This window comes from Pyrus communis, chromosome 9, assembly GCF_041283825.1.
Source record: "Pyrus communis isolate YQ-2024b chromosome 9, ASM4128382v1, whole genome shotgun sequence".
Taxonomy (NCBI): Eukaryota; Viridiplantae; Streptophyta; class Magnoliopsida; order Rosales; family Rosaceae; genus Pyrus; species Pyrus communis.
In genome coordinates, this window is record NC_142573.1 from 9406639 (window position 1) to 9468358 (window position 61720).

The 61720-nt window shown below is 36.5% G+C and overlaps 5 protein-coding genes and 1 pseudogene across 9 annotated transcripts; 5 read left to right on the top strand and 1 right to left on the bottom strand.

The window, feature by feature from the left end:
• Positions 1 to 10247: 10247 nt before the first annotated feature.
• LOC148694198 (ATP-dependent DNA helicase PIF1-like) lies at positions 10248 to 11875 on the top strand (annotated as a pseudogene).
• A 1602-nt stretch (positions 11876 to 13477) lies between these two features.
• Positions 13478 to 24478, bottom strand: LOC137739859 (serine/threonine-protein kinase 12). 2 transcript variants are annotated; one of them, XM_068479585.2, is made up of 12 exons: positions 23976 to 24478; positions 23764 to 23838; positions 23558 to 23653; positions 23288 to 23373; positions 23031 to 23151; positions 21788 to 21867; positions 15855 to 15917; positions 15490 to 15614; positions 15253 to 15338; positions 14744 to 14865; positions 14265 to 14376; positions 13478 to 14072 (listed from the first exon to the last, which is right to left on the bottom strand). In XM_068479585.2, exons 1-12 carry the CDS (start codon positions 24474 to 24476, stop codon positions 13974 to 13976), a joined length of 1566 nt encoding a protein of 521 aa, XP_068335686.2. In that variant the 5' UTR covers positions 24477 to 24478; the 3' UTR covers positions 13478 to 13973. The 2 variants fall into 2 exon arrangements, with proteins under 2 accessions (XP_068335686.2, XP_068335687.2); XM_068479586.2 differs by having other exon boundaries at positions 23031 to 23139; positions 23976 to 24439.
• Positions 24479 to 24614: 136 nt separating this feature from the next.
• LOC137740517 (B-box zinc finger protein 22) lies at positions 24615 to 27700 on the top strand. The gene is made up of 3 exons (XM_068480368.2): positions 24615 to 24947; positions 26696 to 27124; positions 27339 to 27700. Exons 1-3 carry the CDS (start codon positions 24765 to 24767, stop codon positions 27360 to 27362), a joined length of 636 nt encoding a protein of 211 aa, XP_068336469.2. The 5' UTR covers positions 24615 to 24764; the 3' UTR covers positions 27363 to 27700.
• Positions 27701 to 36090: 8390 nt separating this feature from the next.
• On the top strand, positions 36091 to 44499 carry LOC137739709 (serine/threonine-protein phosphatase 5). Of its 2 annotated transcripts, XM_068479389.2 has the most exons (14): positions 36091 to 36347; positions 37462 to 37552; positions 37972 to 38141; positions 38220 to 38291; positions 39059 to 39209; positions 40699 to 40893; positions 41824 to 41932; positions 42027 to 42144; positions 42446 to 42593; positions 42885 to 43133; positions 43291 to 43416; positions 43512 to 43612; positions 43743 to 43817; positions 43934 to 44499. In XM_068479389.2, exons 2-14 carry the CDS (start codon positions 37474 to 37476, stop codon positions 43991 to 43993), a joined length of 1653 nt encoding a protein of 550 aa, XP_068335490.2. In that variant the 5' UTR covers positions 36091 to 36347; positions 37462 to 37473; the 3' UTR covers positions 43994 to 44499. The 2 variants fall into 2 exon arrangements, with proteins under 2 accessions (XP_068335490.2, XP_068335491.2); XM_068479390.2 differs by lacking the exon at positions 40699 to 40893.
• An 806-nt stretch (positions 44500 to 45305) lies between these two features.
• LOC137739831 (protein MAIN-LIKE 2) lies at positions 45306 to 49840 on the top strand. Of its 3 annotated transcripts, none has more exons than XM_068479554.2 (7): positions 45306 to 45426; positions 46788 to 46904; positions 47019 to 47663; positions 47793 to 47960; positions 48061 to 48450; positions 48559 to 49414; positions 49582 to 49840. In XM_068479554.2, exons 2-6 carry the CDS (start codon positions 46797 to 46799, stop codon positions 49381 to 49383), a joined length of 2136 nt encoding a protein of 711 aa, XP_068335655.2. In that variant the 5' UTR covers positions 45306 to 45426; positions 46788 to 46796; the 3' UTR covers positions 49384 to 49414; positions 49582 to 49840. The 3 variants fall into 3 exon arrangements, with proteins under 3 accessions (XP_068335655.2, XP_068335654.2, XP_088556486.1); XM_068479553.2 differs by having other exon boundaries at positions 45338 to 45426; positions 49544 to 49840; XM_088700360.1 differs by lacking the exon at positions 45306 to 45426 and adding an exon at positions 45453 to 46368 and having other exon boundaries at positions 49544 to 49840.
• Positions 49841 to 51351: 1511 nt separating this feature from the next.
• On the top strand, positions 51352 to 52910 carry LOC137741036 (uncharacterized). The gene has a single exon (XM_068480844.2). It carries the CDS (start codon positions 51481 to 51483, stop codon positions 52888 to 52890), a length of 1410 nt encoding a protein of 469 aa, XP_068336945.2. The 5' UTR covers positions 51352 to 51480; the 3' UTR covers positions 52891 to 52910.
• Positions 52911 to 61720: the final 8810 nt, after the last annotated feature.

Sequence of the window (61720 nt, forward strand, 5' to 3'; positions counted from 1 at the left end):
GACTCTGCCAATAAGCTATAAAGAAGGTTCCAAGCCCTAGCTCGAGTCTAACTAAGAGAATCCAGGTCTGAATAGTATGAACGTGATCCTCATATCTTATTTGAGAACTATACGGCTTGAGAGTAATATCCACTCATGGATTCTCAAGATACACCTCAAAATGGATATAAGCATCGGTCATTCTAAACCCTAGAGCTGAGATACAAACTTTATAACTCTTTCCCTGAGTTCATTCAACAATACCAATCGAACACTAACTTGAATGTCGGGGAATCTTTGACCGACAGCACAATGGTGCTCCTCAAAAGCTCTTCCTTGTTCGCAGGTTGTTCAAGTTCGCACCGGGAGTCTGCAAATTGTGTTCTAATAATTAGTACTATATCAATATTTTACATTAATAATGAGTTGAATAGTAGGGTTTTGCCATTGCCAACAGAAGATGCATCATGCATGTATCTGTGACAAAGTTAATTCCAATATAAGGCACGGGAATAAAGTGAGTAAATGGTTTCGACTCGTTGGATAGTCATTGGAAGTACGATTAAAGATCTGAGAGGTTGCAAGCAAACAATGATGGTGACCGTTGATATTTTTATACCCCATTTTTAATGCACGTATGCTTATGCTGTTATGCATGGAAGCATGCATGATAATGTAAAATGTTCATGCATACATGGGTAAAATACTCATGCATGCACGGAGATGTATGTTCATGCAACCATGTATGATGGACATGTATGCATTCGAGGGGAAGTAGGATTTTCTTCCCTCATCTTTTCATCCCCTTCTATCTCCTTCTCGCACATTTTCTTATTTTATCTTTCTCTTGTCATAAAAAATTAATATAAGATGTTGACATAATTTAACCGTAATCATTCAAATATGAGAAGATTAAAAAAAAAAAAAAAAATCTTACTTCATTCAAGATTCAAGGGACGATGGAGACAGGGCGCTCCGCTCCACTGAGGGAGGTGTCATAGGCCCCAGCTACCAGAAACATGTGTCCCATGGATAAAGACACAAATTGTGCCAGACATTAAAATACAAGAGTAAATAAATACTGTTCGCTTGCCTACTGAACAAAATGAGAAAAATACAAACAGCACAGCGTGTAATATAGTTTGAAACAACAACAGAGTGCAATTAGGGGTAGTTCGGGTCAGAATCCCAAACTGAAAAGCACAAACCAAATTCTCAAACATATCCAACTGGCCACATAAGTCTTAGACCTAATTTAAAATTAAATATAAAAAATATGCTTTGGTTTGGGATTATCGAAGAAGGCATATGGGATCTCTATTCCCGTATCGAACTTTTTGAAAACGGCTAGAGATTTTCGGTTCGGTTCGAAATTTTCAGTATGTTTTTTTCCACCCCTAAGAATGATAAATGAGATACTATATATTTTCGACCACCCCCTCCCAATTCATATGACAAACACGTGTCAGATCTGTTACACTATTTTCAATATTGCAAAAATATCAACGGAAGTGATAAGGTTGTGTAGTATATATGTATCAATGTTTAATATCCATCCGTGTATACTATATGATATATTTATATAATTTTTTCTGTTTTCAAAAGAAGGCAACGAACTAATTAATTAGCTCATCTATATAAGTTTTTCCATTTTTAATATGCAATGTTTCTACGTGCATAGGTGTGATCATTTCATTTTTCTTTATTTGGATACATAATAAGTATATTGTTCATAATTGGTTCTCATTTCTTTTGTTTACTCGTCTTTTTTAGAAATTTATCTAGGGGCATGAGCAATAAACAGTAATTGTTACCTACGAGATCAAATCTTCTGCATCTAGAAACCAATTAGACCACTAGATGAAAGACAATGGATAATTGGATAGAAGCTCTAACTGGCTCGGTCCTTCTCGGAGGAGATTCTTTTTTAGAGCCTCAGAAATTCATCGGGCTCTAAAATAAACTATATCTATCATATTAAAATATGCATATAAGAGCAAGTTCATCCTAACAAATCCTTTTGCAATTGGGTGATTTAATACCCCTACTCCAACAAAAATAGAGAAGGATTCTCTACCCTCCTATTCTCATTCTCTTTCTTCCCCTCCTCTCAAACATTGTTTTTTATCTTATTATTTCTATAAAAAAAATTAATATAAAATATTAACGTGACTTAACCCGTAACCGTTCAAATATAAGAATATAAAAAGGTAGATAGATTAAGAGGGTAGACAATCTTCCTCCAACAAAAAAAATTGTTCCAGCCCACCCAAATCCTTCATGATATTCGGTGGGCCCAACTCCCCCAAACTCAGCAATCGGGCCATTCTTGCCCGCCTCTATGCATCATGCTGACGTCCATGACAAAAAAACTTGCAGGCGAGGGTGCAACGACAAGAGGCGGTGGTCGAGGGAGGAGTCCGCCTTCTCTGTAGTCGAGAAATTCGGCTTAGAAGATGAAGTGGAGGTACGGACGGAGAGAAAGAAGGACGACGCGAGTCGAGGGACAGAGACGGACCAAGGAATGGACGGACGGAAAGAAAGGAACAAGAAAAAGGAGAGGGGGGGGGACGGACGGAGAGAGAGCTGCAACCAGCCTCGCGTACTAAGACCCGTCGCCGGTGAGCGCGAAGTCGAGGGAAGAGGAGGAGGGAGAGACTTGGACATAGGAATCGAGGAAGAGACTTGATGGTTTCAGACAAAAATATGATATTTTTACTATAAAATAATATTAAACCTTTTTATTATTTTTTAATGTGAATTGTCGGGATAAATTATTTACGAACTTGAAATGCTCTCAGGTGATTACTGTTTACTATGACAAGAATTGTCAGACAAGGATTGCATGTCCTCTCATTGCTTTGCTGTTTGTGTGATCATTGTTAAGTCACATCAATATTTTATATTACTATTTATTTTTATCTTATTATCTTTATAAAAAAAACAATATAAATTTTAAGGTGGCTTAACCGTGATCACACAAAACAGAAGGGTACAGGAGACAAGGATTGTCTGCCCTCCTGTTTGTGTGGTCACGGTTAAGTTAAGTCAACATTTTATATTATTATTCATTTTTATCTAATTATCTTTATAAAAAAAATAACCCGCGCAATTATCGCTTTAAAGAGTTGAATTGCCCTATAAAAGAGAGGTTTCCCTATCTAGTTAAGGCTAGCTTTTACTTTCCGATTGATTAATTAAGTTCCTCATGTAGCTAGGCTTTAGGATATGCAAATGAGAAAGAATGTAATATATATATATATATTACTTAGGCTTATAGGATTTGGTTATTTCTTTACTAATTAACTTAATTGTTACTTGGTGCAAAAAGCCACCAGATATCTCATATCGCTAGTACAGTGAAAACCTCATAAATTGAAAATTTAATAATGTTTTGGACTCTCATGGCATGCATGTGACAGATTAATGTAATCACATGATTCACTTGATATGAAACTGGAGAGCCACATAAACCCTTACTTTGTCTTTTGGTAAGTATCAAACAAAAGATCATTAAGCGGAAGTATTGAGAGGTTCACTATTATTAGGGATAGGCTAGTTTTGTATTGTTATGTTTAAAAAAAAAAAAAAAATGTTTTTGCTGTGTTGTAAGAATAAATAGCAGTAAAATAAAATTGTTCTGTGTTTCATAAACTTCTTTTTTGTAAAAGTGTTTTTAATTAAAAAAAATGTTTGAGTATTTAGTAAACTTTTATATAAATTGTTTTGGATATGTTAAATAACTAAAAATGATATAGTATTTAATGTGATATAATAATTATCAAAGACAATAATGTAGGAGTAAAAATTGTAATTTTGTAAAACATATGAAGGTATACTTGCCATTTGAAAAGCTCATTAAATGAGCATTGATTACTATACTTTGAAAAAAAATAAAACACTTCTTTTAAAAGGATGGTAAACCTTGCTTCTGCTTTACTATGCTTTTCTACTTTCATTGACAGCAGTTTTTTAAAAGAATACTCTATTTTTTTTTTTTTTACCCAAACACATTTAATGTTCTGAATTTTTTAATAAGTTGTTTTTTTTAAATTTTTTTATTAAAGCACCACAATCTCAAACGAACCCTTAGACTCCCAGAGCCATTGGCCATGCGGTACTCAACATCCTGACCCTACAAATTAACTTTCCTTAATCCTTATCGAGATACCCTAATGAGAAAGACTTAGCTCCTTAACGATCGGGTAGAAATTCTTCCTTAAAATATTTTATGGTTTACTCACAAGATTTCATGTTTATGATCGGAATCATTCATATTATAAATTACTATGTAAGGATCATCTCTACAAAAAATCACTTTAAAGCAAAGAGCTTTAGGCATTGAACAATATAAAAATAGATAGACGGATTGGACAAAAGCATTTCAAACTGCTTATCTACTTAATACAATTGCTTGACTTGTCGATCCTAATTTTCATTGATTTTTTGCGAAAATAATTTTTATAGGGCTATTTATAATATAACCAACTCTGATCACAAACTCAAAATTTTATAAATAGTCCACCAAGTAATTTGAGGAGGAACTCTTCCATAAGACCTACTTCAATTTTTAGAGTAAAACTCAAATTATAGGTTCTAAACCTCCCCTAACTTACTCCAACCCTTGGGTCAAAAATAAGTTTTATATTTATAAATTCATTGAGTCCAACCGTTAAGATCTAATATGATCAATCCAATGGTAAAGAGAAGATCTAACGGTCAAAATTTAAATCCAACAACTAAAGTAATTAAAAAAATTTATTTCATGTGATTTCATATTCTTTCATAGTATTCAACAAGTTTCATGATCTCAGTTTAATGATTTTTCAATATTTATCGGAATCTAAACTTTTTTAAGTTAAAATATTCATAAAATTAAATTAGAATAGTCTACATAATTTATTATTTTTTCTAAAAGTTACTTTAAAAAAATTATCGTAAATTTATTCTTTAATAATCTCAGGTTAAAATTTTTTAATCCAGAAGAATGAGAGCAAAAAAATTATTTTTAGATTAAAACCTAAATTTTTTGAATAAATTTTTTTTACTTTAACTCAAGAATTGGAAATGCCTAGGAGCCATTATCCAAATAATTAAAGCCAGTTTCAAAGTTGTATACGTGTGCTTTTCTGCACCGTGTGCTTTTTTAGCCCATATAAGCTGATTGTTTAGTTGACACATGCATGATGTTGATCATTGTTTAATATATTTACCTCACCGAATCTAAGAACTGGAACTAGCTTACTAATTACAAATCTGGATAAATGATTACTTGTTAGCTTAAAGTTTATGATGGTGTTATTGGTTTGGTGCATACGTGTAGTGGGTGCAACTTTTGGGGCTGCGCCCCTTGTTTATAAATATTGATTTATTGAGTATTGCCTTCTTATTAATCAACTTTTGATCGATTAAATATATACTAAATATGAAAGTAATGTTAGATAGATTAAAATTTTAAATTAAATTTATAAATTAAATAGTATGTCATTAATAAGAAACAAATATGTTAGTCGATATTTAGTTAATAAATTAATCATCTACAACCACATCATTTAGTTTGTAAATTTAATTTAAAAAATTTTACCTTCTTAACATTATCCTAAATATAAATTGATCCAATTTTTTACAAGACAATGTAAAGCATGCAAACATTTATAAGCCGCTTTTCTGCAATATGAAATAAATTTGATTGATGGTGTAAATTCACAGCCGACAACAAAAAAAAGATTCAATAATATATGGGAAACCTACATTTCTTTCTAGAGGGGATATCTTTGACTAGATAAACGTAAAAGACTATGAACATGAATAATTGATTTTGTTGATTTTTATCATGATGTGTGGAGTAGATAACACAATCTCAAATCTTATTAAGAAACCTTCTCTCTCTCTCTCTCTCTCTCTCTCTCTCTCTCTCTCTCTCTCTCTCTCTCTCTCTCTCTCTCTCTCTCTGTTTCTATGTGTATGTATAAAATAAATATGCAAGTGACCTGAAATCTTGAATTAAGGAATTTTATGTGTGCTTATAAGGAATTAAGGATTATTTTACGTACTATAATTAGTTTCATAGTGAAACTTTAATTTTCTTTATTATATTAGAGCAGGATATATATGCGTCTCAATACCGTACATGTTCACTCAATATATGTTATTTACGTGTTAGGCTTAAATGACATATATAAGACATATTGAGTGTGTGAATCTTAGCCAAGAGAATAAAGGGACCATGCATGTATGTGGAGTTGAGCTACCCTATATATTTTAAATTATTGTTCTGGTGGAACCTCTTTCCGTTCCTATTAGATGTGTTAAGCCGCTTCTCTATTTAACTATTTTGCCCCTGATGATTCTTTGCTCTCAGTGCTAAAAGGAGGTTCGAGAGATAGATATATGCTAGTGTGTCGTTGTTGGATGATGTCAACAGACAGTGAGATGAGGGTTAGTGTGTGTCTATATAGTTTGTGCGAGTAATTAAGTTGTGCCACGAGTGAGGAGGCTGACTCAGTTAAGATTAATTTATATGCCTTGAGTGCTAATGACTTTACATCTTTGTTCGTTGTATGCGCAAGTATAGAAAAATATAAATGAATAAAAACTGGTTTTAATCATCCCATTGATAGAGAGCAAGCGTACAAATCTTTAAATGACGGTAATTAAAAGGCCGAATTCTAACACAAGCTAGGAATGAAATTAAGATATCTTGTTTGAAGAGTGTCATATTATTTATTACTTTTTTTTTTTTTTTTTTTTTTTTTTTGCGAATGAAATTCTATCGCCCTTTCTTCAAGATATAAAAAAAAAAAAAAAAAAAGAAACGTACATTTAAAAATGAAGGGGAATCATGGGAGAAGGCAAGATCAAGCCATCTTAAATTTAGAAGTAAGATTCCTTGAGAAGGATAAATGAATTCAAGGAAGTTTTGGGTAGAGAATAGTCTAGATTGAAAAATCACTTGTCAGCTTGTTGATAGAGTTGAACGTCTTTTTCCTTAGCTCTCCTTTCACTTATATATAGGCCGAAGAAGCTTTTCCGACTTTGCTTGCAAAGAAAAAAGGAAACTGAACCTTTCTTATTTGACAAGCTATGCGCCAGCGTCGAAAAATCGTACATGGGGTTAGTTGGCGGTCGTACGAGGGCACCACAGGCAAATTTTTATCACTTGATGTGAATATTGGCGCATTGAAGAACATCGATATGGAACCGGGTCCTCTTCTGAGTTTAGGAGGCTGAGCCTCCTGAGCAAAGGATCCAGACCGTTGAAATTTGATCCAACGGATACAAACAGGGAACTCCTCTAAAAGTTATAATAATTGCAGCCGTTGGATTAAATTTCAACAACCTGTGTGATTTGCTCAGGAGGCTCAGCCTCCTAAGTTCAGGAGAGGATCCAATTCCCACCGATATTCCTTGGAGCAGTTATGCTCCATGGATCGGGTTTGGACCTATTGTTCATCTTTTGAAATGAAATTCAATGTGCACACTTAAGAGGAAATGATGATAATTTTACCCTAAACAGCTCAAACGACCTCTAACTTCCTTTGTCACAAATCATTGTTTTTATGGTCCAGAACCGAGTGGCGCGTGAAGTTGAGTGGCATGGCTAGGCACACAAAATGCAAAGCCATATATAGGAACTTAATAGTGAGGGGGATCGACTTGAAGTTGATGAGTATTTAGAGTTGCTCTAGACTCTAGGACTTTAAATTTGGAGAATGAACAATTGGTAATTTCAAGGAAATATTTAAACAAGTGAAGAAGGTCCTCAAGTTGGAAGGCTCACCGCTTGGCTAAAAATTTGAGGCCATGCACAGACAACGAGCCCCTTTGTCTCCTGTCTAATTCCCATATCGATTAATTTTCTCACATTATATAATCCAAAGACTCCAAATTCCAAACTCCAACCAACATGAATTTGCCGGCCACAAAGTTCATTTCAATTTGTTCTGTCTGAGCATGCTTCATCAATCCTGCATGTTCTAACTATATGTACATGTATGTGTGCATGTATAAACACAAGACCTAGCTAGCTAAACAATCAGATTATCAATAGTTTAGATTGACAACCGAAAGTCATTATTAGTATACATACGACATGTAGGTTACCCTAAAATACTTATTACAGTATGTAATCATAGTTAGGTTAATGCGAACTCTGAAAGATTAAAACGTCCAAGGGGCGCGGTATGTATCGACCCATCTGTTTGGGTTTCCAGACATGGGACATGAATTAAGTTAAAAGCGGTAGTAGTACACTGTACATATGCAGGTAGATGATGGAGTAGAATTATCTCCCATCTTTTTTTCTCTTCCCCTTCCTTTTCCTTCTATTCGAACGGTTACGGTTAATTCATGTTAACATCTTATATTAATTTTTTATAAAAAGAGAAAAACAATATAGAGAATGTGAGAGAAGAGGATAAAAGAGGATAGAAAGAGGAGGGGACAGAATCCGAGTAGACGATGACATATATATATCTTGTGCAGTGCCAGGTGATCAGTCATCAGTGCATGCAATGCAACTAAGTCAGTGTACTAATTTTCACCTTTTTCGTTTCTGTAATTTTTGTTCGGTCACTTTCGGTCTCACCTTAATGGACGTTTCCTTACCTTCTTTTCTTCATACGTCACAGTCTCTATCTCTCTCCCTAGATCTCTCTTTCTCTCACACACAAATATATATACACATTTATATATTACTCATATATATACACACACAAACACAGACGGAGAGTCTGCTGCTGCAACAGGATCAGCAGCTCATAATTTACTACATATAATAACTCGTTAGTAATTGCTAAACGGATTCTCCATCTCAGATATATTTTTATATGTTTTGATATATCATATATATTGCACTTACAGAAACAAACAACAAAAACCGGGTGTTACCTGTATGCATGCTTAATGCTTGCTTTGGCTATCTAGGGTTTATAATTTGGAGGAACCAGTTCCCTAATATCCAGTTATCCACCATATATAGATTTAAAACTTTTTTTTTCCTATCTAATTAATCAAAATTATAATGCTATAAAAGCTGAGATTTAAATCTTCCTAACGCTCCCAGTTGATTAATTTCTCAAGTTCATTAGAACCACACAATTAAATTATCAACATGTCTGCTTGGTAAGCTGTTTGGGTGAAAGAATAAATGTTCTAAAGCATTTGGGCTATAAACCCCTTGCCTCTCAGTTTAATTAGATTTCAATATATAAGAGGTCCCTTGATGGCTTCATGCTTGACTGCGTAACCAATTGTAAGTTCTCCATTTATATAACTTTTAGATCCAATATTTTCAATTCATGAGCTTTATTTTTTTGCGCAATTTATATTTATTTAATCCTCATGTTTTTGTTTCTCAATTCGCATTCACTTTATTCAATTCAAAAGCTAGCAAAAATGCTCTAAAAAGTGCACCATGAGAAAAGGAGAGTTCGGAAATCACTCTCCCTTCTTTTCCATATACATATTTGGTATCTAATCTCTCATATCCATTAAATAATTAATCATAATAGCAAGAGAACTTAAAACCAATGACATGAGAAAATTTCAAATCTAACTCTAGGTAGCTCATGAAGCCCAAATTAACATAGCCTGCCCACGAAGCTCAAAAGGCCTAAAAAGAAGAGAACTAGCCCAAGCCCGGTCACCCTCAACCAGAAGCGTTCAACTTCATCAGTTTTCCAATTCAAATAAGTTCTCAGGAATTTAAAAATGACGGAAATTGAAATGACGAGATTCTATTTTCTAGAAATTGTAAATTTTCTTGTTTGGTTAACCTAAAAGAACAATGGAATTGAATATAAAATTTGTTATTTTTAAACTCTCAATCATAGAAATTGAGAAATGACACCTATTTACATGGAATTTGAACTTGGGATTTGGATGTCCCAAATTCCAAGTTTTTTTTCCATGCGGAAATTCTAAATTTCTATGCTTATAAATCCAAACAAGAGAATTGGTGCCTGTTAATTTATAAATTCTGACTTTTACCAAAATTCCATGTTTATTTCCCTCATCCAAACATAGTGTTAAGTCTCATAGATAAGTGTTGGAGAATCGAGATAGTGACTTTTGGGTTTGGCCGGAAAGTCCTTATATTTCTCCCAGTCCGTTTTCAGAGCACTATGTGAAAGTAAAGTTCCAATCTTTCCTTGTTTTTCAGATAAACTGTTGCGTCTGTTAGTGTTGCTAAATGCGTGTATTTTAGGAAAACGAAAAGTTTTTAGACAAAAGCCTGAGGAGAAACGATTTTGAGTGGAAAAAATGCTATGTGTGAAGTTTATTGCCATGCATTTTCTACGCAGAGAAATTTTAGTACCAAAACTAGTGGAAAAAGCATTAATTGGGTTCAGGATACATACAACCTCAGATACAAACCCGAAACTCCTAGAGTTAAGTGGACTGACCACCAGAAACAAGTCATATCTGCCATTTCTGAGGGGAAATCTGTGTCCATTACCGGTTCCGCGGGGACCAGAGAAACGATGTTGGTTAAGCACATCATCATCGACAAGATGTCATACACCTTCGAAGTTTTTTGTCACTGCACCTACTGGTGCTGCGGCTTGTGCTATCCGTGGGCAGACCCTTCACTTTTTCGCTGGTATTGGATGTGGCAATGCTGATAGGATAACTTTGCTGAGTAGGGTTCTCGTGAACAAGGAGGCTTGTAGGAGGTGGTTGAAAGCCGAAGTGTTGGTCATAGATGAGGTTAGCATGGTTGACGCGGAGGTTTGATAGTCTTGAATACATTGCAAAAAAAAATACGACAAGTTGATGAAATGTGGGGTGGAATGCAACCTGTTGTGGGTGGGGATTTCTTTCAGTTACCACCCGTATAAAGTGAGTGGAATTCGGAGGGTAAAGAATTTGCATTTGAAGCAGACTGTTGGGATTCTAGTTTTAATTTTACAAGTTAATTTTCTGCAGTCAGACCCTTGACTAATCAAGATACCTCAGGGGAGATTGATCCTGAAGACTTCAAGTTTTTAGAAGATTCTTGCGTAGATTCCGAGTCAGATCCTTCTGCAGTACAATCCTAGCCAAGGGTTCAAGACGTAAATAGAGTGAATGCAAGTAGACTGGAGAGCTTGAGTAATGAACTTCTTGTTTATACTGCGGTTGATAGCGGGCACAGGTCCTTGGAAGAGGCAGCTAGAACAGGTGATTGCGCCTAAACAAATTGCCTTATGTAAAGTTGCAAGGGTGATGCTGCTAAAAATTTTGAACACTCAGCGTGGCCAGGTGAATGGTGCAACTGGTACTGCTATCGCATTTCTTAAGACCAAAGATGTGGGAGTGATGAGCATATGCGATGCTGGGCTGCTACCAGTAGTTAAATTTGATTTGGGGATGACAAAGGTGATTAAAACAAAAACATGGGATGTGACAGAAGGAGATCCAGTAGTTGCTCAAAGAGAGCAGCAACTTTCACACTGGCTTGGGCTTCAAGCATTCACAAGTGCCAGGGCATGACTCTGGACCGTCTTCACACCGATCTCTCAAAATCTTTCAGATATGGAATAGTTTATGTAGCTTTTTCCGCGTGTGAAAAGCTTGGAAGGCTTGTATATATCTGGTTTCCATCCCATCAAGATTAAGGTGCACCCTAAGGTTTGCCAGTGAACACGACAAGGAGGTTGAGGATAATGTCAGCCAGAAAGAATATCGTAGCAATGATAATAGTGGCCGGGAAACAAAGATGAGGAGGTTGAGAATGAGGATGCCATCTAGAACAAATATCGTAGCAAGGATACCGTAGAAAAGGAAATGAGGGCAGCGGTTATACCATACACTTGGAACACCTGTAGGAAGAAAATACCAGGAAAACAACTGAGATAGTTTACAGTGCAAGAGCAAAAGTCACTATTTAATCTTGGAGAGGTACCCTAAACTGCATCCGATTAAGGAATCCTCAAAGTTTTCCAAATATTATCTTACCTGTTTCACTTGTTTTCGTTCAATGCGACTTTGAGAGTTCTTGTGCTCGTGTGAGTGCCTTCAATGTGATACTGATGCTTAAGTGTTTGTTCGTATTTTGCACAGCTGTGGCAAAGAGCTTCTGTTTCAAGTAGTTAAGAGTGTTTATCTTGAATACCAAGCAACATTGTGTTCCGATTCCCTTTCCCCAGTTGCGTTTATTTAGTGCTATGTCAACCCTTCGAGTAGATTCATGATGAGGCTGTATTCTAAGGGCTAAGTTTCCCCAGCTTTCGGCCTAGAGAAACTTTCACGGTGCTTCTCATGCCAATCCCAATGTGGAGAACAAATCACATGTGGATTTGTATGATTGCCATGTGTTTGGATTAATATTTGAATATTGGGCTTGAATGAAGGAAAGCTCAATGATGTCAATTAAAAGGGAGACTTGCCCAAAGCCTAGCATCAAGCCCAGAAGCAAATTGAAGCCTTCTCAGCCAAGATACAAGCTACGTATATATAATTGAAATGACAAGTAATGAAGACTAACCTACTATAAGCAAAAGAACACTTTCTAGTGCCATTGCTAGTAAAAAGTTAATGACTCACTACCCTCCAAGTGCTTTCGGGCAAGAGCAAAAGCTATAACAGTCAGGCCAAATTGTCTATAAAAGGGAAGACAGGCCCCAGAGACAAGGACACTTAACCAATCAAACAAACAAACATACAAACTCTGATCTCAAACCAGATTTGCATTCAAAAGCTGAAATCAACCCAGATTCAGTCATTTTTAACGATAGTTCTCTGAAAAAGCTATCTCTTGTCTAGTATAAAAGCTATGTTACCTCCCTTAGTGTTGTAGTATCGATTCCCTCGTGTAAACTTGTTTACCACTCATCCCTTTTTAGCATATAAACCTTGCAAGTTCAAAGAGAAGTGACTACAAGAAGTTCAACTTGGCCAGACAAGGTGAAATCTTGCCCGAAGCTCTTTGTTTGTTTTCTAAATTAGTATATCTATTGCTTAATGCATTCTCCAATATGTATTCAAGTTATTTCCACCAGTTTTTCTATTTTAAGAGTCTCATTTGCATCTGAATTTGGTTAGCTTGATGGATATGTTTTCATTAAAAGTAATTTGGAACCAAACAAATGACTTAAGAGGCCTTGGACTGCCTCCATCCAAACATACAAGATTATGAACTAAAAGTCCTTATTTACAAGGCAAGAAAAAGAACTTAATGTGGACTTAACCCATCCACGACAATCTTTTGATAACAAGAAGTTGGAGTAACTTACGCAAGTAATCAACTTAAAATACACTTGTTCTACATCTGCATACTGAGATAACAGTGGCACGCTTAAGCATTTAGTTAGTTTTGATTGCGAGCCTCAAGGCCTACACCTAAGGCCCCACGAAGACACCTCTCAATACTAACTCTAAGCTCTTATTGTAGCACTTCAACAAGTAAGAGCCCAATTACACATCCAAAGTGCCAATCCCTTAGGAAGCTGTGCTGAGGTCCAGGGAACCTTCTCCAGAGAACTCTTTGCCCGAATACCATGTACAATTTAGGTCCTTTTTGAATCGACAGATGTATTTATCTGGACAATATTGTTCAGTTTGTTTAGCTTGCAATGTTATAGTTGCAAGTCTCCTCCCAAATGTCTCTGGATTTCTAGTCCAACGGCTTTGGGCATTACAGTTGTTTAAATCACAAGAGAAAAACCATAAGCAAGCACATGCACATGCACATGCGAAAATATAACTTGTCTTCCAACGACGTGTCTGAAGGCTTCAAGTTCCGTCTCATCAGGAGAGTAAACACCGAATAAACCTTAAAAACTAGGGGAAAATTTTCCAAAGAGCAAACAAAACATGGGATTTCAATATGATTGTTAATAAGAAGAAAAATGATAGAGGGTTCGGAGAAACTCTACAAATGCTTTATGCAAGAATCGGTAGGTGTAACTGTAACAGCATCTCTCGGCTCGCACCATACTCTACTAGAAAAAAGCTCAATTGTTCGGGCCAAAAAGGAGCTTAATTCCTGCATGAAATACGACAGTAGTTGCTCATCTCATTGTAGAGCATGAAGATGGACGGCTGCTTGGACTTGTCCGATCTTTCTTCAACATGGCCTCGAGATTCTGGAGACATGTAAGTGGTGTGACCTGTGCGAAATACACGATATTACGGAAGTGTATTTACTATCATAGCAAATTGACTTGCACGTGACTCAATGATCAATATATACACAAGAATAACTTTTCTGCACTGTGTGCCAACAAGAAATAATTCCAGAAGATGTAGGAAAGGTAATCAGAAAAAAAAACGAGCTTATTAAAGCAGAGAGAGAATTGCACCTTCCAGTGTCTTTTCCAAGCAAACTGATTATTAATGTCATGCAACCTCTTAATTATTTGCTTGAATGATGGTCTTTCGGATGGGTCTTCACTCCAACATTCCTCAATTAACCTGCACACAAAGTATACAAACTTAAATTAAGCATTCTTAACAAGGAATTACCCCCATAGAAGAGAATTTCGAGCATCGCAACAAGGCATTCTCGAGAAAATTTGGAGATTTACAATATAACCATTTTGTTGGAAGAGAGAATGAAACTACAAAACTTTTCCTATCAGGATTGCTCCTTTGGTTTCAAAATTAAGGAGCCAAAATTGTCTGGGAGACGTGTTAAAAAACTTGTCTCCAATACGACAGTAACTCTTTGGGCCCATAATACATCATTATTACGAACAAAAGGTTGGCTATATAAGTACGTGTAAAGGAAAATTACACTTCATATGTACAACAGAAGATCAAAGGTTTGCAAACAACTTACTCCTTCAATCCGTGTGCATAACGCTTTGGTGGCGCTCTAAATGGTGGGCGCTCATTTGCAACATATGCTTTAGGAACCTCATTTTCTGGCTTTTTAGAAAATGGTACACAACCTTCAATCATCTGGAAAATACACGTAAACATTTTTTTCAACCATTAAAACTTTTTCTCAGATCATCAAGAATAAACCACCTCTCAGCTAGAAAACATTTATACAAATCCATTCAATTGAGTGCTGGATTCACACATGACATTCAGAACCATGAAAAATTCCAAAAAGTGTATACGACACATAAAAGAAGTTCATTCCAATATACAACAATACAAAGTTCAAAAGCTGGACATTGGCATGAATGTACAAACATAAATATACACGTATGAATAAAAGACAAAAACATATTAAAAGAAGATAATGTATGGAGAAATGCCCTTAACATCGTGTCTATATGTAGTTATTGCAGTATTGTTTACCATATTTGGGGGAGGGGGGGAGAGAGAGAGAGATAGTACCTCTTGCAAAATCAAAGCAAATGAAAAAACATCCACTTTGGTATCGTACTCTTCATTTCTGTATACCTCAGGAGCCACATATCTCCCTGTTCATTAGAATTATATCAGCAACAGGAAGACATGTTTCAGTGAGTGTTTTACACACATATATATCAGATGGCTCTGTAGGTTTACACACAATATAGCATTGATCAAAGAAATGAAGGATGAGAACTTTCAAAAAAGCAAGCAACATACAAGTATCTTGAGACTCTTGACTAGTCATAGGTCTGTCTTCTTTAACTGTATTTGCAACTTTCAGTAGTTTGCTCACCCCAAAGTCTGCAACTTTTAGATGCCCAGAATCATCTCGCAATATGTTTCTGTTATCTTACTCACGAACAATTAAGAAACGATCAAAAGTTTCAATCATTTAGTTATTAATAGTGCATGATTCACGCAACATTTAAGTACAATGCTTACATGCTGAGCTAAGATGATAAATCTACAATCGCTTATCTATGAGTCAGATTAGATAGAGATCGTGTCGGTATACATCTATTTCTCTACTAGTAAAAGTAACAACAATAATACATAGAAAAAGAGAGAGTGCGAGAGCATACGAGGGCTCCAGGTCTCGATGAATTATTGCTTCAGGTTTATGCTCATGCAGGTAATTCATCCCCCTGAAATGTAATTCAGTACAGTGCTCATTAAGATAAGAGAACACATGCAATGAATAATTGGCTACAACAGGTAGCAATCATCCACCTCTCACCACTATGATTTCCAAAACACAAAACTTTATTTAAAAACTGTTTAGGTTGATTAACACAAAGATAAGCATGACACCAGTAAATAAATGGTAACACCAAAACTAATCAACTAGGTTTTCACACCCATTCAATGATTTAACCATTATTGAATTCCCTCCCCATAAATTCTTTAGTCCTACAAGGATCTAGAATTCATAATTTCAATGAGATGTGTCCATATGGACTGTAATCCTCAGAGGTAATGCCAACCATGCAACTGACCTTATGATTTTTCAACTGCTGGCAACTTCGAAAAGTTTGTCCCGCACTAATGTCAAATAAAGGAAATCCAGGATGATATGTTTCAAGTCAGATAACCTATTTCAGAATAATAAAGAAATTACATTTGCGAGATATTATTCAAAGAGTACACCTCAAGTTCCTCACAAGAAAGGTAATCAAACTCCAAATCGATGATACAATGTGAAAATTTCAGATACCATGTCAAGATAAGGCATTTGTGATGTTCATTGTTGAGAATTAAGCTGCATACTAAGCTTAAATCAACCTGCAGATGACAATCATGCAGATTGAAAGTGAAGAGAATGAAGAATTCGAAGAGATGAAGAACTTGCCTATTTTAGAAATAGCCGTTAGATTTAAACTTGTAACGACTAGTTTTATTTCCTGTTTTAGAAACCTACACAGCTGTTATTCTTATTTGTTTGGGATGTACTGTGTTATCTGATCCTCCTCCAAGTGGAAGGATCGTAGCCTCTGATGGCCTGAATGGTTAGAGATGAGTCCTTGCTCCCTGAAAAATAGGATCTGAGCATTTGACTGATTAGATGAATATAGGCTTGTATTCTCTGAGTTTTCCATATAGAAAAAATATTGAACATTCTCATTTTCTCAATGTTCTTCTTTCTTTGTATAGATTTTCTGGTTTAAAGTTTCAATCTTTGTTTGTTAATCAACCTAAAACATAAAGCATGATACCATTTCAACACGGTATCAGAGATTTAGGTCTCATTCCAAAGAGGGGCGTAAACTATGAGAGAGGTTCTTCCTGAAAAATTCCCAAAAGGGATAAATGTGGTTCCTTTATTGGTTGGTTCACTGATATTCACTAAGAAATGGTGGGATCAGGTTCTTCAAGTGGAGATTTATGAACTCCACAGTTTGATGGTGCAAACTACGCTTTTTGGGCTGTCAAAATGGAGACTATCCATATAGCACATGATCTATAAGATGTAGTAGAGATCGGAGTACAACCGCAGCCGATTCTCGAGGAGGAAGAATGCTCTGGAGATGAAGAAAGTGAGGCTGAACAAGTTCCAATGGAAGCACCCACCATCCTCAGAGAAGACAAAATAAAAAATGCCAATGCGCTGAGTCTCATCCAAGGAACGATAACTGATGAGCTTTTCCCTCGCATCAGAAATGAAAAGACTGCAAAATAGGCTTGGGATATTCTGAGAAGAGAGTTCAGAGAAGATAAAAAGGTAAGAGTTGTAAAACTTCAAGCAGTTAGGGCAGATTTTGAGTATATGAGAATGAAAGATGTTGAAAACCTAGATGACTATTTGGCTAGGTTTTTTGGAATTGTGAATAATCTGAAATCACTTGGTGAAGATGTGTATGAAAAAAGGATTGTGCAAAAACTATTGATGAGTCTAAGTAGAAGGTATAATTCCATTGTGTCTATCATTGAGGAAACTCAAGATCTGGATACTATTAGAGTTGAAGAAGTTATTGCATCTGTCAAGGTTATGATAAAATGAAAGACTTGCATGATGAAAGGGATAAATTGACAGGAACTGAGAGAGCCTTTAGTAGTCTCAGAGTTGGCAATAACCAAGCCACTGGTAGCTACAAAGGTTCACAAAGTAGGCCAAATCAAAAGTGGCAGGGACAATACAAAAAGGGATCAAATTGGTCTCAAAGTGGAAACTTGAACAACAACAATGGCTCAAGCTGGAACAACAATTCTGGAGGAAATTGGAACAATAGGTTCAATTCACAGAACAAGCAAGGGAGTAGTAGTCAAAGTGGTGTGAAACCACAGTGTCAAGTTTGTCAGAAATATCATTTTGGTTTGTGCAGATGCAAAGGAGGTGATATTTACAAGCAAGTAGCCAACTGTGCAAAGGAAGAAAAAGTAACCACAAGAACCATGTTCTATGCTTGTCACTCTTCAATTATGCAAGATAGAAATGCATGGTTTGTGGACAGTGCCTGCAGCAACCACATGACATCTCAAGAGTCTGTGTTAATAAACATTGACAAATCTGTAACTTGTAAAGTTAAAATGGGCACTGGAGATCTTATACAAGCAATTGGAAAGGCAATCTAGTGGTTGAAACTCAGCGTGGGAAAAGATATATAAATGAAGTGTTGCTGGTTTTAGGTTTGGATGAGAATTTACTAAGTGTAGGCCAGATGATGGAGCATGGATACTATGTTCTATTTGGGGGTAATATGGCAATTATCTTTGATGATAGAAGCCTCAACAATGTTGTAGCAAAAATGATCATGGCAGGAAATCTATGTGTTCCTCTTTCACTAGAATCTATAACACTTGCAGCAAGAAAAACATCAGTAATTGAAGACGCTTCGATCTGCACAGAAGGCTTGGACACTTGAATTTTGCTAGCATGAAGAAGATGTAGCAGAAGGAAATGGCACTTGGATTACCTGTTCTAACAGAAATGGAAGATGTGTGTGAAGGTTGTGTTTTAGGGAAATATCACAGATAGCCATTTGACAAAGAAAAAGTGTGGAGAGCAAGCTATCCACTTGAATTGGTACACACAGATTTGTGTGGACCAATGCAAAATGAGTCCATTGGAAGGAATAAGTATTTCATCACATTCATTGATGATTTCTCAGGAATGTGTTGGGTAAACTTTCTCAAAAATCAGTTTGATAGCTTTAATGTGTTCAAGAAATTCAAAGCTTTTGTTGAACTGCAAAGTGGTTTCAGTTTGAAGAAGCTAAGGAGTGATAGAGTTGATGAATACACCTCACATGAGTTTCTGGATTACTGTGCAAGGATGGGAATGGAGAGACAACTGACCATTGCCTACTCTCCTCAGCAAAATGGAGTTGCTGAGAGAAGAAATATAACAATTTATGAGATGGCAAGGTCCATGATGATTGAGAAAGGAATTCCTGTGATTTTCTGGGCAGAAGCTATGACAGTTGTTTACCTTCAAAATAGATGTTTTACAACATCTATGTTAGACAAAACATATTTTGAAGCTTCACCGGTAGGAAGCCTGAAATTAAGCATCTGAAAGTATTTGGTTGTATTTGCTATACTTATGTCTCATCACCTTTTAGGCATAAATTTGATGACAAAACCAAAAAGGGGGTCTTCATGGGATATGGAAGCTGTGAAAAGGGATATATAGTGTATGATCTGCAATCTAAGAAAATTGTACTCTTAAGGAGTGTGATTTTCAGTGAAAACAAGTCATGGAATTGGGAAAGTAACCAAATGCAGTCTATCTCAATACCTTTCAATCTTGAAGGGAATGGAACAGAAGATGAAGTTAGAGAAGAACAAACTGATGTAACCCAATTTGATAATGTTGGAGGTTCTTATTTAAACACTACTGTTGATGAGTCAATTGCGGATAATGGTGGAAGTCACAGCCAAGGCTCTACACCTAGCTCCACTCCAGTGAAGTTGAGAACTCTGGAAGATATATATGCGAGGTGTCACATGTGCATTATAAAACCAGAGAGCTATCAAGAAGCAGCAAGTGATATAGCTTGGTAATCAGCTATGAATGCAGAGTTAGAAATGATTGAAAAGAACAATACTTGGGAACTTGTTGAAAGGTCAGTTGATAAACCTGTTATAGGTGTGAAATGGGTGTTTAAGACTAAGCTTAACCTGGATGGAACAATTCAAAAAAATAAGGCCAAGCTTGTAGCCAAAGGGTATGCACAGAATTCTGGGATTGACCACAATGAAACCTTTGCACCAGTGGCAAGGTTAGACACAATTTGAACTCTCATTGCTCTTGTAGCACAAAAAGGATTGAAAGTTATTTAAGTTGGATGTTAAGTCAGCATTCCTAAATGGTGTGCTTGATGAAGAAGTGCATGTTGAACAACCTGAAGGTTTTGAGTTAAAAAATGCAGGTCATAAGGTCTACAAGTTAAGAAAGGCATTATATGGACTTAAACAGGCACCTAAAGCCTGGTACAGTGAGTTTGATGCATCTCTCTCTGTGCAGGTTCAAAAGAAGCACAAGTGAAGCCACATTGTATACAAGATCTGAAAATGAAAGAGGTTTGATAATTGTCTCAATATATGTTGATGACATTGTCAACACTGGAAGCAGTGAGAAGATGCTTACTGAGTTCAAAAAAGAGATGATGCAGATATATGAAATGTTAGATCTTGGACTTCTACATCATTTCTTGGGCATAGAGATACTACAAACTGATCAAGGAGTATTCGTCCGTCAAAGTAAGTATGCCAAGTCTCTACTTGTGAAATTTGGACTTGAAGACTGCAAACCAGTATCCATTCCCTTGCCCATTGGTGAAAAGCTTAAGAAAGTGGATGGGAATGAATTGGCTGATAAAGAACTTTACAGAAAAATAGTGGGAATTTTACTGTATTTAACAGCAACTAGACATGATCTAATGTTGCTGCAAGTTTGCTATCAAGGTTCATGAATAGTCCTACCAAGAAGCATCTAGGGGTTGCACGAAGGGTGCTAAGATATGTTCAAGGGACCTTCAACTATGGCATTAAGTATGTTAAGGACAAGTTTACAATTCTCATTGGATTCTGTGATGCAGATTGGGGAGGAAGTGAAGATGATAGCAGAAGCACCTTTGGTTATGCATTTAGCTTTGGAAGTGGAGCATTTTCTTGGGCATCTGTGAAACAAAACACAGTTGCACTATCAACTGTTGAAGCTAAGTATGTCTCAGCATTTGAGGCAACAACATAGTCCATTTGGTTGAGGTTTGTTGTTGATGATTTTGGGGAGATGCAAACTGAGGCAACACCTTTGTTATGTGATAATATGTCAACTATATCTATGGCTAAGAATCCAGTTTTTCATCAGAGAACTAGACATATAAACAGAAGGTATCATTTCATAAGGGAAACTTTGCAAGATGGTATGATTGATTTGCAATTCTGCAGAAGTGAAGAACAACTTGTAGACATTTTTACAAAGGTTTTGCCAAAGGACAGATTTAATCAATTGAGATTGAGGCTTAGAGTTAAGCCAGTAAGCAGCTTAGGAGAGGGTATTGAGAATTAAGCTGCATACTAAGCTTAAATCAACCTGCAAATGACAATCCTGCAGATTGAAAGTGAAGAGAATGAAGAATTCGAAGAGATGAAGAACTTGCCTTTTTTAGAAATAGTCGTTAGCTTTAAACTTGTACCAGCTAGTTTTATTTCCTAACCTACATAGTTGTTATTCTTAACAGTTTGGGATGTAATGTGTTATCCGATCCTCCTCCAAGTGGAAGAATGGTAGCCTCCGATGGTCTAAATGGCTGGAGATTAGTCATTGCTCCCTGAAAAATAGGATCTGAGCATTTGACTGATTAGATGAATATAGGCCTATATTCTCGGAGTTTTTCATATCAAAAAAATACTAAACATTCTCATTTTCTCAGTATTCTTCTTTCTTTGCATAGATTTTCTGGTTTAAAACTTCAATCTTTGTTGTTAATCAACCTAAAACATAAAGCCTGATACCATTTCAGCATTCACCACAGAAAATTAACAAATTCAGAGTACAAGCAACTTGACTGACCTAGCAATGTCAAGCGAAAACTTTAATGCTGATTTTGCTCTTAATGCACCTTTCCTTTTAAGATATGCGCGAAAATCTCCCTGAAACAGTAAAAATAAAAGCTCAGATGAAAAAGAAATCCAACAAATCTGTTGAATCTTTAAAAATAGTGTATGACACTAAACAAACACGTAATACATTTGTCTCATCATGTGTGCCTACAGGCTGCAGCGTGTCAATGGCCCATTTATTCGATTTCTCTTATTGTAACCTCAATGCAATCCAACAATTTCGGCATTTAAAACTCCAAGTCAGCCACCAAAAATCACACTTTTTGGCTAAAGGGCCAAATTAGGGGTGGACACGATCCAGTTCAACCCGATTCCACCCTTAAAATGAAATTAGAATTGAAAATTTTCAACGGTTCGGTTCTGCTTAAATTTATTACTAAAACCGTACAGTTTGGTTCATGACGGTTCCAGTTTGGTTCATACAGGTTTACAGTTCTAACCAAAATTATATATATGTTTTTTTTTTCTTTCTAATTTTCTACTTCTAATACCAAACATAAATTTCAACCACAAATTCAAGTAAATTTGAGTTTCCACTACTAGATCTACAAGATTTGTGACTGGAAGATAGAAAGTGTACATATAAATATAAATCAAAAGATAGAAAAGCTCATACCAATACCAAAATATAAATCTTAAACTAAAACTAAAATGTATATAATGCATAATATATTGGAAAAGAATGGAGAAAAATAATGTAGGAGGAGAAAAGTGATAAAACAACAAAGGAGGGGAGAGAAGTGAAGAAAAATATTGGGCTTATGCACATGGTCTTCTTGGAAAATGTCTTATTTATATAAAAATAATAATAAAACAATAATTTATATTAAAAGCGGTTCAGTCCGGTTCTTCCGATTCTTAATATTTCCAAACCGGAACTGGAACCGTTTGAAACAGTTCGGTTTGATTTTGTTCCGGTTTTGACTTTTTTGATCAACGTGGTTTTTTCTGATTTTTTTTGTCACGGTTCGATTTGGTTTTCCGATTTGGCGATTTTTATGCCCACCCTTAGGCCAAATTGTATGCTAGTCTATCGTTTGGCTTTCACTTGGTACTAAAGAATCTCTTATCCAAATTATAACAAATCAACATCAAATACGCAGATGCATAATAATGAACTGTGGAAGACTTAGGAATGGACGATGATATTAAAAGGAAGACATAAAGCAAAATTTTCACATGTTTCAGTTAACCTTGGTTAGATATTCTGTGACAATCATCATTGGACAGCTTTGCGTTACAGCACCCAAAAATTGGACAACATTTGGATGTCGTATCTTCTGAAGTAAAGCAAGCTCATCCCTGAATGCATTTCTGATATTTCAATAAGCCAATTAAAACTCCAGCCGAAAAGAAAGACTCGAGACCTTTTAATTCATTATCTAAATTACAACAAAAGTAAAGTAGAGATAAAATTTCACACAAAAGTTTATCATAAAGACAAACTTACACTTTATCTTCATCAGCGAATACTTTCTCCCCAAGCATTTTAACCGCCACTTGAATTCCACGCCACGATGCAATACGATAGGTTCCCTAACATACATTTCATATGCAATCAAAGATCAATATCACCATTACACTGCCATACTTAACTTAATCGACTGAATATTTTCTCGTAAACTAATTCACTGTGTCATAGTGAACTTGAATTTAATTAGACCTAAAAAAAAAAAAACACCAATGCCGACGTGATAGACCTTTCCCATATGAGACTTACCTTTGTTATCTCAACACTACTGGAGAAATCAATTTCATTGGGATTAATCTCATACTCGGGGACTTCCCGTGCGCTTTGCACATGCATGGGAGCCATCTAATATTTGCAAGAACCACAAATTATTCAATTTTTAGAAACGTAAGAAACAAAAGAAGCAAACTTTGCACACCCAAACACAATTAGATGACATAAAACCAACTAATTACCCGAGGCTTGGCGCCGTAATCCTCCAAAAGTTTGATCACGTCATCGTTTTTGTAATACATTGCATCCGCAAAAGGCTGTTCAACGAATAAATCACTCCCAGAGTCACTACACTGTTAGCAACCTATACATACAACATATATTTACATACATATATATACATACACACACGCGAATGTAGTAAAGTGACAAAATTTGGAGTGAACTTGGTTACCGTGCTGCCCCAGCGGTCACGCGGGTCGACATCGGCGCCTTTTTGGAGCAAGAGCTGAACGACGTCGGTTTGGCCCTGGCAAGCGGCGACGTGGAGGGCGGTGCGACCGTCGATGTCAGTGAAGTTGACATCGATGCCGGAGTCGAGGAGCTCCCGAATGGAGTCCAAGTTGCCCTCGTTGGCCATGTACAAGAGCCTCACGCGAGGGTCAACCGGCTCCGGCGTCACCGAGTCGTCCCGGTCCGGCGCCAGCGACGACTGCCTCATCAGAGTGAACCGGGCCGCTCCTGCTGATTGCTGGTGCTGTAGCATGGGTTCCATGTTTGGAGAAGAAGAACTGGGAATTGGGTTGTGAAGGCAGAGGAGAGAGAGAGAGAGAGAGTAGGTGGGGATTATCAATAAAGTGGGGAGGACTAAAGCAGGATTGGAAAGGGGTAGCTGGCTGCTTAGAAGAAGAATGAGAAGAAACAAAGTAGATATTCTCACACTCATTACTAACATGGTAGATGCTAGCGGCGCCGACATAGAGAACCTTATCTCGTGTGTACGGTTGGGCGCGCATGCGTGGCACGGGCCGCTCAATAAAAGAGCACGTGTCGATATTCCATATCGGCATAGTGGATGTTAGTAAAACAACCAATAGTCGGTTTGCCTTCTTAAACCCACATCGCCATCTTTTCTTCGTGCATTTCTGCTCTCAAAACTCTCAGTCTTTTCCCTCAAAAGCTCCGCCGTAGAGAAAGCCACTATACGCTTTTCCCAAAAGGCTTCGGTTTTTTGTAGAGAGAGATGAAGATACTGTGCAATGCGTGCGAGGTGGCGGAGGCCAAGGTGCTGTGCTGCGCTGACGAGGCGGCGTTGTGCTGGGCGTGCGACCAGAAGATCCACGCCGCCAACAAACTGGCCAGCAAGCACCAGAGAGTCCCTCTCTCTTCATCTTCCTCTCCCATGCCCAAGTGCGATATTTGCCAGGTCTGAACGAACTCCTAGTTTCAACTTTCAACTTTTTCTTGCTCTTATATTCATTCAAAGATTGTGACTTTTTTATGATATTTTGAGGTTAGATGCTAAGTCTTAGGCAGTAGCAATAAGTTGCTACGTCTAACTCAGTATTACATATTTTATATAATATTTAAACGTTGCAAAGATTCATTAGATCTACACAAAATTTAACTATTGATTTTTCAGACCATTTCATGTACTATGGAGGAAAAGTTAGATATTTTTGTGAAATTTCATTCCCCGGAGGATCTTTGCACTTTCTTTTTTGTGGGGATCGTGAAGATTTTCCAATTACATTCATTCATCATATATCGTGCAGTAAAAAATTATTGTAAATTTCTTTATTTAAAATTAAATATAAACAGTATCTGATAAAAACTGATCATAACGATGAACATATATAATTGGAGGATTCTTGAAATTCTCACAAAGAGGATCCGGCCGGCGAGGATCCTCTCTCATTTCATTCCTTTCATTATTTTGTGTTTAAAATTCCAAAGTAAATGTTGGGTTTGTTGGTTGTGCTTACATTGGTTAACATGAATTAATCTGGTTGATCCGGGTCAGACCGGCCGAGTTCGAATCGCTGTCGCACTAAATTATAATAGATTAGAATAAAATAGTCTTTAAGAAAATCATTATATTCTCAAACATGGGTTCGCCCAATTGGGTTAAGAGCAGTGTGTCCACCCCCTCAACCAAGTTTGAAGGTTGTTGATCTGCCTCTTCATCCAAATTTAAAATACTACCGTGATAAATTAAAGTAGTTTATAATAGATTATCGATGTGTTCAAGAAAATAAGTTCATACTAACTTTGTTTATTCTTCTATGTGAAAGTGGTTTGTTGTAATTGATTGAGATAAAGATTTGTTATGCTATTTTGATCAATTAAAACAATTTTCTTTCATGATACGTGTCACATAATGGTTCGAAAATTTAATGGTTTAGATCATACAATTATTAGATCTTACATAAAACTCGGTGCTACGAAGTGAGACGTAACATTAAAGTCGCATTAAAATTCTCTTGTTGAGTTGTAGTTTCAAATTTGATGTTTGATGTAATGTGGGATGTGACTCGGGTCACACTCTATCTACCTATTTGCTTTACCGTCATTCGTTTTTCCTATAGTATTACCAAGTCCGCTAGGAATTGAGTCCAGAGTATTTATACTTGGAAGTACAGATGTTGGAGACTTGCGGAAGAACTGTAGGGACATCCATCCGTATGTCATCACGTTACATCATGTTAACTAATTTCGGTCATTGACACTTGCACAGTTTGGTAGTTGTATTTATAATTGGAAGTACAGATGTTGGAGACTTGGGGTAGAACTGTAGGGATATCCATCCGTATATCATCACGTTATGTTAATTAATTTCGGTCATTGACACTTGCACTTATACAGTTTGGTAGTTTACACAACTCGTAACACTATTAATATTTTTACACTCGTTATATTGTTTTACGTGTTCATTAACCCATGCTGGGGTTTTATTACTTTCTAGTGGTCTGCAAACTTTACTTGACATATATGATTTGTTTGTGAGTTGATCCATGATTTTTGTTTAAAAAGCTCACAAGTCACACATTCTCTCAAAAATGAAGTACCCTTTTGGTGATTTCTGCAGAGGGACCGCTGTTTTGGTGGTTCACGTCTGTGAAGTTGTAATTGTTGAGATACATGAAGTAATCTACATTTCCTTTTCTGTTGCAGGAGATGGTCGGATACTTCTTCTGTCTGCAGGATCGAGCTTTACTCTGTCGGAAATGCGATGTTGCCATACACACAGTAAACTCGTATGTTTCCAGTCACCAAAGGTTTGTGCTTACTGGTGTGAAAGTGGGGCTTGAAGCTACCAAACCATGCATCTCCACCTCCACCAAGGAAATGTTGACTTCTGTGGAAACGGTTTCTGAATCAGCATCGTCGCGACCAATAAACAAAAGTCCAGTAGGTCCGTTTGTTGGGGAGATTAAACAAGCATTGCCTGGTAAAGTTGACAGTGTTGGAACTGGTGTATCAGGAAAATTACCGTTAATTCAAAATGCTAACACCTCCGGTTCCGGGTCGAACTTGGAAGAATTTCTTGGTTTTACTGACCCTAATCAAAATTTTGGGGTCTTGGACCGCATGTCGCCCAAGGTGTGTGTATATATATGTATATCTTCCTATTATTTTTGTACGAGTCTGTCATGCTGAAACCATGACCGCATCGACGTTTTTAACGAACAAAAATTAGTTTTAGTTTGCAATGACATCACAGGTTCATTTTTGCAGTTTGATGTCCAAACGCTCACGTAGACATAAAGTTTCTAGTGTTTGGAAACGATCTAATGTAGTTTTCGGCTTCTTACAGGTTTACGGCAGATACTGCCTCTGATTGTTTTTTTGGTTTGAAGCTGTTGGAGGATGATTCAGGATTGAACCAAATTTCAGAAGGCAGATTGTTGGAAATTGCTAGCTGCCGGGCTGTATTCAGTTTATTTTACTTTTGTGATCAAGTTATGTGAGGTGAGGGAATTAGGTAGGTGTATTAGGCAAATCATGGTAATTGGTAAGTTAGTATGTAATTTAGTTAGCATTAGTTGGTAATTAATTACTCTTAACCTTTTTTTTGGTCATTAATTACTCTTAACCTATATACATAGTTGCATATCTCTGAATGTGGGGTATGTAATTTAGTTACCATTGATTGGAAGTCCATTTTCACTTGCAACATAATATCTGAATGTGGGACATAAGATCCAAGTAGAGGAGAGAATTTTCAGTGTGTCCCAAATACTAAGTGGAACATCACTTGGTCACACAATTGGAAGGATTTAAAAAAAAAAAAATCCTCTAATCGTATAATGACGTGTTATGTTTCATCACGTATTTTCGATACACTAAAAATTTTCTCCAAATAAAGTAGTTGCTATTTGATAGAGTTGTGATGCCACCAACTATGGAAATAAATTTGTAGAAAAGTTTTGAGAATCACATTTTCTTCTATTTTCTTGCATAAAAAATTATCATTATATAAGAAAATTAATTAGTAATATAAACTACTAAAAAATTACATAAAAATTACACTTAGAAGGAAAAAAGTAAAGTGAAGTGTGATTCTCATCAAAGCTTCTCTAAATATTTATTTTTATAAAATGTGGTTCTCAAAACATATCGATCTACTTGTCTTGCTTTACTTAGTTTTTAGTTGTGAAAGGTTTTGTCCTGTTTTAAGTTAGTTGGGTTTTTTCTTCTAAATTATTAAGTTTGAAGTGTAACAACCCGTCCCCAATTATTACGGTTTTTATAATTTTAAAAGATGAATTTACAAAAATGCCCTTCGAGGCGAAGATGTTGACTTTTGTTGACCGCCTTGTCAGGTCACGTAAGATCTGTTTTCTTAGCGTATCTTTATAGCACTCGTTGCTATGAGTGTGCGGGTGCAAGTGGAATCAGATTTGGAGTTACGATGAACGTTTTACAGAACTACGAAGTCAAGGGGCAAAATAGTCAATTCACTATTCTAGATATTAGGATTGAATATTTTAATTATTTTAATATTAATCTGTCATGTGGGACCCACACCCACCTTTCCTTTTGCCACGTGTTCCCCACTCCGAGTCTCTCTCTCTCTCTCTTTATCTCTTTTTTTCCCTCTCTTTCGGCCCTTTTTCCCTCAGACTATCCCCTTTCTCTTCGTCACTCAGTCTCACATCCCTCATTTTCTATAGAACTATCACCGGCCACTCCCACTCACCATGCTCGCCGACGAGCCTTCACACTAGCAAATCACCACCATCACTTCATATTTGGGCCTGAATTGAGGACAAGAATATGTGGGAAAACCAACTTGAGGATTCTCGACCTCTGCAGCGAACATAGAGCTTTTCCTAGTGAAACATCCACTGTTCACATCACTTGTTAGGTAAGCTTTGAGGTTCATCCTTTTCTCCTTTTTTTTGATGTTTAGTTCGAGTTCTAAGTTGGCATGCTCGTTTTAGTGAGCTTGGGATGCATTAACAGCTAAGTTAGATTTCCCAGTTTCCAGCAAGAAACCCGGCGACTTTCGAACTGTATTCCGACCAACTCCGACCATGTCACGGCCTCCAATAAGTATATTTCAAATCCTCGTCTCTCTAGCTTCATTTTGAGTATTATACGTTGAGAATGATTAAGTTTTGACCCCGATTAGAGCCAGGGAAGTTTCCCAACCAAAATCCCAAGAATTCCAGTTTTCTCCTTCATTGGGTCCAGTGACCTGTGAGCCCAATCGGGTCGACCCGACTTGTGACCCAAAATCAGGCCCAAAACCCGATATTAATTCCAACCCAATAACCAAGCCAAATCCATAACCCATTAACCCTAACCCAACTACTAGGCCCAACCCAGAAACCGACCCAACCCAACAGATCTAACCTGGACCCAAACCCTGTTCCACGGTCAGTGCATGGGTGTGCATCATGGCCGGCGAGTGTAGAACACGCACCTCCGCTAGAGGTATTGTGACGGCGACTTTTTTGGCGAACTTTCCAACGACTCAACTCGGCGCGTGGGGGAACATGATGTCCCTACTTAGGTTTTTCGACGTGCCGAATCCGAATTCGTTGTCCGTTTTCCCAAATTCTGTCGTTTTGGTAGAGTTTTACTAAATGGCCTCTATATGTGGTTAGGTGCATCGGTGGGAAGTGACTCCATTCTCGCTAGCTCGAGCGGCTATTGGGCAACAAAATATCTGTGAGTGCACCCCTTCTTAATTGCATGTTTTTATAAAATATTAGGTTTGCAGGCATTTCATATTTCATGATTTGAGTATGTTTTCCATTATGTTTTACGGAATGCTATATTTATGCTTTACAGAGAATTTACAATTTATTTAAATTGCTTTTACGAAATATTTATGATTTATCGAATTATGTTTTACAAAACGTTATGAAGTATTGGATTTATGAATATGGTTTATCATGGTTATGATGAGGCTTTGGGCTTTGAGCTTCGGATTGATATGAGATTTTTGTGGTATGTTTTCGGTGCTTATCTATTGATTTATTATGAAATCCCGTTCTTGGATTTCACTGTTATAATCTACGTATTTGTATTATTGAGATTTTATATTATTTCTCGAGAATTTACTTTAATTTGTTTGAATTTAGATTTTAACTAAACTAGTTACAAAGTTTGAAGTTTGAAAATCAATTGTTTAAAATCCGTAGACCTTTGGAGGTCACAATTTATATTTTCGAATAGATCTTGAAACCATGAACATATAGGCAAAAGCCGTTTGCTAGTCCGAATTATAATGGTATAGTTACGAACATTTGAAGTTGTTTTACTAAACTATAGATTTTAAATCAATTAAACTTCCACAAGGAAGAAGCCTAATCAGAGTTAAGCAAAAATAATAGGACCAATCAGCTTGAAGGAGAAGGACCAATCAAATAAAAGGGGGGAAGGTTTCTGAAAAAAAGAAAGGAAGTAAAAACGGGCTGCTGCTAACCTGTTTTGGGGGCGAATTGGACCCGTTAACCCACAAACTTGACCCGCTTGTATCTCCTTCATCCGAGCTCCGTTTTGTGTGATCTTGGTGTCCATGGAAAGCTCTTGACGAGCCATACATCTATAGTGTTAGATTTTGATTTTATTTTCCATCTTTGCAATTTGAAGCCACAAAACCCACGAGTTTTCCAGCGGTTTTATCATTTTTCCGGTGATTCTGGCAACCCTTTCCTTCAAGTGAGGTATGAAACTTCATGTACTCTTCATAATCTTCAAGTTGGTATGCTTAGTTTGTGCTTTTGTATTAATTTTAGAGTTGGGTGTTTAGAACCCTGGAAATCCGGTTTTCTTCGGTGAATTTGGACGGTTTCCAATTCGAATTTATCGTAGGCCTAGTTGTGAAAAGTTTTCCTTTGTTGAGCTCTAGCTACCACGTAAATTTGAGCTCATTTAGTTAATGTTGAAAATTCAGGTTTTCTAAACCCTCCACCATGGCTACCATCACGTGTGGCGGTGCGTGGGACCATCCACGAGTGTTGTCTAAGTACCAAATACCTTCTAGTAACCCTATGAACCTATGTTTAACTCGGTTTCCTGAAATTCAATTGTTTTGTGTAGTGATCTAATTGGACCACCACTTATTTATGTGATTGACGACAATCCGATCGTTGGATCGTCGTACAATTTTGTGAGCACCCTAGTTATCAGTTGTTGGACCTTTGAGAACTTACGGATCAGAAATCTGATGTGTGGATCTTCCGGATTGAATAACCTTAGATTGTTGACCTTAATGGATCTACCTTATCGACGGTTGACGTTCTAGTCAACAAGCTTTACTCTAGAGTGTCGTTTGTCTCTAGTTTGTTGTTGAGGCTTGATGGAGCTTAGTTGGCTCATCATGATGACGTGTTTTTCCCAGTTGACGTATGTCTCGTTATATGTATTTGTGGCACCATATTGAATTCGCGAAATGATATGTGATCGCATTGTTTGATTAACGTAATTAAATGCTAAGACTATACATCTTAGATTCATTAATTGATTAATTGACAGGATTGTGGAATGACGCTGGATATGAGTGTTGTTATTATGATTATTTTAGTTGATCAATGTTTCTAGAGAATAATATGTACTTTGTTAATTCTTTAATATGTTACACGCTATGAAATGTGATTTTATGTGGGAAACGTGATGATTTATGTGATGGATGAAGTGGAAATGTTAATCGTCATGTGGGATTGTTATGTTGGATATCATTGTTATTGTTATGATTAGACTTGTTGATAAATATGGCTAGAGAATATGATTGTGCTTCATTATTTGTTCTTTGAAATATTGCATGATATGCATTGTGGTATTTTTGTTGGGAGATAACGACTTATGTGATGAATGTTCGAGTGTAGTGAAGTAATGAACTACGAATGGCTTGATCCCTATTTAGGGTACGTAGGCAGTCTAACGAGGATGTTAGATGCAGCCATAAAATGTACGAAAAATGCTATGAAATTTGAATCTTGATCTATACTTCGTACATATCCCGGAGGCAGGGTATGTTAGATATATGGGTATTTGGTGACGTGACGTGTCGATCCTGGACATATGTCGGGATCGGAGCGTGACAGTTATCATACAGCACATACACACAACCGGGTATGTAGATGTCTATGGCCATATGATACAATTGATGAGATTTATGGCATACCCCCAGCTTTACTAGCCCAAGGCTGGTGTCGGTGTGATATGTTATATGTATATGTTTCTTCTTTGGCATAACCCAAAGTCGTACAGCTTCATCTTCGGGTGATGGACCCTATGTTTCTTCTCTGGTGCAACCTAGAGTCATACAACTTTACCTTCGGGTGATGGACCCACTACATATACATATATATGTGATATCATATTCTCTGGTGTAACCCGGAGTTGTACAACTTCACCTTCGAGTAATAGACCATGGTTTCTTCACTGGCGTAACCCAGTGTCGTACAGCTTCACCTTTGATGATGGTTATGCCTTCGGGCCACTATGATACCCCTAGTAAGTACAACATTGATGAGATTTATGGATTTACCTTCGGGTGGTGTTATCACATTTATTGAGCATTGTTTTACACAAACATGTTTTACGAATGTTTTCTTGGCATGTTAGAGTTTTCAAGAAACTTACTATGTAGTACTATATATGTGTTTTCAAAACAGGGGGTTAGTATGTTAAAAAAAGGAAACGGTTTTCTTATTAGTATTATTATTATAAACTTTGGTCCACTCACCCTTTTGTACTGCGCCCCCTTAGGAGTTAGAATCAAGGCACACAATCCCCGCGGCAGGGCACTTCCATTTAGGTATCTTCGTGTCCCCTCTGTGTAGGACCCATTCTTCGGTTTGTACATTTTCATAATAAATCTTTCATATTATTCTTGATTAGTTGTATGCTTTGACCATGATTATGCATTAGTATATTTCTTTCTAATCACACATTTTAATTTGCATGCATGTACAAATGGCTTCGTCACCCTTGGGTGTCGGCTAGCATGTGCCTAGCCTGTTATTTGGGGATATCAGGATTGGGGAGTATCATGAAGTTTTTTTTTTTAAAGGGTGGTGCTATCTACATAACTTTTGTTTACCTCTCATGCACCTTTCTCAATTTCTAACTGTCAAATTCAAATGAATTGAAGACGATCAACAAAACTAACAAGGAGTGTGTGGGAGGTAAAATTGGATGTGTGGATAGTACTACGCTTTCTAAAATGTAATGTTATCAACATAGATGGAGCCACCCTAGGCTTACAGGGGCGGATGCCCCCACTCACACTGGTTCTTAAACAAAAAAGAGTACATGTAGTATCAACTTTCAAGCTAAAACCTCACTTACTAACCACTCTATTGAAATAGAATATTCACTTACATTTTGCCAACGACATCCCACCAATTATTTTATGCCATACACAATAGAAAAGAAGCATAATGGACCTGATTGTAGGCATTGACTACAATACTTATACATGTATTTAATACAATAACCATTTGACGATCAATATAATTCATGTAATTAAATGTATTTAATAGAATCACTATCTGACTGTTGAGGTGGGTGATTTGTATTAAATTTATGTAAGTATTGTAATTTTATTGTAATTTGGAGTTTTTCGTTCTAATTGATTTATGTTATCATTTTTATTTACTTGCTCTATTTATTGTGTTTCTTCTTCTTGTTTGTGCATATTATTTACTGGATTTTAAAATGATTTTGATTTATCAATGTTGGTTGTTTTTGATAAAGAACAGGGATTTCCACAAACATAAAACATTATGACTTAACATATAAGTGGTTCGTTTGTATACTGGGTTGAACTTTTAATTTTACTTTGTTGTTTTAGGATGTCCTCATTCAAAAAAAATATCTAACTTCGTCCCTGGTTATCAAGGGTTCTTATGCAAAAATTTCAAAAATAATAGTACGAAAATTGAGAATTACTAGTAAACTCGTGCAGTCGTTTCATATTACTCAGTTGCAATAACAGTTGATTCTGTGAGCTTTTTTATTCAAAGTGGTGTTATAAGTGTTTCGATTTATGAAATGGATTTTTGAGTGGCTTAATTGTGAGTAGCATACTAATTATTCCTCTTCTAATTTTCAGTCCACAATTATTGTGGAATTTTGATGGTAGTACTTTTGGGAGTCTTCGTCTTGTTACACGTGGAATAGTGGTCATTTTGAATAATTTTGTTGGAAAACGATTTGAACGTAATTACTTAAAAAGATTGTTGTTTCATATTGTGATAAATTCATAGATCAATATGTACGAATTTTTGTTCGAAGATTAATACTCTAATTAAATCAAAATTTTGAACCAAATTTTCAATTTAATATTATGAGTAGCTGTGTACAAATTTAAATAAGGTGAACGTGAGTAGCTCCCATCATAAGCATTGATGGAGCTAGAAACTCATGTCAGGACAGGCATTTAAGCTAAACAAAAGAAATTAGAAAAAAATATAGTAGTGTAATTTAAATAAGATAGTTCTTGGTAGAATGCTAGTTTTTTATTTTATTTATTTTTTAGTACATCGATATTTTTGCACTAAGGGGAAGAGGAGTTCAGGTAAGGCCATCTCCAACCGATGGCGGCTGGCCAGATGGCTCATTTTAGCCCTCTGGCCTTCTAAGATTCTCCAAAATATTAATATTATAATGAACAGTACATGGTTATATTTGCCTCCGTCTCCAACCAAGGGCTAAAGGGCCATATGGCTCGTTTTAGCCCTATCACAAAAAACTGTCTCCAACCGAGGGTCAAAGGGTCATAGGGCCAAACATAATTTATTATTTAAATTTAAAAATTACAACGATAACTGGCCCAAAAAACCAAAAAAATTAGAACTTAAATTTAACGAATGGTTTATGTATTTATAGGAAAAAAAAAAGAATTTTTAAGAATTTAAAAAAAAAAATTGGCCCAAAAAAACCAAAAATAAAAAAATAAATTTTTTTTGAATACAACAGCTAGCTGACTAGCCATTGTATTCAATTTTTTTTAAGCAATCCTGTCGGTTATATTTAATTTTGAATATAAATATATTCTTGTCGGTTGAATATAAATATATTCCTGTCGGTTATAACCGACAGGAATGCTCTATTTTCTAGCCAGCCCTCTTACCCTCTTCGATTCCGTGGGGCATTCTCAGATTCCACAGCTCTTTGGCCTAGCCCTCGGTTAGAGATGGTTTTCGGGTTATTTTTGGCCCTCTGGACCCTTCGGTTGGAGATGGCCTAAACCACACAATATGCAGCCTAATTTGGTATCGAATTCTCTATTCACGAGATTTGAACCTAATGCCTCTCATTTCAAGGTAAGCCACAAATTGTGCAGCCTAATTTGGTATCGAATTCTCTATTATTCGAATCTAAGGCCTCTCACTTCACTTGAAATACTACCAGATCGCAGTATTGAATAGCTGATAGAATGCTAGTTAGCAAGTCTCTAATCTCCAAACTCTTCTCCACCAATACACTACGTACTCATTGTTGTAAAAATCATGGACAATAAATACACGACTGTAATTCCAGGCTGGTGCCTGGCCAATCATCACCTCTGTGGCTCCGCCACCACTCATAAGTAATTTTATTTATTTTTGGATTCAAAGCATCTCATAAGTAACTGATAGAAGTAGAACTGTTGAATTATTAAAATAGTGTGCTTTTTATTGTTTTTAAATTAAAGAAGCATGATTAGCTCTAACCATAAATAATTGATAAAAGTTGGTAAATTTAATCTTATATTTAGAATCACATAAACAAAAACCTAAGGAGACAAATAATAAAAAAAAAATAATAATGGAAAATATTTGAAAACTTTGAATGGTAATGATAAAGGCAAAATAAAAGGTAAAGTGAATAGTATCAGGATTGACTTTTTAATGTAAAAATATGATTTTTCGTTAAAATAAATAGTACCGGAAACTTTTCATTAAATTTTCCTAAAAAAAACCACCAAATTGTGGATGAAATTGTAAAAATTTCAAGTTAGGAAGAAACTAAAGAATTTCTCATAAAAAAATAGGCTTCCTAAAATGAGCAAAAAAAAAAAAAAAAAAAACAGAGATAAGTTAGTAGGATCCTCTATCTCTCCTATTGCCCCAAATATATATAGTTTTGCCCTGAAGTCTAAACCCCTTTGTACAATGAACTAGACCAAGTCCCCTCCACTCCTAACAACAACAGCTTCTGATATATCTATCTATCTGATTCCGAAGTCCTATAAAATTAGGGTTTCTCTCTCCCTCCGGGTTTCTCTCTCCCTCCAGCTCTCTCTCTCTCCCTCTCTATCTCTCTCTGGGTATCTCTTTCTCTCTCTGCCGAGATCCGGTACTGTCTGCTGATGCAATAGGTATATACTTTCTTCTTTTGGGTTAGTTCCCTGTTTGGTTTCTGAGGAAATGGGTTATTCTTTTGTAATTTATTTTATTCCTCAACTATTTCTTTCAACTGATTCACTGTATGTCTCTCTGTTCGGTTGCTGTTCATGAAGACCTGGAAAAAGATATTAAGTTTTTAATTTTTACGGATGATATGTTTGGTTGCTGTTTAATTAGAGTTCACATTGGCTGAGCAAAGTTGTTGTTTCAAGGGTCGTTTTGACTGCTTTCCGGGTCCCAATTTTTGTCGAATATTTCAGAGATTGAAAAGCTAAGAATTTTAAACTGAAAGTGTCAGTTTTGGACAACAGAGGATTTGATTCAGTTTACGTTGTTGGTGATTCAGAATTGTTTTGCTTCACCTGGGTTGTGGGAATCACTAGTTTATGTTTAACAAAGCATGATAGAATAGGACATTTTCGAGTTCTAAGGTTAATGGGTCTGTGTCTGTTGCGACACCCTTTTAAGGCGTCGATAGCATTAGCATATGCCGAAGTTTTTGAAATTCCTATGTTGTGTGCCACAGTTGCGAAGCTGTTAATCGCTCTAAAGGACCTAACTTTTGTCCGTAATTAGTAACTGCGGTAACAGAGGAATCTGTTGTGGCCATGTCCGACGCTAAAAGACAATTGCTTGAATGTCGTTTTGGTATTCTGATGGGGAATGAGATTTTTAGACAATTGCATATGAGACATTTCACATTATGTGGCTGTGAACATTTTATTGGGGAAGAATATAGCTTCCGATAGGTAGAAAATATTCATATCATTCGATTGTATGGCAACGTAGCGTTGAGTAGTCATCGGAGGTACATACATAATTAATTCTGATCCAGTGCTAAGTTGTATTAGAAAATTGATAATGGGCCTTTAGGATGACTAGTATATTAGTTTTTATATTGATTGGTCATTGATTTTTTCCTTGAATTGCAATTTATAACTTTTTTTTCTGTCCGAAAGAGATGAACTATTATTGCCTGATATGTCATCTCAACATTACTTGTAGAGCTGATATTGATTCTAACAGGAGGATGAGAAATTAATCATGGAATATGTAATTTGCTAATATTCGATTTTCTTTTTGTAGACGACAAAGTTTATGCCAATCATGGAAACTGAGAATGGTAATGTTAAGCAAGCTGAAGATGCTAAACTACTTGCCAATGAAGCATATAAAGGTAATAATCTGTGTTTCTACAATCCGTCATACCTTTTTTTTTTTTTTTTCTTTTAATTTAATTTCACAGGTATGGCAATGAAATAAATTATGCTTTTAATTTCTTTGATTTTATGTACATGTATTTATAAATCAAAATTTAAATAATCAAAATAGATTTGATACGAGTGAGATTTACTTTCGGTGTTGCGGAAAGTTAATCCTAACAAGTGATGGACATTATACATATATCTCACTCTAGTGCTCTGAATTGAATGAATTCAGGTGAGACATTGACTTTATCTATTTGTTTCCTCACAATTGGCAAGAATGCCTCACATAGAGATTAACTTTGAACAGTATTCTATTGATTTGTTTGTACTTGTAGTGCATTTATTTTGGGGTATGATCCGTGTGCTCATATTTTCTCTATGATATCAGCTCATAAATTTTCTCAAGCTATTGATCTGTATACACAAGCGATTGAACTAAACAGTGAGAATGCTGTATACTGGGCCAATCGTTCAATTGCCCACCTTAAACTGGAGGAATATGGTAGCGCCATACAAGATGCTTCCAAGGCTATTGAAGTTGATCCCAAATATTCAAAGGCATGTTTTATCTTATCCCCTAGGTTTTGTGCATTTAGACATGTGTGATTGTGTTCTGATGGTTTTCTTTTGTTGCAGGGATACTACAGACGAGGTGCAGCTTATCTTGCTATGGGGAAATTTAAAGAAGCTTTAAAGGATTTTCAGCAGGTGCTTTCTTCAGCACTTTTCTAAAATTGTGACAAAATAATTTTTAATACCTACTATCATAAAAAATAATTTTCAATACCTACTATCATATTAAACTGCAAGAAGTTGAAGCCGCTTTTATTTCCAGCAACCCTTATGATATCAGTACATTTAAAATATCTATATTTGTAGGAGGGTTTTAAACAATATACTCATCATGTGAAAATGGTTATCTGCCTGGTTGGTTGTTTTTTAGTATATACATCTAATAGTGTTTTTGTTAAAGATAAATCTTAAGTTTCTGGAGAGTCAAAGCTGCACATTCAGAAGGTCGTAATTCTTCTTCATTTAATCACTATAAAGTTGCATTTTAAATGTCTCCAAGAGTTTTAGAACAATCTTTGTCCTTATTCATTGTGGCTCACATCTCTTATATGCACATTTACTGGAGCAATGCTAAGCTGTAGCTGGTTATGGTTTGTGCAATTGGAACCTTTACTGAAACATGGTACATCCCCCACTTCTGAGCATGGAGCGATTGGGGTAGACAATCAATTTTCATAAGTTCTATAATCAGAATTTTGAATGTGATAAGACAAGCTTAGGTCTAGTTTGAGAAAAGAAAAATCAAATTGTGCAAAGACTTTTGTATAATGTCGTTGTCTTTCCTTTCATAAATTGATACACAAGAGATGGAGGATGCTTTTGAAAACGTTTGCCAAATTTTCTTTTGGTAGCAATTGTCTTAGATGCTGCATTGTTTGAATTTTTTCCTTGATCTAAAATAGGTCAAAAGAATCTGTCCAAATGATCCTGATGCTACCAAGAAATTGAAGGAATGTGAGAAAGCAGTGATGAAGCTTAAATTTGCTGAAGCAATATCTGTACCGGAGGCTGAAAGGCGTCCTGTAGCTGATTCTATTAATTATCGTTCTATAGGTATTAGTGTTGTTGGTTTTATGCTGCTTCATTTCTTGTTATGTTTGTCCAGGTTTTTCCACTTTCTTCTGCTTATCTTATATAGATTTTATTTTTCATTTTTCGTTTCAAATTTTTGTAGAATTTCATCATCATATGTTTCAAGCAATGGATTTTGTTCATTGTTTAAAAATTTGTTAAGAGTTGCTTGTCCATGCTTCTGAATGTTGATAAGCGTTCAAGGCATTATATGAAACTTATTCTTTGAAACGTACTCAAGTGCATGCTATTGCAAAAAAGTGAATGCGATAGCAGCCCTATGTATCCCCTGTTTTGTTCTATTCTTTTTAGTGAAATTGGTTTCTTATTAAAGAAAAATATAGCAGCTTGATTTGACTACTTAAAGATCTTCTCTTTTAGGTTTGAAGTTTTGTTAACTGCAAGATTTGCTCTTGCCAATAATGGTGTCTGTTTTATTTTCTTGGAAATGTATGATGGCGCCTGATTTTTATTTCATGATTCTGTGAATACCTGATTCATTTTCATTTCTTTGTGATATCCTGAACTTTTTTACTGATCCCTCTTTGTATCAGTTCTACCTGAGCCATTATATAGTGCACTATTACCATAGTTCTGAATTTTTTTTGTCTGAACTCCCAAGGGATATTTAAGAATTTCAAATCTCTAATTTTCACGAATATGTGTAATTAATGAAAGGTGGTTTTAGATTTCTCATTTATTGATTCTGGATTAAGCAGGTTTAGAGCTCTTATAGCAGCTTCCATGTTTGATAAGTTTGAGTGTGTTTCTAAGATTCGGTAGTGTTGGTTGCATTGGTAGTGGGCATTATTAGGGTAGATACGGGAGCTGCAGAAGTGAGCATGTTGGCCATGCTGTGTACCAAAACTATAGTCATGGCTGTAGGGACGGAACTGGTGGTATTTGGGTAGTATTTGTACTGGTGATTTTGTCAGTGCTATGGTTCAGAGGGTCCAATATTACCTAGAATTCCCTCTTTTTTTACTTTTCATTTTTTTTATTGAACAATTGATCATTTGCACATTCAAATTTCATTAATTGGGGCGTTTAGTAGGCATATTTTGGATGAATGATTTTTTGTTGAGTTGACTCTGATATGGAAGGATCCCTCATGTCGGTTTCCCTCGTCTCTTATGTTGGTTACACTTCATGGTTTATTTGGGACGACATGGTTATCCCAAATTGTTTTTTACAGATGGATGAACTGTACACACAAAGTTAATGCCCTATAATTTACGCATTAGCTGCATCTGTTTCTGTTGGCATCAGGGGTAGGATCTTTTTTCTTGTCCTGTTTGCTCGTTAGTGAGGAATCAGTTCCTGAAACATGTATTCCTCAGTTTAGTTAGTACCGATAAGCTTGATCAGCATTAAGTAACTGATTAGCATTTCATTTCAAAATTCTATTAATGTGCACTATACTAAATGGTGTCTGTTAACAGCATTAATTATAGTATTCTTATCATTATAGGAATGGCCCCCAGTACGTCACCAGACTACTACATAGCAGCACTTGGACTAGGAGTTGTGGCAGCATTGGTTATGTTCAGAGCAGAAGTGACTACAGTTCTGACTGCAGTTGTGGCCACAATAGTGGTGGTGATCATGGTGGCCCTGGGGGCCCGTTGGTGGCGTGGCTTCCATGGAAGTCGAGTAAATAACCTAGGTTTGAGTTCACAGTCAATGAAGCATAAGAAAACAGTCGAAGTCACTCTCATAACTTCTAATAGTTGGAAAGTTCTGTTAGGTTCTAGGAGATGTACTGCAAAGTAATATATTCATTCACTGCTAATGCATTCTTGATCCTACCATTTAGATAGTAGACTTTCTCGAGAATGGATTTTCAGCCAAACGCATGGTCTTAATGGAGTTAAAATGAGCTGAACATGGATGATATGTACTCTAGCTAACCCAAGTGGGTAGATCTAGACCTTGTATTATTTTTGCCCAGGTCAACTTTCTTAGAGTGGTTGAACTTTGTTTGCTTGTTCTAAAGTCTATGTTGCTCTGGATCTGAAGTTGGTCACAGAAAATTGGAACAGAAAAACCGAGTTTGCAATACTAAGAAAATAATCAAACCAGGAAGCTTAAAGTATTCATCTTAATGTGAATAAGAATTCTCATGAGCGGATATGTGTTTCTTCTGTTTGTGTTTATTTGTTTGTCTGCATTATCTAGCTTCATTTGGTTAGCAACTTTGATTTTCTGAACTCAGTTCAAATGTGGCATATTTTTTGGTACAGCTGCACGTGTCGTAAAAGTTTATCACTTACTGCAATGCAATTGAGTTGCTAATTTGTTTTGTATATATTGATGACTGATTGAGCATCCATCCTTTTGACATGTACATTCGTGTAGAAAATAGTATGTTCCGTATTATTAACATTTGATGCCTTGGTGAAGGTCATGCATGTACCCATGTAAAAGTAGTGCCCTTGAATTTTATAGATTATATAAGTGGAGGCACTCTCTTATGGCCAAAACCTCACTCTTAACTAATGATATAATGAGGTCTTATTTACGTCTATATAGGGTAAAGCTTATTTACGTCCTTTAGCACTCGAGCTAATGAAACTGATATCTGTTTCAACTTCAGATGTGGAGCCACAATATGCCGGTGCAAGGATAGAAGGGGATGTTGTTACTTTGGATTTTGTGAAGAAAATGATGGAGGATTTCAAGAATCAGAAGAATTTACACCAACGGTATGTGTGGGAATTACAATACTCACTGTCATGGACCTTGGCAGCAAAATGTTTTTAGACACTCTTTTCACTTCATCTGGTATCGATATTGCAGATATGCGTTCCAAATTGTCTTACAGACGAAAGAAATGTTGCAAGCCATGCCTTCTCTGGTTGATATAAATATTGCTAAGGGCAATCATTTTACCGTTTGTGGTGACGTACATGGGCAGGTAATACATTTCTTCCATATCCATAAGATACTGGATCAAGTGCTTGATTTGACTTTGAACAACATCAACATCGTAGAAGGTTAATTCATAGAGAAATAAAGGGATTTGACCGGTAAATGTCAAATACTAGGTGAAACAATAGATATTTCAATTTCATATTGTCTTATGGTATTGCTGAAGTCAACCTAGTCCGACTAATGTATTATAGCTTCTAGTTTTGGTAGTTTTGGTGGTTGTCTACATGATATGTATCTATTTATGTTCTAGGCACTCTCTCATTTGTTTGTTTGTGTGCCTGCAGTTCTATGATCTTCTAAATATTTTTGAGCTTAACGGGCTTCCTTCAGATGAGAATCCATATCTATTCAATGGAGACTTTGTGGACAGGGGATCTTTTTCTTTGGAGGTGATCCTAACATTGTTTGCTTTTAAGTGCATGTCTCCATCAGGTGAATCCTTTTGTTTTCTTGATCGGTTTATAATTTTTTGTTAAGTCTAGGTATATTTTTTTAGGCCTTCCATATCTTTTGCGAAGTCATGTTGAAGTCACTTTTCAATTACTTCGTTGTGGGATATTACCCCGTTGCTCCTTTCAACGTCAATATTAACTCCGATATTCATTTAACACTCATTTCCTTTGCTCAGTAATCTGACCATGTTCTACTCTTTTCAATTTAAAAGAAATCATGTTCTGAATTGATAACACTCATTTCCGTTTATTTATTTTTTTTAATTTTCAGCAATATATCTCGCAAGAGGAAATCATGAGAGCAAGAGCATGAATAGGATTTATGGTTTTGAGGGCGAGGTCCAGTCCAAATTAAGCGACAAGTTTGTGGAGCTGTTTGCTGAAGTTTTTTGTTGTCTACCACTGGCTCATGTAATAAATGGGAAGGTTTTTGTAGTCCATGGGGGTCTTTTCAGCGTTGATGGAGTGAAACTCAGCGACATTAGAGCAATTAATCGGTTTTGTGAGCCTCCTGAGGAAGGTAATTTATTACATCCCCTCCCTTTATTCTGCTTTTCGATTACGTCTGTTATTGCCCTTAACCAGGTGGATTTAAAGTTTGAAAATATGTCATCACAAACCTTCTGTAAATTAATTAGTAGGCCGATTTTATATTTGTTTTTTCTGGGTTTCATCAGGGTTAATGTGTGAATTGCTGTGGAGTGATCCACAGCCTGCACCTGGAAGAGGACCAAGCAAGCGAGGTGTAGGTCTTTCTTTTGGTGGTGATGTGACAAAAAGATTTTTGCAGGAAAACAATTTAGGTAAATTACTAGTGTTGACAAGTTATTTTACTGAAGTTAGTAGTGATACTTATCAAAAGATGTACTGGAGGATTTACATGGCTGTTAATATACAGATTTAGTTGTGCGATCTCATGAAGTAAAGGACGAGGGTTATGAGATTGAGCATGATGGGAAACTTATCACTGTCTTTTCTGCTCCAAATTACTGTGATCAGGTAACTGAATGATGGCTACTCGGCTACTCTTCGATCATTACTAAATCTTCTAAAATTGTTGTGCATGAACTTTATTGAAGCTTGTTTTTTGCACACATGATAATTTTGTTTTATGGTTCCGGCGTTGCAGATGGGTAACAAGGGTGCCTTTATCCGTTTCGAAGCACCAGATTTGAAGCCGAACATTGTTACTTTCTCAGCAGTGGTCAGTGTTTCCTGTCAATTTAACTGCTCCATATTTTTTTAACATGCGCGCGCACACACTGTACACTAATGACGTGTCTCGTTGCACTAAAAAAACTTCCTTGTATAATATCGCAGCCACATCCTGACGTCAAGCCAATGGCATATGCGAACAACTTCCTCCGAATGTTTCAGTAATTTATTTGTCCGAGTGCAAGTGCCAACACAGTTGAATACGACTTTGCTTCAGAAGCCTATTGGAGGAGGGGTTGGTGCATGTTGACAACTGCAGTATCTTGTCGCGATTACTTCCCGTAAAGATGGTTCTTTTCATTTTATGTATCTTTCTTGTTCTTGTTCTTGTTCTTCTCCCGACTAGAACGAGAATATTTCAGGCATTTTCTTTGAAGTCGTTTGTGTTCTTATGCTTGCTCCTGGAAGCCAGGTTTAGAGACGAAAGTCATAACCCTATGGAGAATGACTGCCAGCTAAAGCTCATGGCGTTTGCTTCGTGTTTATTTTTATGAATTTTGATGGGTTTCTATTTTTTTTTCGCCGGTATTCTGGATCTTGAAAATACCGGTGTAAATATGTCATCAAATTTGTTCTTTTTGTTTTTGAATTTGTTGCAACCATATAACTTGTAAATATTTGAATTTATACCTGATTTTGACATGGAAAATATCTCAAGTGCCTGCAATAAAGTTGTCATCCCACAGCCTAGACTGGAGAGAGCAATAGAATCGTCCGAGGGGAAATACGCGTTTTCCGTTTCATTGTCTTTTCTCTCTCGTCATGTGACTCTTTTGCGTTCAGGTATAAATGAGAATGTACTATACTAGTAATTACTTGTTATTCTTGTCAAGAAAACGGAATAATCGGATTAATTTTATTGTTCCCTTGACTTTCCAATGTGTACGGTTACATCAACTCAAAATCAATCGGCAATGTTTTCTATATGATTGAAACTATTATACACGGATCAGGTAATGGGAGAGCATGCGTAGCGTGTTAACTTATTCGGATGCCATGCTAGAATGTTGATATCGAACGCAAAGCCAATTGATAAGAGCTAGAGACAATATTTTGAGTGATGAGTTATATCGTAACTTAATTGTAACACATTACGAGAGATCCAAATTGAAAAGGTTATGACGGCCACTACGTGTAATTCTTGAACAACATAAATTAAAGAAGAGTACAAAAATCAAGGGTTTCTCAATGGTATGCTATTGACGTATTGCAGAATTATCGTCAAGTTAAACTACAATATCACTATATAAGCCGATTTTAGCTTAGTTTATTAAGAACACTCACCTTTCCACCTAAAATGCCGAGTTCGAATTTCCCACCCAATATTGTTGTATCAAAGAAATAAAGAGCTTCAAAATCTTGGGCCCAATATCAGGCCCAAACAAATTCATTTTTCAGGTTACCCAATTTTAAGGTTGGGCTCGGGTTAGGGCAGTGAAACCCACCCAAAATCAAGCCCTGGTAAGAAAAGAAATAGAAAAATCAGTACTTTGTGTTTTGTCTTAGCTTCCATCGTCGTTTCGACATTGGAGGACTTGAATTGCTTGCGTTCGTCGCCCCAGCTCTCCGGCGTCGTTTTGGCTCGATTTGCATTTCAGGTTTGTTTATTTCCTCCTCACCATTTGCCCCCCATAAAGTCTCTTCCTTCTTTCTGTTAATCCGCCTAACCCTTCCCTTCCCAGCTCCCTGTTTGGTTTCCGAGAAAATTTAATTCTCCAACTTTCTCATGAAATTTTATTTCTCAAATACACCACCACCGTCTTCGGCTCACTTCAATTTCTGAGAAAAATGAAACTAAAACCAGCTGATAACATAACTGACACAGAATCTAGTTTTTTTTTTTTCCTTTTATTTTCTCGGAAGCCAAACGGGGGGTTTTGATTTTGGTTGTGATTATGATTGAGGATTAACTGTGTTTGGATTAAATAATAAGCTATGGTTTGCAGAGTTTATAGCGTTATGGATATGAACTTTTGAAATGTAGAGTGGATTTCTGTGGCAATTAAGCCTTGAATTGGATTAGTTAATTTAATTGGGGGTCTTAATTAGGGTTTTGGGTGCTGTATCTTAGTTGCTATACCTTTCGGATGGTAATTGAATTGTGAAGATAAATGAAGAAGGTAAGTGGAGCTTCAAGTCTTAGTGTATTAGCTGAGAGAAATTGATCTTACCAGGTTGCACCATTGCTCGGTTCTTCGAAAAGTACAAGAGGAATTGAAATGCATTGTGGTGCGTGATGATGTTCATCTGAGCAAATTTAGGGTGCATGATGATGATTTTCCATTACGTCTCGCATTTTTGGTTTTTGGATAGGGAGAGGAAAAGGAAAGGAGGATTCTTGAAAGTGTTTATTCAAACGAAAAGCGTTTGAATGATGTCCTTGCTCTTTCATATAACATGTAGATGAGTGAATGTTTATGGGTAAAAGTTATTCATTTGTCATGAATTAAGAATGACAGTTCATGGGAAGAATTGTGATTGAAAAAGAGGACATCTTCCAAAGAGCGTGCTTAGACTTTCTCGAATGAAAACAAGCTGCGGTATGAGAGTTTCATTATGTTTTGACCTTTAAATTCTAGCACTTGACATATTGGAAATTGCAAAGATTAAGACCGTAAATACAAGTCTCTTAATTTGACCCGAGTAGGTTTAGAATGCACAAAATGCTTTCAATTCTAATGTAAATGAAGCTTTTTGTTTGCTGGTTCTTTCCAACTGCAACAATTTTCATATTTATTCTAACTTGTGCTCCAATTTACCTCATTCCAATATGCTTGCAAAGCTTCCTGGAGCTGAAACTCATTTTTTTGTGTAAATTTGATACAAGTGTGAGGCAAACATAGAGTATAGTCGATTCCTTCTGTAATTTTGTCGTTACTGAGTTTAACGGATTTACTATCTATGATTATGAATTAAGATGCTGCTATGGAGCTAATACACTGGGTGATATTTTCTGTAGTTGGCAGTAATGGAAATGATACTGGCGGACCCTTATGGGACAAATCCCGGACCAATTGATGGTTCAGTGCTTTATGATCAGGACAAGCATGTGTCTTCAGCAGTTTGGGATGGACAGGTGCAGTGAACAATTTAACGAACCATATAAGGCTTTTTACCATTTCCTTCCGTCTTTTTTAATGAGCTATTTTTTCTGATCTGGATGATAATATATATTATTAACTACCTACAGGAACGTGGTGCACTCAGATGTCATGAACACACTTCAAAGCTTGATCAATGGACACTCACGGAGAAACAGGTTGAGTTGGTAGAGAAGGCTGGATTTGGTTATTTAAGATGGATTCCGGCAATCAGTCTAGATAACCCACTCATTTCTGCACTAGTTGAAAGGTGGAGGAGAGAAACAAACACTTTTCACCTTAATGTTGGAGAAATGACGGTAACTCTTAAGGATGTCGCACTATTGCTTGGACTAGCAATTGATGGAGACCCTGTAATTGGTATAACACATACCACCTGCAACTCAGTTTGTGACAGGTATCTCGGAAAAGTACCAGAATCTAGTTATACTAGCGGTGGAATGGTGAAGCTAAGCTGGTTGAAAGAGTTCTTTTCCCATTGTCCCAAAGATGCACCACTCGAAGTGATTGAATGTCATACCCGTGCATACCTCTTATATCTTGTTGGAAGTACAATATTTTCCACAACTACTGGGAATAAAGTCCCTGTCATGTACCTTCCACTGTTCGAGAATTTTGACAATTGTGGGAGATATGCCTGGGGGGCAGCAGCATTGTCATTCTTGTACAGGGCACTGGGAAATGCCTCTCTGAGATCTCAAAGTACAATTAGTGGTTGTTTAACGCTACTACAGGTTATCTACGTGTCTTTTTATTTCTTTTGTATTTTCTATTTTTTGAGCAGTTCCTTTGGCTCTTATTTGCAGTTGCTTCTTGTTGACATCTTTCTTTTTCTTTTTATATTTCATATCATATTTTTGCAGTGCTGGAGTTACTTTCACCTAAATATTGGACGACCAAAGCTCAATACTGGTTCAATGCATGATCGTTTTCCTTTTGTGCTTAGCTGGAAAGGAAAGCAAAGTGGGCCAACAACAAACCGTGATGTAGTGTTTTATCGTAAAGCTCTGGATTCCTTGAAACCATGTGATGTCAGTTTTTCCTTCTTCTTTCCATCGATAACTGAGTCAGTTGATATGCTAGTTTTAATGTATGATATAAAAATAAATTTGACATGGCGTTGGCTTATAGGTGGAGTGGCTTCCATATAGAACTATGGACAGTACAGTGATTCCAGAAGATATCAAGAGCAATCTGAATATAGGGAGGTCAAAAACAATGCTGATATGCTTTGACAAGGCAGAAAGGCATCTCCCAAACCGTTGCCTAAGGCAATACGGCATGTCTCAGTCAATCCCAGAGGATGTACAGCGATGGGAGAGAAAAAGTCGCGGAGTTGACGGTGGGGTTGACTTGTCAGGAAAAATGGAGTCAGAGCTTAATGAATGGCTGGAGCGTCGATATCATATTGTTGAAGGTGATGATGGTGCAGATGAAAGTGATTATATGCTGTGGTACCTGAAAATTACACGTAAATTTATAGGGAGGCCTATATCTCTCTCCTCTGAGTTTCAAATAACGGTAATATTGTATTGAATAAGTAAAATTATAATTTATTGGTTATTGGCAAGTGTAAGGATAAGGAGATGGTGCATTATCTTTAAATGATAACGTTATTAACTTTTGCAGAATGCTGGGTTGAGGGATATTGCACGCATAGCAGATACATTTGTAACAGACGGGTTGGACCAAAAACAAGCTGATTCAATTGAAGAAATCAGAAGTATTGCGCATCAATGTTTGAGGGACCAGATTTGTGGTCCAGACATACCATCACCCACCCCACAAAATGAATTTGGGAAAAGGATAAGAGGAAAGGAGAGGGTAAGAAGAAAAGGTATGGGAAGACGTTTGCGGAAGGATGATCCAGCACAATATATTACTGCTAGTGAGGACGATCAATCCCAGTTTTGTGGTACCAATGTCAGGGTTGAGCAGATACGTTTTCAGGATGTACACAGTGAAGATCATTCGCAGCTATATCCTGTTGACAGTGAGGTCACTGCTTTGCATATGATCAACGGAGATGATGAGGATGAGAATATGCAGCTATGCAGTGCCGACATGGGGTTTGATCATTCAGAGCTAAGCCATGCGGCTACTGTGGAAGGTAATTCTGAGCTAATCCGTGCGGTTGTGAAGTTTGATGATGCGCAGCTTTTTGAAGCAACTGAAAAGATCGACTCACAGCTTCGTGATACCATAAATGAAGTCAAGGACTCACAACTGTCTGATTCAACTAAGGTAGTTGATACACAGATGTGCAATGCAACTAAGGTCATTGACTCACAGCTCCGTGGTGCACATAACGAGGTTGATGACTCAGAGCTTCCTCATGTTACGAGTGAGAGTGATCCACAAGCATCGAAAGTTGAAGCAGAGGTTGTTCCAGAGCCTTCTCTTGAAACTCCTCAGGACATTGCCCAGCAGAGTAAATGTAGTGTCGTAGTATAATATAAAGCCGCCATCATGCAATTTTTCTGAGGTAATCCATTCACACGAGTAAAGACGTGTACTCTGATCTGATAATTCTTCGATCTTATTTGTACTATTTTCTGCTTTCATTTGTTCTATATACCAGATGAATCTGTAATTCCATTTTATTGTTTGACAGGCAGCGCGAGCATAACTATACGAATTGCAAATGTGCAGCTAGATTAGTAGTCTTGGGGAAGTAAGCTGGCAACAAAGATGCTTCGGTTCATGTTAATTATTCTACTGTTTTGTGCTGTAACAATTTTATGTCTGATCTATTTTTATAACGTCATCTTCGTCTTTAGGTTATCGATTATTCACTTTCGTTTCCAAATGTAAAGATTACTGGAAGTTGTGTCTGTTCAGGTACTGGAAATAATGTATAATTTCATGTATATTATGATCCCTCTGAAAATTTTGAAGTTTCGTTTTTTCCCGTTGGGTTTTTGTTGTTTTGTATACAAGCGAGTAGCGATAATGGGGGAGGAAAATCGAACCCGAGATCTTGAGTGATGATTGTTTTTTTACTGACGGAGCTACAAGTCGCTTATCGTAGGATGCTTTTATTTCTTGAAGAAAATGTAAGGGACAAATGGGCCCTTAAATCTGAATAACAGAGGACCATTATTTAGGGTAGTTCATATTTTGAGACACAAACTATTCCTTTCACCATAATTTAGATAATTTACAGAGAGTATTTGGTTGATTGGATTAAAACCCTTTTGTATTTTTTTGGTCGAAAGTCTTGTGTAGTGTCAGGCAACTAGCACAACTCTAAACGCTCCAATTTAGCCCTCGTGTGGGGTCTACGATTCGGTTCAAATGGATAATTCACTGTATTTAAAGTATGTTGAAGAAAGAAACGAATAACTCTGCCCAACTTAAATTAATGAAACTTATCCATTCTAGTTATGCTAAAATGATAGGATTATAAGGGATAGGTTTTATTCATCAAACGGTTATGTTCAAATCTCTTTTCCAATCCCTTCCGAAAAAAGAACCCCAAACGAAACTTTAAAGTTAAGTAAAACTTACTCTACCATATGGTGGTCTATATGAAAACTAAACACTTCCAAAGATTGGGTTTAGGGTTTAGTTTCAGCAACTTTTTTTTTTTTTTTTTTTTTTAACAACACTAGTCGTTAAGATTTGAACTCTAAACCTCTTCGAACAAAATCTCGAACAAAATAAAAAACTGCAAGGTGTGAGATGAAATTGTTATGTGCTCAGCTTTAGGCATTCAGTAGCACAAGTTCAATGTTTTGTGCTACTATGCGACACTGCCCTGGTTTGCACTTTCATGTCATGGTTTTTTGTGAAAACCATTGTTTAAGTTGAAGGCTTTTGTTTATTAAACTCAACCGTTTACACCTGAATTTCATGTTGGGAGAGGACAAGAGTAGCAATTAATTTCCTTTTGTGGGGATGAAATTCCAATGCAAACTATTTTTGGCGTTGAAAACCAAAACCTGAAAACTACTTTCTTTTCAAAATTTGATCTTAAATTTTTATTTCTTGAAAATTGAAATTTAAAATATAAAAAAACTAAAAATTAAAAACGAAATAATTATCAAATTGATCCGTTGCTTAACAATAGGAAAACAAAATTGTGTGTGGGAAAAGTGAAACATGCCCCCTTCAAGGTCCCTCGATCTCTTGACCCTACCTGTGCTTTCAAATTATCAAATTTGGATTTGACTCCTCTCATGAGCAAAGAAGACGTAGCCTCCTAACCCAAATACACGGACCGTTAGATTTTGATTCAACGACTACAATTATTATAATTTTTAGAAGAATTCTCTATTTGTAACCGTTGAATTTTGATCCAACGGCTCATGTGTTTAGGTCAAGAGGCTTCGTCTCCCTGGAGAGGATCCAAATCCATCAAATTCTTACTCATATTACTCAGATGTCATGATTCCCCCTTCCCCCATTGATTTTCACCACTCCTCCTATCACTTCAATCACTTGTCCTACAACTCACCCTCTCCCCCCCCCCCCCCTTCTTTTCTCTCTCTCTCTCGCTCTCTAGCACTCACATGAAGTGAAAACCCCATCTAAAAACCAGACAACAAAATGCTGCAACTCACCAAACCTGCTCCACACCTTGACACAATGTGCCTTCCCTTCTCACTCTCTCTCCCTCCACTTCTTCTCTTCCTTCTCCTCTCTCTCCCTCCTTCAACCAGCGCCGCCACCAACACCATGCTTCCATCTGAATCAGAAACCCTCTTCAAGATCATGGAATCCATGTCCTCTGATCAACCCTGGAGAATTTCTCACCCTGACCCTTGCCAAGCTTCCTCCTCCTGGCCCGGAATCGAGTGCAAAATCGGAAAAGACAATCGCCCCCATGTCTCCCGGCTAGATTTTGGCTCCCCACCAAACCCCTCCTGCAAAAAAACGGCCGCATTCCCTTCCCTAATCTTCTCCCTCCCATTTCTCCAATCTGCTTTCTTCTTCAACTGCTTCACCCACACAAAAACCACCCTCTCTATTTCTCAAAACAGAGCATCCTCCCCTGCCTCCCTCCAGCAGCTCAGCCTCCGGTCCAACCCGGCACTCACCGGCCCAATTCCACCTCAAATTTCCTCCCTCAAGTCCCTTGAAATCCTCACGTTGTCACAAAACCGCCTCTCCGGTCCGATCCCACCGGAGATCTTCACCCTCCAGAGACTAATCCACCTTGATTTGAGCTACAACATGTTCACAGGCACCATCCCTCTTCAGCTGGGCAGTCTTAGAAACCTCCAAGGCCTTGATTTGAGCTACAATTCTCTCACAGGCTCCATCCCAGACACAATTGGTCAACTGGTTTTGCTGCAAAAAGTTGACTTCAGCTCCAATCAACTCACAGGCTCCATCCCCAATGGCGTCGAAAAGCTCGGTTTATTGGTTTTCATGGCTCTAAGCAACAACAGGTTAAGTGGGCAATTTCCGAACGGATTGGAAAAGCTGCAGAGCTTGCAGTATTTCATTTTAGACGGCAATCCAATGCACGTTCCTCTGCCATTGGAGTTTGGTAAATTGGTGAAACTCCAAGAACTCAGGCTGGCTGATTCCGGCTACTCGGGCACTATCCCGGAATCCTTCTCCCAGCTCAAGAATCTAAGCACTCTGTCGCTGCAGAACAACCGATTAACCGGCAAAATCCCGGTCGGGTTTGGGAGCCTCTCGCACATTTACCACATGAATCTGAGCAGGAACATGTTGGGGGGTGTTGTGCCTTTCAATGCAAGTTTCCTCAAGAGGTTGGGGAGGAACTTGGATCTCAGTGGAAACCCAGGTCTCTGTCTGAGTTCCTCAGAAGCTCACGGTTCGAAAGTTGGAGTTAATGTCTGTGGAAGCAGTGATCAGATTGCTTCACCAGCCTTGCCATCGAAGAATTCTCAAGCTCCTCTTCCATCTGGGATCTCCAAAAACCCATTTTTTCTGTTTGCTGTTTTGTGTGTTTGGAGATTGCATCATCAGATGCTTTTAGTGTGATAAAGTATATTTGTGTTTAATTTAGTCTGATTTATTGGTGATTAGCGTAAAATATTTTTAAAAGAAAACTAATGAAAAATGTTTGAAAATTTTGAGTTTTAACGATAAGGACAAAATAAAAGGTAAAGTGAATAGTATCAATATTGACTTTTTAGTGTAAAAATACGATTTTTTGTTAAAGTGAACATTACCGGAAGCTTTTCGTTAAATTGCATTTTCATTACTGTTTACTTTTAACAAAAAATCATATTTTTATCTTTTCTTGATACTATTTATTACATCTTTATTTGTCATTTTTCATTGAAATTAAAAAAAATTTGAACTTTTTGTTAGTTTTTTTTTTTTTTTTCTGGACAAATAGTAAGATATTATATCAAATATCTAAATTACGGAAAAAATAATTTAAACTTGGATGCATAAGGAGCACATTGCTTTAACACCAACTTGGCCAAACGCATGTAAGCAACCATCTTTTAATTTGTTTGAGAATTTTTCTTCTTACAAATTTAAATCATGTGGTTGATCTAGAAGAATTACTGGTGTAACGGGTATATTCTCATATTGGTATTTCTCTAATTATGTACTTTATCGCGTGATCACATGTCATTATACAAATAGTGAGATGTATGTGTTAAAAAGTTAATAACTTAAAAAATAAAATTTCCTACCAAGTATATAAACGTGATGTACCATCCATGTTCCGATCACAATGAAAATTTTCGCATACGTTAGAATCTTTGTGACCTACAATTCTAGTCATAAGGCCAATCATGTTGTCAAATGTCCAGACGGTGGCTGAAAGCTTTATTCCCTTACTGGTTCCTTCTGTGATACTAGGTGGACCAATCAATTATTTTCAGCAGCAGATGAACATAAGAAAAATCTTGATATAATATTTAAGTGATTTAGAGGACACTGCCATTGGAAATTTGGAATAGAATTTTTTCGTGTAATAAGCATGTTTTTCTTTTCTTTGACAAAATTTTCAAACCCATCGCCTTCGGCAATGTTTACCACGAAGCAAACTTCTTGACCGATGTCGTTTTCGACGGAGGCATTAATTCGTTATGGCCATGCAGTACATAATTGTAATATTTAGATTAACTCTAACTTTGATGAGGCTGCTCTTGCATGACAATATAAATGATGTGTAAACAGAAGTGCTAATCAATTAGTAACTTAATACGATGTTAATTAATCGTCTACACTTGCTCTAGGATATTTTGCATAATCTGAACCGGCCATTTTATCACTTAAAGATTGTCCTTACAAGATTTCATTGAAATCAAATGACATTTACTTATCTAACTGGGTCATATCAAATAGGTGAACACAATATTGTTGATAAACAAAGGAAATGTTCACAATAACAATTGTAGGGCAAGACAATTTCCAGTTGCAATGAATTTTTGCAAGAATGATTTATGAGTGAGCGTTTTTATGATTCAGATCATGAAATACTTTGTGGAGCTGCCCCAAATAAGTGATTAACGTTGTTTAAATTATTACTAACTGATTAACACTTAAACACTCGATATATATATATATATATATATATATATATATATATATATATATATATATATATTCTTCAATAATTCCGTGGAAATATGCAGCTCGTGATTTTGACACTTACTTTTGGGGATATTACCATTAGCAAGCAAGAGAGAGAGTATCATCTGACACTATATATGTTGGTTCGATTAAAGGTTTAATTTCTGGGGACCAGAACCAGAACCAGATAGATTTCTCTTTGAAGAGTAGACATCAATTTAAACCAGAACTTATAAATTTCTACCACCCCTACCAAATGTACAACAATTCATGCTCAGTAAGAAAATTACAGAACCTGGTTAAATTTGTAAACTTCATCAAATAACGAAAGTGAAAATGAAATTACAGTGGCGGGGTGGGGTATTATTTGTAGGACAATTGCCCCTGTGGAGGGAAGGTTGATGAAACAAGACCACCTGCATGCAGAGAAGGACTAAATTGCAAAAGGACACATGACCCCTCTTAATATATGGATCCCACCATTTCTTTTTCAACATTTGAAAAAAAAAAAAAAAAAAAAAACTTCACTATTTGTAAACAGTCTTGGTACAACATTTACTATTTACTACTGCATGCTCAATAGTAAAGTGACCTAGCTATATATTTACCCACCGCCACCCTTCAATTTTGAATCCCATGGATTAGGGTATGTAGTTCGTGCTTCTCTGTATTTACAAGTTTCAATTCGTATAAGCAGAAATTTTACTATTCTCGGGTGTATAGCATAATAAAAAATGATGAAAATCTCTCGATATAGATTAGGACCTCACACTAATATTTTTGTATATGTACTTTACTTAATAATCCAAGGGGAAAAGCTTAGTACAGTCCCCTATGCATGCGAGTAATTCTGAGGTGTACATATTTGCTAGAATATGAACACGCAACACAAAAGCAATTAGTTTCAAGTCATGGTGTTCAATTATGTTTTAAGCCGTCCCAAGGCAAAACTTCCCTTCTCCAAGTTGGAATACCTTCACCCAAGAATAATCATTGATAGACGTCGATGCATGTAGGGAAAGAGAATTTTCAATGTGATCGGTACACGGAATGGTACAACACGTGTTATTATAAAAATGATGAAATATATGTGTTAAAAAGTTAATAACTTAAAAAATAAAAATTTCCACCACTTCTATAAAAACTTGTGATGTATCATCCGTGTTCCTGTCGCAAAGAAAAATTTCTCGTGTAGAGGACGAATCCTAGCAGCTAAAACCCTAATCCTAAGTAGTTCAATTTCATCATTGGCTTTGTGCCGCACAAAACGTTGATCAACGTTGATATATCTCACTGATAGTTGGCTAAGATAATATAACATACGTTCAAATCAAATGATTATAAAAAAATAAAAAAATAGTAGACGTGCAATAATTTAGTATTCAGTCTGATGCTATATCATGCACGGTATTTTTTTGCGGAAGAGGATCCTGTTCGGATCCTCTTTGTGAGGATACAAATGATCAATCAATCAATTATATTCATTTATTGTACATTATGCGGTTAATTTTCGTTAGGTATTATTTATAGGGTTATGATATCCATATATCTCATTTTACTTCTCACACCTTTTTAATTTTCGATTGTCAAATAAGATGAATTGAAGAAAATCAACAGACATAACTAATCAAGAGGTGTGTAAGAAGTAAAATTGGATGTGCGTATAGCACACCCCTATTTATATTCAATTTAAAATTTAAAATTTAAAATAATTTCTAACCGCACGATGTATGATGAATGAACATGATTGATTAATTCTTCGAATCCCCACAAAAAAGATCAGGAGATGATCATTTTCCTTTTTTTGCATCACCTTAGATCATAGAGTGATCATTGTTGTACCAAATCACTAATTAATGCATGCATATATAATTGTATATACATGAAATTGTAAGCCTTCATTCAAAGGTGGGCAACTATGGACAAGTAGAATCAAATCCAACTTCCAGTTCTAGGAAACGGACATGGATCTTCTCCATATCCAATTGTCCTAATTCTAGGAATTCATCAATCTGGACCGTTAAAATTTAATCTAACGGCTAAAGTTTTTATAACTTTAAAGTGGATCGCTGTTTGTAACCGTTGGATTAAATTTCAACAGTCCGGATTGTTAGATCCTAGAATTAAGACAATTGAATTCGGAGAGGATCCATGTCCCTAGGAAACGGTTTCGAACAGGTAAGTCCAAACTATCACACGCCCATCCCGTCTCCAATGCAGTAAAGGAAAAAAGTAGATAGCACAGTCACTTGTCACACCCACAAATATATATAGATATATATCCATCCCGTCCCCATTGCATTAAAGGAAAAGGTCGATAGCACAGTCACTTGTCACACCCACTAATATATATATTTATTTATTTATTTATTTATTCATATATATTCTATGTTTATCATTCAAAGGCTCATCACTCTCTCGAACAGATTTTGTCATCAAACAAGTATTTGGAAAGTATGAAGATGAAACCTACTCTGAAAAGGCAACTAGCCATCAAGGCCAAATGGGTTTTTTCGTACGTGCATAATGCATGCATGTGTGAGAGAGAAGCAGGACGTTGATGTTTCACCCGAAACTAAACTAACGATGTATATGTAGCGAGTAACACAACTTCACATGCAAAGTTTGGTAAATTAACTTTCAACGTGAGACGTTTCTTCATATTTTCACACACTTTCCTCACCCATAACAAGTTCCAAAGCCTTTTATGTGGTCTACACAAGAGTGACACTAAACGTGTGTGACAATGAGATTTGATACCACAAAAGAAGTTAATATTCTAACATAAAACTAATTGGTCATACGAGAGTAATTATACTTTTAAAAAACACATACGAAATTTGGTAAACTTCTGATAGTAGACATTTCTTCTTATTGACGAGAATTACTACAAAAGGAGGGGTGGTGGTGAATATAACCAGGAGGGTATGGGGGACTAAGACAGAAACAACGTGTCTGTCACTTTCTTTGTTCATCAAAGAGTTAATAGAAGAAGAAAAGTTGCAGAGAACCTCACGTGGGAAAGGGAGTCCTTTGTGCAGGTACAAATTTTTACACCACAATTTTTTTTTTTTCCATTTCACCTATATATTTTGAGAATGGATCGAGATGCTTTATTGCTTTTAGGTAAAATTCAAGATGTCATGTTCAATCATGTACGTTCATCTGATATACATGTGTGTGTGTATATGTATAATATATTGTTGGTTGAGCTTTGAAGCGCAACCATGCAGCTTTCTGCACACATCATTCTCAAAGGGCCCATTTTTATCTCTGGTCTGTTGGAATTTAACAGCTATATAAATATATATATATATATATATATATATATATATATATATATATATAATATATGTGTGTGTGTGTCCTGGAGAATGAAGTGGTACTATTTTTCATTATGCTACCAATTATTAACATTCCGATCGAACGGAAATTTTGGCCAGAACTGTTGAAAAATTCGCGATAACTGAAGACCTTTTAGGTTGTCAATTTAAATGCTTAAATGGTGTTTAGTCAAAATAGTTTATAAGATTGACACAATTTCTTACTTTGATCCTTAATAAGTGGTAAATGTAGCATTAATCTTTTAATTTTGATTAGGTTCTTACTAATTGGAGCACAAACTAAGAAGGATTATCCAATCTCTCCCTTGTTAACAGAACTATGAATCTCTAAAGAATACAAAGATTAAATGGAAAGAGCAAAAGTGGAAGAGTAAAGGATTCTCATATTTCTTAGTAAAAATGAAGAATTCTTACAAAGCTTTCATACTTAATGTGGAAGACTAAATGCTATATGTACTAACAAATCACAATCACAATTACAATATTACCTTTTAACCTCCTTACTCAATTACCATCTTATCCTCCTTAACAACCTTAATTCCCAACTACCTTTCTTTTAACTAACTTGACTCAGCCATGTGTCATTGGTTAATACTCCCCCCCTCAAACATAGCTAGGGAAGTCCCAAGCTATGGTTGGGAGTTGCTGTGATCATGTGATGGAGCTGCATTTGAAAACTCCAATAGTGTTTGATGACTATCCTGCACCCTTGTCTTGGAAGCGCCCAGAGTAAGATTAATACAATGTTTTACAAAGATTGGACTGTGAAGACCCTTAGTAAATACATCTGCAACATGCTCTTCAGTTGGTATATAATGCACAGTGATATCACCTTTCTGGACTTTCTCTCGAACAAAATAAAAATCGATATCCAGATGCTTGATCCGAGAATGAAACACTGGATTAGAGCACAGTGCTAAAGCAGAAATATTATCACAATGAAGTTTAGGTGGGATTGGAAGAAATTGATGCACATCTTTGAGTAATGATCGTATCCAATATACATCTGAGGCACAGTGAGCTAAAGCTTTGTATTCAGCTTCGGTTGAACTGCGGGAGACTGTAGCTTGTTTCTTTGACTACCATGAGACATGATTAGATCTAAGAAACACAACAAATCCAGTAATAGACCTCCGTGTATTTATATCGGCTGCCCAATCAGAATTAGAATACGCAGCTATGTTAAAATCAGATGTTCTGGTATACTTTAAACCACAGTCTAAAGTTCCCTGCAGATATCTCATGATTCGCTTCACCATATGCATGTGCATATCTATTGGATGAGTCATATACTGACAAACAACATTAACGGAATGAGCAATATCTGGGCGAGTGAAGGTGAGGTACTGAAGGGCTCCCACAAGACTGCGATAATGAGCAGGATCAGCTAAAAGATTGCCTTCATGTACAAGTAACTGAGAGTGAGGCTTAGATGGTGTTGATGTGGATTTACAATTTCCCATCCCTGCTTTCTTGAGTAGCTCTTTGGCATATTTTGACTGTGTTACCAGTAATGAACCATCGGAATTATAGTGAATTTGCAATCCCAAGAAATATGTTAATCTGCCCATATCCTTTAATTCAAACACTTCAGCAAGATTAGTGATAACAGATTAAAGCTTGCGTGAGGATGAGCCTGTGAGGATAATGTCATCAACATAGAGAAGAAGTAGAATAACGTCCCCATCATCAACCTTTACAAACAAACTAGAATATGATAATGCAGTTTGGAAACCAAGTGCAGGGAGAAAGCTTGTGAATTTTGAATTCCAGACCCGTGGTGCCTGTTTAAGACTATACAAGGACTTAACTAATCGGCAAACATGATTTGGATATGTAGGATCAACAAACCCCTGTGGCTGCTTCATACATACTTCTTCCTCAAGGTCACCATGAAGGAAAGCATTCTTGACGTCTAATTGCCTCAAATGCCAATTAAATTGTGCTGCCAAAGCAAGAATTATCCTGACTGTAGTATGCCTGACCACTGGACTGAATGTCTCAGAGTAATCCAAGCCCTCATTTTGACTGAATCCTTGTGCCACCAATTGTGCTTTGTACCTGGAAATAGTGCCATCTGAATTCCTTTTGACTTTATAAACCCATTTACTCCCAATAACTTCTCTATTTGATGGAAGAAGAACTAGTTTCTAAGTCCCTTGAGCCTTTAAAGCATCAAATTCCCCCTGCATGGCATGTTGCCATTGAGGTACAGTGGATGCAGCTCGAAAGTGTTTTGGTTCTTCAACTTCTCCAACGTCAGCAAGGAAAGATAAACCACAGTAAACCATAGTAGTAGCTGAGTAAGAAGAGTCAAGTTGAAGAGATGATAGTTCAGGAAAATTTGCAAAAAAAGAAGAGTAATCCTGTCTTGGTATAGCCCCTGTTTTGAGCCTTGTTTGAATTCCAGTAGTCATATTTGAGACATCACAATTACTTGCCATGTCATTAGAAGGGGATAAAGGGAGAATTACCTGTAGTTGTGCAGGATCTAAGACAGGAAGCAAGGAAACTGTACCAGATGGAGTGGAAAAAGTAGGTGTTGATGCTGATTATGTTTCAAATTCCTGTATTTCTGAGCCTTGATGTAGAGTACCGGATACATGATGAGGAACTTCAGAAGATGTTGATGAAGTATTCTCAAACTGATGCATTGAAGATACAGTGTGCTCAACTTGACTTGGATGAACCATAGTATTAGGAACTGAATTTCTCATTGGCATAGGTATAGGAATAAGCACAAGCACTGATCGAGAACTGGTAGTAGCATATTGTTCTTTTTGTAATGACTTTGAAACTTTCATGTAAGGAAACATAGTCTCATAAAAAATAACATGTCTTGAAATTATTGACTTGCTATTTATTGGGTTATAACAAATCACTCCTTTGTAGCCCATTGAATAGCCAAAAAAAATACACATTTCAGACCTTGACTGCAATTTGTTGGCATTATATGGTCTTAACGAAGGATACACAGCACAACCAAACACCTTTAAGGACTTGATATCAGGTTGTTTAGTATAGAGTCTATAATAAGGAGACTCCATAGAATTAGACTTGCATGGCATTCTATTGATAAGGAATACAGAATGTGTACATGTAAAATACCAGAACTCAATTGGTAAGTGAGCTGTGATCATTAAAGTTATTGCAGTCTCTACGATATACCATGTTAATAGAACCATGAATCTCTAAAGAATACAAAGATTAAATGGAAAGAGCAAAAGTGGAAGAGTAAAGGATTCTCAGATTTCTTAGTAAAAATGAAGAATTCTTACAAAGCTTTCTTACTTAATGGGGAAGACTAAATGGCTATAAGTACTAACAAATCACAATCACAATTACAATATTACCCTCTAACCTCCTTGCTCAATTACCATCTTATCCTCCTTAACAACCTCAATTCCCAACTACCTTTTTTTTAACTAACTTGACTCAGCCATGTGTCATTGGTTAATATCCCTCTCTCGTTCTCTTGAAAATTCATTTTTGATTCTCGTCTCCTCGTTTTAATCATAAAGAATATGCTTTGATTCCAACATTGAGTTGCTTGCAAGATTGTACGACATAATTGATATGTCTTATTTCTCATTTTTTTTAATGTTTATCTCGATGCCAACTTTTTATGATACTTGTTAACTCTTGGATACATTATACATAGTTCAACTAATAACTCAATTATTTGTTGATTCCTTTTTGGTCAGACTGTTGTGTGACTACTGTATACGATTTGGTTTTATCTAGCAAACAGAATTGAAAAAAAAAAAAAAAAAAAAAAAACAATTGCCCCTTCTTAGTAGGATGGCATTTTTAAAGTAGGCTTTTCTACTTTTTTTTTCTTTTCAAAGACAAAATCACATTTAAACTTGTGGAATAAAAAAAAAAAAAACATAAGGACAAAGGGCTGGTTTGAAATTGCTTTTGTAAGAAGT

Excerpts from the sequence above, each read along its gene's own strand:
- LOC137741036 (XM_068480844.2), top strand. The coding sequence starts at position 51,481 with ATGCTGCAACTCACCAAACCTGCTCCACACCTTGACACAATGTGCCTT.
- LOC137740517 (XM_068480368.2), top strand. The coding sequence starts at position 24,765 with ATGAAGATACTGTGCAATGCGTGCGAGGTGGCGGAGGCCAAGGTGCTG. Across the intron at positions 24,948-26,695 it reads CCAAGTGCGATATTTGCCAG|GAGATGGTCGGATACTTCTT; the intron begins GTCTGAACGAAC and ends TTTCTGTTGCAG. Across the intron at positions 27,125-27,338 it reads TGGACCGCATGTCGCCCAAG|GTTTACGGCAGATACTGCCT; the intron begins GTGTGTGTATAT and ends GGCTTCTTACAG.
- LOC137739831 (XM_068479554.2), top strand. The coding sequence starts at position 46,797 with ATGGAAATGATACTGGCGGACCCTTATGGGACAAATCCCGGACCAATT. Across the intron at positions 46,905-47,018 it reads CAGCAGTTTGGGATGGACAG|GAACGTGGTGCACTCAGATG; the intron begins GTGCAGTGAACA and ends AACTACCTACAG. Across the intron at positions 48,451-48,558 it reads CCTCTGAGTTTCAAATAACG|AATGCTGGGTTGAGGGATAT; the intron begins GTAATATTGTAT and ends TAACTTTTGCAG.
- LOC137739709 (XM_068479389.2), top strand. The coding sequence starts at position 37,474 with ATGCCAATCATGGAAACTGAGAATGGTAATGTTAAGCAAGCTGAAGAT. Across the intron at positions 37,553-37,971 it reads TGCCAATGAAGCATATAAAG|CTCATAAATTTTCTCAAGCT; the intron begins GTAATAATCTGT and ends CTATGATATCAG. Across the intron at positions 40,894-41,823 it reads AAGTCGAGTAAATAACCTAG|ATGTGGAGCCACAATATGCC; the intron begins GTTTGAGTTCAC and ends TTTCAACTTCAG.
- LOC137739859 (XM_068479585.2), bottom strand. The coding sequence starts at position 24,476 with ATGTTAGTAATGAGTGTGAGAATATCTACTTTGTTTCTTCTCATTCTT. Across the intron at positions 23,654-23,763 it reads ATTACGGCGCCAAGCCTCGG|ATGGCTCCCATGCATGTGCA; the intron begins GTAATTAGTTGG and ends TGCAAATATTAG. Across the intron at positions 23,152-23,287 it reads TTCGCTGATGAAGATAAAGT|AAATGCATTCAGGGATGAGC; the intron begins GTAAGTTTGTCT and ends TTGAAATATCAG.